The sequence below is a fragment of the Adiantum capillus-veneris genome, chromosome 27 (genome assembly GCF_014529385.1).
Source record: "Adiantum capillus-veneris isolate H3 chromosome 27, ASM1452938v2, whole genome shotgun sequence".
In the NCBI taxonomy this organism is placed as follows: Eukaryota; Viridiplantae; Streptophyta; class Polypodiopsida; order Polypodiales; family Pteridaceae; genus Adiantum; species Adiantum capillus-veneris.
Window position 1 is genome coordinate 1,273,806 of NC_140957.1, and position 72,089 is coordinate 1,345,894.

Consider the following 72,089-nt stretch of genomic DNA (forward strand, 5'->3'; position numbering starts at 1 on the left):
TGTGTGTGCGATCGAGTGTGAGTGACAGTACGGAGGTGGGGAGGCGGTGGAGCAGTGAGACGAGGAGCTTCCCCTTCATTGTGGCATGAATTTCCTTCAGTTGAGCAGTGACGAGGAGCTTCCCCTTCATTGTGGCATGAATTTCCTTCAGTTGAGCAGTGACGAGGAGCTTCCCCTTCATTGTGGCATTAATTTCCTTCATCGACGGTTACACAGAGGTGAGTGACACATCATTTTCATTTGTTGAGCTTGCCTACATCCGGGTTGTGTGTTTGTAGCCCTAGTGGCTCACACACATCGCACAACAAGTCCCCTATGATCCAACAAGTCCTAACTTTTGAGACCAGATATGTAAATAGATATAAGGGACATCACCTCCATTATTGGATCCAAAAATTGGTGTATAGGTCCATTACATATTTATCCTTGCACATTTATGTGCCTTACCCATAAGAGTTCATTACTGTCCTTCATTTTGACATTAACAAGAAGATGTTTTTTGCACCTTTATGTGTCCTTTTTAGGTTGTGGAACTAACTTTTGATATTTCATAACTAACTTATGTGTGAAAAGTGTGTGTTTGTGTGTATAGATGACTACTAATCTTTCATGAGTTGTGGGCTAATATTCTCAGTTGACTACTACTTGGAGATCATATTTAGACTAGTATGGAGGTCTAGCATTTTGTTAGATTTGTGTGGAATAGGGTTGAGAAAGAATACTTACTGCCAGACAGTATAGTGGTATTTATGTGCCACAACTAACCTCGAGTTTGATAGAGATGATAGCCTTTCACTCAAGTGGGGACCATCGAACGGGTGAAAGCCAAGCTAGGAAGGGAGATACAAATTTCTAACACTGTGTACATGTGAATGCTTATGATCTTCTTTGAAGGCCAAGCCATGGGACTATGAAGGCAGAAACACTAATCCCTTTGGTGTTAGCATCAAGGTGTTTTGATATTATTATCTCTAATGTGTGGAATAATTGTTGTGCAAATGGGGAAGGGAAACTCACACTTCAAATGGTACGTGTGATTATTTTAGCATTACTTTATAGAATTTTGGCTTTAAACCCACAAAAGATCAAGATTTTGTACAACTGTTATAGGAAGCAACAACTTGTATAATAGACTATGGTCATATCTCATGAGTTGATGGTTGGGAAGGATAAAAGAAATTACCTGTCGAGTCACCTTTTTTGTGGATGCCTTGAATGAGAACAAATCCATGGTCCTCCATTATCATAAGATACTTCCAACTAATGATACCCTAACACATGAATGGCTAGATTTCATTGCCCCTATTTCAAATGTGAAGGTGATGGAGGTTTCCACCAAAGTTCACAACTATAAAACACTAAAAACCTAGAATAAGGATGTGAACCAAAAAGAGTCCATCGCTCTGCATTGAGACATCAAACAATGGCTGGTGAGAAAGAGGCACGCTCTATTCACGTGCCTAATGTGGTTGACATGCATTGCCTCTGCCAGGATATATCAACGTGGCTATAGCTTTGAGAGGGTAGGCACTCTATTTTCCTTTTGGACCATCCATTTTGTTAGACCTTTGTAGGGATCCAATGCAATCTTAAACGTTAGAACTTTCCTCCTATGTTGATTGGTTCTACCATATCAGCATAAAGACTTTCAAAATTTGTTGCCTGCATACATTGAAGGGTAAGAGTTGCTCAATGGAAACAATGCTTAGGATATGCATAGGATTGTATAAAGGTTCTCATTTAATGTGTGTATTTGTATTGATCACCTTGCATCAATGGAAACAATGTTCAGGGTATGCATATGATTGTAGAAAGGTTGTCATTTAATTTGTGTATTTGTACTGATGACCTTGCATCAGAGAATGATAGTTGTTTCTTTAAAGCACAAATGCTACTACCTTGCCAATACTCCACAAGGATTCCACAAAAGCATAAAAGGTTAATGAGACACCTATGTCAGCATCGGCTCCTTGAAGGCACCATTTGCAACAACCTCCCCTGATGATATCCACCCCAAAGGACCCTCTCCTCCCACCTTCTCAGCTAATCTCCTACCCTCCCCCCCTACCCCTTCAAGGCACCCTCTGCTCTCACCTCCCTTCTTGATGCCCCATCAAGGCACACTCTGCTCCCACCTCCCTATTGATGTCCACGCCAATGCATCCTTTTGTTTTTTCACTTGTTGCATAATCCCATACATCATCTTCTTGAGGTATGTATCTTGGTTTCCGGGTTACTATTGGGGATACCAATTGAGTATGATATGGGGAAGATTCTCCTTGTTCATTTGAATTTCTCCACTTGTTGTGTTTCTTTGGTGTTAGTGGTCTCCTTGTCTTTGTGGTGAAAGAGGTGATGGAGATAGATGATTAGGGTGTGTGGCATCTTCTTGTCTCTCCTCTGTCCTGTCAATTTGTTGCTCTTCTCCTGGGGTTGAGTTTGTGGATGAGGAGGCAAAGGTGCTATGCCTATCTCATGCTCTTCACCAGTCCTCCTTTGGACTTCTTTGCATTCTTGCCTATCATCTCCATCTCTCTCTACTCTTCCCTTTCTTTTTAAGGTTGCACTAGTAGTTGTGCCTCTTGCCTGTATTCTTCTAATTTTTGCTACATGTCTTCCTCCATTTTTATGGTTTTGTCATTAGCTCTTATGTGTGCATCTTTAGTTTTTTCTTTAATAAGATTTTCTTTTTCTAGCGTTGTTAATTATTTCTTCTTCACTTCTCCTAGTAGCTTGAGCTATAGCTCTAGTCTTGTTTTTTTTCCCTCCTAGATACCCTCTTTCTTTCTTTTGCCAGACTCTTTCTTTGGTCGTGATGTTTACACTCCCACTCTTGTCTCGACTTCTTTTGTTTTTTAGATTCTTTGGCTTTGGGCTTTTGTTTCTTTTTTATGTTGTAGTTTGAGCTTTACCCATTCTTTTCTTGGTTCTCCTCTCTAAATGGCTTTGCTCTTCCATTTCACCTCCACCTTGGTGTTCATCATCATCTTCGGGCCAAGACTCCTCTCGAAATGGTGTGGTTTCTTTTCTTTGGGCTTTTGTTTCTTTTTTATGGTGTGGTTTGAGATTTACCCATCCTTTTCTTGGTTATCCTCTCTAAATGTCTTTGTTCTTCCATTTCACCTCCACCTTGGTGTTCATCATCATCTTCACGCCAAGACTCCCCCGTTCTCAAAGTTTCTACCCTAGGTATAAGGAATCTGTTGTTGATAGGGATCTTGTTCAAAGTCGTATAGTCAATACACATACAAAAACTTATATTCTTCTTCTTCTTGAAAAGAAATACCAGAGCCCCATATGGTCCCTGCCAAGTACTTAGATAATCTTTGGGTTGGTTAGGAAGGAATTTCTTCATGATAGCAATTTAACACTTCTTCCATGCTCATGCTTCCCCTTGTGCTTTCACACTAGGATTGTGCATACACAAGAGACTTTTATGGCTATACGCAAGTTTTTTTGTAAAAACTCTCTCGATCCAAGGATTTGTCCCTAAGACACAAAAGTAATGTTGGAAAATGTCCGTTTTCAAAGGTCATCAATTAGGTGACTCACGCCAATCTCTATAAGAACCTTGCCAATCATGTCCTTTCAAATGGTGTTTTCAAAGCTACATACTTTTTTTTTTGGAGGGGTGTAACAAATGATTAGAAGTTTGGAGGGATCCCAAGATCTGAAGTATTGTCTTATCGAATTTTTTTTAATATTCTGACTTATAAAAAGTCATTTCATTATATTCTATGCTTATTAGGCCTACTTGTTTTTATGGGAGCATTTTTATTTAATTTTGTTTTAGAATGTCAATGTGAATATTTTCATTTGTTGTTTAAGTGAGGTCCTTTGTAACATATAAGGTATTTGCGATTATGTGTCTAATAGTCCTCACCTTGTTTTTTGGAGCCATTAGGAATATCTTACATTAATATCTTAAGAGTATCATTTTTGGCTTTCTAAAAGAAACCGTTAGTGTTGTGTTGGATTAGGGAGACTTTCATTGTTTTCAGTGCACGATGGAGACTTACCTTTCATTTCACATCCTAACATGTCTTTACTTCTCTTGCATTCTATTGCTTTAGAATGCAAAAGTGAAGCTTCACCTTGCATAAGTTTATGCCACCTGTCAACAGCGTTATCTAAGAGGTGCAGATTTGATCTTGACTTTAATATAGCATCAAGAGGAGGTATTACCTCAAACCCTCTTGAGCTGTGGGTCCACTACTGCAACAAGCCATATTGCATGTGGAGTTCACCTCAAGGAGTACCCTACATCCTGCAAACTTTTCCAGAGACTGGAGAGTATGCTATAACTAACTCTCATGGAGGCGTCTCTTCAACCCTTAGATTCCCAAGCAATGAAGATTTTCAAGTTAAAGGAGTCCTGAAGAAGCTGCAAGCTACCGCAAAACAGTCGATTCCATTGGCAGTTTTAGATATAGTGACCTCATTTCGTCTCCATTTGGTGTTCAAGCATCCTTTTAGATTTTCAACTAAGAACATTTTGTTCTTATGCTTTACCATTGAGCTCAACCTAAACTCCCCTCATCTATTCATTTCAGTCGGTATTCAAGTTTTGCCCACTAATGCAACGTATGCCTTGATTCCTATCCATCTAGATGACATTTTTTCCTAGTGTTGAAAAGGTATTGGTAAGACGTTATCAAGGAACACCAACACAAAGCAAGTCGACAAAGATATGTACTAAACTCAAAGACCCAAGACAAAGTCGTTACTATTGTTCCAAGAACATACAGCTAAGCACGCATCAAATAACCACATTTTCAGCCTTCCTAGAATGTTGATGCTCTTTTTAGCCATTGTTGATGGATAGAGGAGAATCCAGAAGACACATCTTCATCAGCTTTCGCAACGTACAGCAAGAATTTACTCTCAAGACTCAGCTGTGCTGATTGTGATACCTACTCAACTCCAGAAATGATTACAAAATCCCTAATGGTATACATAGCTGGCTCCCTTCATATGCAAGTTCAATGTTCTTGACTAGCTTTACACAAATCCAAGAGTTACAGTTCCAAACACAACTGATGGGCAGGTTGTAAAGTGTGCTCAGTTCTAGTGTTCAATGCAGATGTATGGCACAGATAATAGCTGACTCAAGATGAATCATTATCAAAATCGTCCTTTATCCCAACTCCTCGCCAGAGCAATAACAAGCACTACCCCAATTCTCTTCCCATTCCTCTGCAGTATCGCAGCCATATTCGTCTGATGCATTCGACACCACATCCTGCTTCCCTTCAGCTACGTCAGACTGTGACAAGGTGCTGTCTGTCTCCTCTTCTGAATCATCTTCTTCCTCCGGATAATCATTCAGTGGATTATTTTCATCTGGATTCAAGTATGGAGCACAATGACATCCAGATTGAGATTTGTAGGGCAGGGACATGCGTGTAAAGCCTTACCGTTCGAGTCCTCACTGTCATATTGTGACTCAGGGGAAACACCCCACATAAAATCATCATCATCTATCACCTGGATCCTGCATCCATATCCCATCTTTCAGCAGGCCTAAACACAATACATGATTGAGGAAATGGAGCCCTGATTAATGATCAGCATACATTGGATAGTCTGATGTGTCCATATCACCTCCATTTGATTTGTCTCCGAGTGCATAAACATCATAGACATATTCATCTGCACACACCGCAAAATGTCAGTAGCAAAGCAAAAGAATCAGAGCAGCTCAGTACACAAAAATTGAGAAATTAAACATCCACAATGCTCCACCTTCCAATTCATTCATACAAGAAGCAGTAGAGGATTCTACTTCCGCAGCAACAGAGGGAAGATACTCCTTGAACAACGGAAGGAAATCCTGCAGCAGCCTGTTCTCTGCTTCTCTGCAGAGACCCCATAAATCCACGTGAAGAATGTTGGTGATGACTTAAACTGAAACTGTCACAAATTATGCATGTGTGCATACCTCTCTTGTTTGTCCAGAATGTCTGCTTCCAAATCTACGCGTACAATGTCATAAAGATGAAATAACTCCGACAAGTTGTCTTGCTTAGTGACTCTCTTGCGGCTTCTCCAAACTTGCTCAAAGCGAGCTTTCCTTGCTATTTCCTAGAAAGCCAACGTAAAACATTATCAGATTAAACGCCCATGCATGCATCAAATTGAGTGTTTGGCAGAATCTAGCCTAACATATATAAAAAGGAAACATTTCCAAGAATCAAACCCAAAATTCTTCACAAAAAATCACAATTTTATCTCACCTTTTGCTATTTCCTAGAAAACCAACCGTAAAACATTATCAGATTGAATGTCCATGCATGCATCAGATAGAGTGTTTGGCAGAATCTAGCCTAACATATATAAAAAGGAAACATTTCCAAGAATCAACCCCAAAATTCTTCACCAAAAACCACAATTTTTTCTCACCTGATGCTTTTCTCTGGATTTTGATGTTGATAGCTTGCCATGCTGCATCATCATCCAAGAGATAATATTAGGCCTGACTTCAAACTTAAAGACATATGCACGAGAATTCTACGAGCTTCATTATCCTTAAACAGTGAAACTACATGGGCAAAGTGTTTTGAAATAAGCATGAAAGCAGTAACGACCTTACTTTTGGGCCAGATTCGATGCTTTCCCTTTATTGGCTCATCATGAAACTCCCTCTGCTTTCCATTCTTAAAATTAATCAAAATCAAAACCCCAAAGAATGTTGAACTAAGTCCATGCTCAGGAAGGTGATAAATCTTACAAGTAGGGCATTCACTCTTTTTGTCTCCTCCCTTCCGAAAGAAGTAACAGTGTCCACATGATGAAAGAGTAGCCTGCTAGACTTACATTCAGCTGCTTCATCTGAACAAGAATACATATAGGTTTCACGAGCATCAAGAGCTGGGTAGAACAAATCAGTGATGGAGGTAAGCTGTAAGACGGATCATTACTGAATCTCAGCATAACCACTGTTTACTAAGAAGGCCATAATCAGCAGAGATGATTGTGAATGACAAACATTGCAGTTGATACAGGAAAATGAAGAATATGTTTTGAAGCCCCATAGTCTCAACTCTGAGCATTCACTTCCTGTAGCTGAACTCAACAACATATCTAGTGTTAAAGCATCCATACCCCCTTAATCCCCCCCCCCCCCCCCCCCCCCCCCCCGTGGAACACCCCCCCAGAAAAGTAAGGGCCACAAACCAAGTCCTCTCCTCACCTTGCCGCTTTTTGACCTCCCCACCCTCTCATCACTTCCCAACATCTCCATCCTATGGTTCCACTTTGGAATGAGACATTGCAGTCCCTCTAAAACTTCCCTGTAATTGTGAAGGCTTTTACTGGGGAGAGGCTACTTTGTCTCCCTCAGACACCTGAGACCAGTCTGTGTAGGCAGGTTGCAATCATACGCCAAGCATGGAGGAACACAACAGAATTTTGAAGAATGGAGGAGCCATGATCAGATTCAACAGCTTAAGACATCAAATGATCCTTGGACAGACCCCTTCTGTTCTATGGACTTCTTTGTCAAAAGGACATCGAACACAGAATTCAAAGATGAGCTCACACAACCATGAGATTGGTAAAGAGTACAGGTTAAATAACATCATCATCGCGAAGACCACAATACACTGGCTATTAGCTTGAGATCAGACATAATGTGATTGCACAAGTTAGACTTTCATCACACTTCCTAAAGCTCTTTGAGGGCCACGTAATCCAAATTTATGTCCATCCTGTAGGATAGAAACCTAGTCTAGGGACACGGCTGGTCTAGGGACACAGCTGGGATGGGCATTCAGTATCCAAGCAGACATTAGAGGGGGCCCTATCATTTGCAAATATACTGCCACTAGGCAAAGAGCTAGTGGAGACCTTGCAGTTTTCAAAGCCTAGGATAACACATGGTCACCCTGAGGGGATGAGGCGAGATGGAGTAAGGACACTATAACGTGTGCTAGCCTACGTCCTTAGACAGTAGCTTCAGTTAGGGAGAGTCACCCAACGGTGGCTTTGGTCAGGCCCCTTTGTTTCCTGGTATCACTTGTAGGACCCTATGTATGGCTAGAGCGTTTGTCATTTGAATCAGAACTGATTTCAAAGTTACAAGCCAGAACCTAGAGATAGAAATGTTCAGAAAAAATGGACATGCAATGACTAAGGGGCTAATGTGTGTGCATATACAAAAACTACAACCAAGACAGACATGGCTAGTTAAACAGACATGTTTAGAATTGGTAGCATACCAGGGCCTTGGATGTCAGAGTTATTGAGAGAAAAGGAACGGAGTTCTGCCTCAAGGCGCTTGGTGGGTCTGTCAGAAACTTCTAACCCTGCATTTCGAAAATTCATGCAAAGAGCCTCAATCTGGGCACAGAAAAGAAAGGGCGGGGGTGGGGCAGGGGGGTGTGGAGAGAGAGAGAGAGAGAGAGAGAGAGAGAGAGAGAGATGCACACAAAGAGATTCAATGGGGAGCTGCAGACGCTTTCGCTTGATGCGAACGATCAGAGGCTTCGACGTATCCCCTTCACTATCGAGGACTGTTGCAAGCATGTGTGATGATGAACGGCTTGGCACAGTTTCCACCATAGTCAAAGTCTGAAACAATCAACCAAAGGTTCAGCAAGAATACTAGCACAGGGAAGGTTTTGAAACATGTCCGACAGGCAGCAGGTTCAGGACAGCAATACCTTAATGATACAAATACCTTCATGGCATCAGTATAATATCATGATCATTAGAAACATTTACACACACATGCACGAACATAGACAGTGGTAGAACTACAAATACACAGGTTCAGGAGAGCAATACCTTAATGATACAAATACCTTCACGGCATCAGTATAATATCATGATCATTAGAAACATTTACACACATGCATGAGCATAGACAGTAATAGAACTACAAATACACACTAGCAATGAATGTAAAGTAACTACACGTCCTAACCAGTAGATACAAACACAGGTATCCACTTACTAACCAGCTCAATTTAGGAAAACTTCATCCCTAAATCTTGAGCTAACAACCACACAGGCTTAACCCTTCATATTCTCCTCATAAGACTTCGCACTCAACCTGTGGTGCTTGCAGTCACCACCTCATATGATCCATGGCCACTTCATGTGGTCCATAATGAACCATCCATAGCAATTTATTTTATAACACCATTGACTCACCGCCTCATACACATAAACAAGCTCCAAAGACATTCTCACAAGCTAGATATGATAGCTTGATTGCAAAAGCTACCTTTTAGCATAGTCTTTTCTATATGCGTACGGTATATTTGCATATCAATGGGAAAAACCAAAAACTAAAGCACAAAAGAAAGTGCAAAAAGAACATGCTTACCTAGAAAATGCAAAAAGAAAATGGTTTTTAGGGAGCAGTTGCGCGCGCGCGCGAGAGAGAGAGAGAGAGTAGCAGGGCTACAGTGTCTTTGGCACAGGATAGGCAGTTAGTTACGGTTAGTCTGGAGTTCACACTCGACGGACTCTCACCTGGGCAATGACACGTGGCAATGATCTAGTGGACACCATGGCCAGATCACCACCACCACAATTTGGGGATAGACTTAGCTGGACTGGGATATTTTGCTAGCCGTTGGTGGCTCTTTATGATTGTATATAATTGTAGTTGCTTCTAGTCGTCGACATCATCATCCACTTTCTATGGTCTAACGTTTGGAGTCTTGAGTCTTGAGTCTTGAGTCTTGAGTCCAGCACCGCACATTGCCACCCTCCCTACACATTGGAGCCTCGACACCCACATTGTACCTGTGAATCCTGGGCTTGGAGCTAAGTGTGCTGCCAGCCAGAGTCTACATGGTTCCATGAGTTTGTCGAGTTCCATTTCTTTCTGTTGAAGTGAGGTGTCACGCACACTACACTAAGGAGCACCCACTATAGAGAGGTGTTTGTCGAGTTCCATTGAGTTCTAAGTCTATTGTTGTGCTTTGAGTTGTTATTCTATTGTTGTGTGATGTTTTCTTTTTGTTGAAGTGAGGTGCCACGCACACTACACTGAGAAGCACCCATTGTAGAGAGCACGACACACTTTCCCTACTACAGGTGCTCTCATTTTTGGCACGCCCCGTGGGACCTCAATTGAAGTCTCACTCCACTCCACTGAGCCTACATGTTGAGGAGCCTAGCTGGTTCAGCAGCTCGCTTGGTCTAGTCTGCTTCTGTGACACCTTGGTTTAGTCTGCTCGTATAATCCAGCTTGGTCTAGACCAGCTTCTCCCTAGTCCAGCTTGGTCTAGTCATCTTGGCCTCCTCCAACTTGGTCTTGCTAGTCTAGTGTCACGAGGACGTGGCAACTGCTAACCTTAGTTGTTGGTTTCTTTTCGATGATTTTTATTTAATTTTTGGGACCCTCTTTTTGAAGTCACAAATGGCCGGACATTGCGTGGCCAGTGTGAAACGACAGCCGGCCGAGAGTTTCACCTGCAATTGGGAAGGGCACGTCGCCACGGATCGTCGGGCCAACAGTCGGTATTGGAATCCGAGCAGTAAAAGGGTGTCTAGGCTCAGTTCAAAGTCAATTAGGCCCCCTCGCTACACTTATAAGTCGGTGGACACATGGCGACTCCAGAGCGTTTTGCCAGAAGCATCAGTAAGAGGGGACACCCAAATTAAGAGAGGAGGATGATTTGCAACTCACTATGACTTACAGTGTGTGGGTGAGTAGTAGGTGCAGGTGATCGCAGCTTTAATGGAAAGCTTGCCTTCTCCCTTGTCTCATGCAACGCGATAACTTGGTCTCGCGTAACTCTCTCTCTAATTCCCCACTAGATGGGCTACTCAATTGACCATGTACAGTCCTGTGGGTTTATGTGCGTTTGCCAAGGCAAGAGCAGTCACGTAACACATCCAACCCTATGTGTCCGTGGACAAGCTACAGCATGACTAGGGTTCAGTCAGTCAAGTCAGTCTAGATTAGAAGTGATCTGGCACTTTTGTGAGTCTATTCGTAGACCGTGCATGCCCAGTCACTTAGTGTAGATGAATATCCTTTGGTTGCACACAGCATGATCATAAGCATTCCCATCAGAATCCATCAGAATCCTTCAGGGGAATTTTCCAGTGCATTTAGCCTATTTTACCTATTTTTTACTATTTTCACTTATTATTTTTAAGTGACTATTGTTGGAAAGTAGGTAGGGCAAATTGAGTAAGTTTGTATATAAGCAAACCTAGACTAGCACTAAATGGCAGAAGAGGCAACAGGAGCCAAGCTCAGCAGGCAACTTCTCAGCAAGACCAAGCCTTGGTGGATTTCCTCCAAGCAGCAGATTCCCCCTCATCCCAGCGTTTTTGGAAAGCAAGCCTCAACCTTGGCGTTTTTGCATTAGCAGTCATCGCCATGCCTCCCAATCACTAGCGCTTGCATCAGCATCATCATCCATCGCTGGAAAGCAGACAAGCTAGCGTTTTTGGTCCAACTTCAGCCTCTAGCGTTTTTGGTCCCAGATTCAGCCTTTGCAGATTCAGCAAGGCAGCGTTTTTCATCATCGAAGAGTAGCAGATTCAGCCCATAAGGAAGTAGCACATTCAGCCCGGTAAGAACCTCAGTTTTCAGCCTTGAAGAAACAGCCTAAGACCTGCAGATTTTCAGCGACAAAGATCATCAGAAAACAGCCCCAAAATCAGCGTTTTTGGACTTGCAGCAGATTTCAGCCTATAGCGTTTTTGGACAGCAGATAAAAGATTGCAGATTTCAGCCCTAGTGTCGGTGTCGTCATCCCCGACATAGCCTAGACTTGCATCAGTCACATGCATTCAGTTTGTACCAGTTTGTGCAATCATAAGTAGACCACTCTCGCCGACGAGAGTGGGGCCTTCGGAGGAGGGTTTTACGTCTCTGGTGTCGTATCTCTCTTCTCTCTCTATCTCTCAGTTTCATACACTTGCACGCACAGTGTCCATTCACTTTGTTTGTGATCATAGCACTCTCTCATTAAGAACGGAAGGCTCTACCTTCCATAAGAACAAAAAGGAACCTTGAGCACAGTTCGGAGCACTCATCTTGAGCAAAGCGCAAACAATCATTCCGCTGCGCCTAACAAGAGCCTTCTGAACAGGTAACGCATTATTATGCCCCACTGGATGGGCTACTCAGTTGACCATGTATAGTTTATGCGTGTTTGCCAAGGCAAGAGCCTTCTGAACAGAAACCGGATTAGCTAATTGCTAATCCCCCATAGGTATGCACAGTTCCATCGCAAAGGATTGCGAAAACGGAGAGTTTTCTTGCGTGAAAACTCCTCCGTTTCAAAGGGGAACTGTTCCATTGTGTGCAGGAGCACCTAAAACACGCGTAGGCGTGCTCGCTCCGCTTGAAACGGTCCAAAACAGAGAATTACAGCCTGCTGCGTTTCTCTGCAGGTTTAGGGTTTCGCACCTAAACTGCAAGGAATCGCCAGGGGAGCCTCGGAAAGGCCTTGGGATGCATGTACAGGGCTGTAGGCACTTAACAATGGCTAAACAAAAATTTACAGCACACTAAAATTGACCTGCAGCTCACCGTAAAGCTTCCAAAATGCGGGGAAAAGCGTCCTGGGCATGTACTTTTGACCTACAGGGATTTTGCACCATTATGCTGGCAAAATTTGGTCAAAAACCTACGACCGATTACAGCCATGGGCAGGTCCAGACAGCTTGATGGGTGTCACAAACTAGGTGACGTGGCATGGTGGGCATGTGGTGACAGACCCGGCACACACACACACAAATGCGTGGCAGTGACATGCAAGGCTTCTGGATTTTACGCTGAATGCTGACGTGGCACTGCCGTACCAACCCCCGCGATTTACGGCGCAAAAAGCGGAACCTGATGACGTGGTTGGCTATACGGAAATTGGCTACGCTGATTTTTGGCAGCTTTTGGCTACGTAAAGCATGAGAGAGAGAGAGAGAGAGAGAGAGAGAGAGAGAGAGAGAGAGAGAGAGAGCTCTTTTGATAAAAGTTGCTTTATTTGTGAATGCTTTTAATGGGCAGCTTTTGGGGCTCTGCTTTTAGCATCCCTTGTAAACCTTTATAAGTGTGGCTTGGGCTCCCACTCTGTAGAGCATCTGGACGTAGAGTCTGAGAGTGAGACCCACCCACTCCCTTGTACTTTGTGCAACAGATTTAATATAAAAAGAAATACCGAAAGGGGCACCAGTCTTTGGAGCCAATACCTCTTGGCACGGAACTCCGCCGGGCGGGTGTCAAATCAGATTGTGAACTGATTTGAAGTGAATTCCTGTCGTGTCGCGGTAGATTCTTGACTTGGAGTGTCCAAGTCTGTTACAGTGGTATCCGAGCGCAGCCAATTTCTCTTCTACCGGGAAATCCGATCCTTTTTACGCGGCACTTATGGATTCAAGCAAAGGACAATCGACTTCCTCTGCATCCGGAGATGTGGGAAGAGATCACGAAGAAGATTCACACGAGGAGTACGGCCCGCCTCGGCCTACTCAAGCGGAACTTGAAGAGATGGAACATCCGAGATTGGTCGATGATGCGACAAAGTTAATGATAAATTTTGCGAAAGACCCTAAACTTGCAAAATTTTTGACCCAGACCGTCTTTGACGAGGTGCACTCACAGTGGCGGCAAACCACGGAGCCACCCCTCAAACCGACGCTCAAACAACCTCCTACGTCGAGGATGTTTACAGAAAAATAATTGGAAGAGGTGGTTGATGCACGGATTAGCCAGCTTTTTGACACGCAAAACAAAGCCAAAAAGCACGACAAAAAGCAGAAGAAAGGAATTGACTTCCCAGGTTTTTTGGGTCGTCAATCTACATTTGCATTGGCAAGAAAGCAAAAGAAGCATGTGCGATTTGAAGGAGTACCCAGTTCTTCTTCTTCTTCTTCTTCTGACAGTTCTTCTAGCTCCTCTGACTCGAGCGAAGAAGACAGAAAAGGGAAAAAGCGAAGCAAAAAGCAACGCTTCGGAAAGGGCAAGAAAAAGACAAAGAAGTCTAAATCTCGCCCAGTTGTTGACAGTTCTTCAAAGGACTCGTCTTCGGATAGTTCAGACTCCGATGACAACAAATTTTATGCAAGGAAGAAGAATTTTTATAAAGCCAACCAGTATGACTTTCTGGAAGATAAAAGCAAGAAAGTCCGAGAGTTTAAAGAAGGTGGACAGTCAATTACATTTGACACGTTTTCTGGATTTCGAGATGCTTCGAAGGCTTTGGCCTTCATACAACAGTTTGACATAGCCTTCTCTGGAGGACATTACTCAGAGCACTCCAAGATTCGGAGGGCTACCCTCTTACTTCAAGGGAAATGCTCGAACTTGTTAGTCCACTCTTCTATTGAACAAGAAAGCGCCAGTTAAATGGTTGAAATTTAAGAGATTTCTTCTTGGTTGACTTGGGAGTACGAACGCGACATACGAACTGCTTGTAACCATCTTCAGAATGACCAAGAAAGATACATTGGACGCATATTGCGAGAGATTCTGAAGCTCTTTTCTACCGGTTTACCTTTGGGCTTCCTACAGAGATCTGAGATCACTGCTTCGAGCAAAAGTCAGATTTCATTCAGGAATTGATGAGTCATGCCAAAAGGGGTTTTGCCATTCATTCAAGCAGTTTGACCTACCCCACATATGAAATCATGACGCAAAGAACTGAACAGACTTCGAACAATGAAAGTAGAAAGAAGAAGAGCAACCCAGAAAAGAAAGAAAAGACCACCCAAGACCACTATTCGAGAGAGGGCTAACTACATCAAAGAGGGAAAGTGCTTTGGATGCGAGGAAACTGGGCACATCTCCGTGAAGTGCCCTAAAAAACCGAAAGAACAAAACCACAAAGATGAAGAAAGGCCTGAGAGTTCAAAAGCAACTGAGGAACGTGGACGAAAAGGCAAGATGAAAGCAGTACTGGTGCCAGATTGCATGGGTATTGACCCAAGCACGATTGCCGAGAGTACAGAACTTTGCCGAGCTTGGGGCAAAGTGAAAGACCAAGAAGCCCTGATTTTCTTTGATGGAGGAGCCAAGGCCAACTTCATTTCACCTGAATTGGCGGCGCGGCTCGAGATCACACCCCGATCGGATGGGACTACTAGCAGAGGCAGTTCTAGCGGCACCCGGCAGGGATGTAGCCATTACACCTGTCATTGGCAAACTTCGATTGCATTGTCAGGGGTATTTGGGGCACGAGCACTTGTACATAATGCCCTTGGAAGGTTGTGATGTCCTCTTGGGAATTCCCTAGTATCATAAGAACAACGCCATGGTCGACTATCGGGCGAGAAAAGCGACTTTGACTATAGAGAAGGGCCGAACCATTGTACTTGATGTGAAACTTAAGGGCGACTATGTCCCTATTGTATCAGCTTCGGTTGTTTCAAAATTAATAAAATCCAGTCTGTTTGTTTACTCGATCTTTTTGAAAGAGTTGAATGATGAGAATAGGACAAATATGATATGTCTGAACTTGATAAAGAACGCCAAGGTTTTCTCCACACTCATCCCGATTGCTTTTCAGAGGGCCTGCCAAGCGAGTTACCACCGTCTCGTCCTGAGGATCATACCATTGATCTAATACCTAGAAGCACACCACCAAACTGGCCACCTTACCATGTAAGCGAGCCCAGAATGAAGAAATTATGAACCAAGTGAAAGACCTCTTGGAAAAGGGTCTTGTCCAGCCTAGTACTTCATTGTATTGCTCTCCAGTGTTGTTGGTTTTGAAGAAAGATGGATCTTGGAGAATGTGCATCGATTATAGAGCTCTCAACAAAATCACCATCAAGAACAGATTTCCGATTCCTAGGATCGATGATATTCTTGACCGACTACACGGATCCTCGTGTTTTAGCAAGATCGACTTGAGGAGCGGATATCATCAAATTCGAATCGCATCGGGAGATGTCTACAAGACAGCTTTTCGGACGACTTTTGGGTTATTTGAGTTTTTGGTGATGCCTTTTGGCCTAACCAATGCTCCAACAACATTTAATCGGATGATGGACAGGATTTTTCGAGAGTACAGACTATTTGTTGGCACTTTCTTTGACAACATCATTGTTTTCTCCAAGGATGAGGCAGAACATAGAGAACATCTACTACAGGTCTTTCAAGCATTATGAGATCACAAGTTGGTGATTAATGCCAAGAAAAGTGAATTTTTCCTACCCCAGATACACTTTTTGGGACACATTGTCTCAGCAGCAGGAGTGCAGATGGACCCAGCCAAGATAGAGACTATCCATGATTGGCCCGATTTGAAGATTGTCCATGATGTTAGAAGCTTCTTGGGCTTGTGTTCGTACTACAGGCGGTTCATTAGAAAGTTTGCAGAGGTTGCTTCCCCTTTGCATATGTTGACACAAAAAGGAGTCCCTTTCTCGTTGGGATCCACAGAGGTGACTGTCTTTCAGACACTGAAAGAGAAATTGACTACAGAACCAGTTTTGATGTCGCCGGATTTCAGAAGTCATTTGAAGTATATTGTGATGCTTGTGGTCATAGTCTGGGTGCGGTCTTAATGCAAGAAGGCCATGTCATTGCCTATGAGAGCCGATTGTTTTCAAGGCCGGAATTGATAGCACAGATATATGAGAAAGAGCTTTTGGCGATTATCCATGCTCTTACTCAGTGGCGACATTACCTACTCGAAGCCGACTTTACGATCTTTACAGATCACCAGAGTTTACACTACTTCTTGTCACAGAAGTAGCTATCGGAAAAGCAGATGCGGTGGGCGAACATCTTCTCACAATTTCACTTCCAGATTGTCCATGTGCAAGGAAAGAAGAACTTGGTGCCGGATGCTTTGTCTCGGAAGCCATTGGTTCTGGCTATTTCCACGCTTCATCATAGGAGCTTCGAGGATGTGGTCGATTTTTATGCCACAGATACAGATTTTGCAGATATTTTCACTCGGATACGAAATGGGAAGATAGTAGACGGATATTCCATTCGGGATGGCTACTTGATGAGGAAAACGATATTGTGCGTTACACAGCTGTTGAGAAAAAAGGTTTTAACCAAATGCCATTGTCCACCTTTTACGGGTCACCGCGGCATAGCTACCACCTTGAAAGGTGTAGAGAGATACTTCTTTTGGCCGAGACTCAAGAAGGACGTGGACGATTTTGTACGTAGTTGCTTGGTATGCCAGAAGGTCGAATTTTACAGGCATAAAGCACAGGGATTGTTACAGCCTTTACCCATACCCACCCGATCGTGGGAAAGTATTGCAATGGATTTCATTTTTGATCTCCCAAGAACACAGAGTAGGCACAATGGTATCTGGACTGTTATTGATAGATTTAGCAAGCAAGCTCATTTCATTCCAGTGAAGAAGACAGTCAAGCCAGATCCAGAAATGCCACATGGCAGCAGTACGGCTTTGCCACAAATTGCGGCGGGAATTGCGGAGCTGAAAATCAGCTTTTGGGCGACGCAATCTGAGAAAGATAGAGAGAGAGAGAGAGTCCATTGCTTTATTTTTTTACTCTCTGAGAAAGAGAGAGAGAGAGAGAGAGAGAGAGAGAGAGAGAGAGAGAGAGAGAGAGAGAGAGAGAGAATTTTTGCTTTTATTTTTGAAACCTTTTGGGGCTCTACTTTTAGGCATCCCTTGTAATCTTTGAATTGGCGGTTTAGGGCTCACTCTGCAGAGCATCTGGACGCAGAGTCTGAGAGTGAAACCCTAACCGCTCTCTTGTACTTTTACATTGATTTAATACATAAAGAAATACCGAAAGGGGCGCCAGTCTTTGGGGCCAATATCTCTAGGCACGGAACTCCGTCGGGCCAGTGCAAATCTATCGTGATCTGTGAATTGTTTTGAAGTGGTTATTTGGTGCTGTCGTGATTGATTCTTAACTTGGAGTGTCCAAGTTTGTTACAGTGGTATCAGAGCACCGCCGATTTCTCTTCTACGGGAAATTCGATCCCCAATTTTTTTTCCGCGGCACCTATGGCTTCACGCAAGGATCAATCAACTTCCTCTGCATATGGAGATGCGGGCAGGGATCACAACGAAGATTCTGACAGAGTATGGCCCTCCTTGGCCTACTCAGGCGGAGCGACGAGAGATGAAGCGTCGTCAATTGATCGGCCACGCAACAAAGATGATGCTCAATTTTGCGAAGGACCCAAAATTTGCAAAATAGATGAGCGAGACTTCTTTTCAAGAAGTGCATGAGCAGTGGCAGAAAACCACAACACCACCTCCGAAATCCGCTCTCAAGAAACCTTCTGCTCACAAGAAATATTCAGAGAAGGAATTGGAAGAGGTGGTTGATGCACGGATTGCTCAGCTTTTTGACACGCAAAAGAAAGCCAAAAAGCACGGCAAAAAGCAGAAGAAAGGCAATGACTTCCCGGGTTATTTGGGTCGTCAGTTGACATTTGACAAAGCAAAGAAACAGAAGAAGCGAGTTCACTTTGAAGGAGTACCCAGTTCTTCTTCTTCTTCTTCTTCTTCTTCTTCTTCTTCTTCTGACAGTTCTTCTAGCTCTTCAGATTCGAGCAAAAAAGACAGAAAAGGCAAAAAGCGAAGCAAGAAACAACGCTTCGAAAAGGGCAAGAAAAAGGCAAAGAAGTCTAAATCTCGCCGAGTGACTGGCAATTCTATTGAGGACTCATCTACAAACAGTTCAAACTCCGATGACGGAAACTTCTATGCGAACAAGAAAATTTTTTATAAAGCCAACCAGTATGACTTTCTGGAAGATAAAAGCAAGAAAGTCCGAGAATTTAAGGAAGGTGGACACTCGATCAAATTTGATACTTTTTCAGGATACTGAAACTGGCCTGTTCAATCCAAAAAGGGCGGTAGACTCTAGACTTAAACCTTATTTGCTTTCACCCATTTAATTTGTCGCCCACTTTACTTGTACTTTCAAGACACAACAAAGGGGAGAGGGATACAGGCTGCTAGATTGCACCTGTATGAGTAGACCGACACCAGATTGGCCCCTAACTTAGGCGCCCCTTTCGGTATTTCTTTATTGTTTAATAGAGGGAATAAACACTGTGGTTCCCTACAAGCTGCCCCGCACAAACTTGGCTGAATTTCAATTGTTCTGGCCCAATTTCGCAACATAACTGTACTAGGACCCTTCACAGTCAGTATTCCCACGCATTGAATGACTTTCCCGACGCATACGGGCACTTTGCAAAACCTGGCGAGAATCTGCAGCATGCTGAATTCTCTGTTTTCAGCCCCGAAAATGCGCCAGATCACCTGGACAACGGTCCCCTTGCGTCCCCAAACCTCCTGGGGGTATTAGGGACCGTTTAGGGCCAAAACCCTAAACCTGCAAAAATACACAGCAGGCTGTAATTTACTGTTTCGGGCTCCGTTTCGCATGCCGGTCGCATCCGTAGCAAGTCCTCGAGCTCCCGCACCTGTAGGGCTACTTGCCTTTTGAATCGGACGAGATTTCTGGCGTGAAACCTCTCCGAATTCACCTGTACCTGCAGGGGATTAGCCGCTAGCTAATCCAGTACCTGTGCAAGAGGCTCTTGCCTCGGCAATCGCGCATGAACCCACACAACTGTACATTGGTCAATTGAAAAGCCCACTAGAGGGGCATAACATACTGCCATAGGGGAGAGAGAGGGCAGTGCGTAGCATGCAGGGCATCACTCCTGGCACCGCACTGTACATAGGAGGGAAAGGAAGCACTCCAAAGCTCTTAACCTGTGACAAAATCTGCAAATGAGCCCTTTTCCTCTCTAAAATCAGTGCCACTTCTTGTTGCATGAGGAAAGTGCACCACAAGGTGCCACTTGGCACATTTACAAGCATTTTCCTATTTCGGGGTTGCCGCCTAAAAATCTCCCAACCGGTTCCCCAGTTGACTTCACGGCAGAGTAAGAAAATGTTCCCCTTGTCATTCCGAGGTAATGACGCAAACACATTTTCAGGTCCCAAAATAGCAGTTCCCTAAATTTTAGGAGATGTTGCCATTGTATCTTTCTAGGTCATCTGACCCCCTTTGTACACTGCAGCCACACCCAAAACTGAAATGTAGCCTCTGTAGCAAAGGATTCCACTTTGGCTAGTCAATGACCCCACTTTGGCTAACTATAGTCCTTGTCCAACCTTAGTGCTCTCTTGCCCTCAGGCCTGGACTCCCTCTAGACAGTTCCACACTAGCTATGCAATGCAGGGCAGTTAGATTTCCCAAGGGGTGTTTCCAAAAAGTAAAAGTAAATAGATAATAAGAAAGAAATCAACAAAAAGGATAGATAGTAGTCACACGCTGGTGACAGATACTCAGATGCTTCGAAGGCTTTGTCTTTTATACAGCAATTTGACATCGCTTTCGTGGGAGAACGCTACTCAAAGCACTCCAAGATTCGAAGAGCTGCCTCTTACTTTAAGGGGAATGCTCACACTTGGTGGTCCACGCTTCTTTTAAACAAGACTGCGCCAATTAAATGGCTGAAATTTAAGAAGCTTTTTATTTCTTCTTGGTTGACGCAAGAGTATGAACGGGATATACGAGCTGCTTGGAACCATCTTCGGATGACCAAGAAAGATACAATAAATGCTTACTGTGAGAGATTCTGGAGCTCTTTTCTACCCGCCTCTTCATTCAAGCTTCTATTCAGGAATTGATGAGTTATGCGAAGCAGGGCTTTGCCATTCACTCTGGCAGTCTAACCTACCACAGATGAGGCCATGACATAACGAGGCGAACAGACTTCTGGAAATGAAAGTAGAAAGAAAAAGAGCAACCCACAAAAAAAGGATGCACGACCCAAGCTTACTCCTCAGGAGCGAGCTCGCTTCATCAAGGAGGAGAAGTGCTTTGGATGCGGGGAACATGGACATATCTTAGCGAAGTGCCCTAAAAAGGCACAGAAAGAACAGAATGATAAGGACGATGACAGGCCTGAGAGTTCGATAGCAACTGAGGAACGTGGACGAAAAGGCAAGATGAAAACAGGACTGGTTCCAGATTGTGTGGGTACCGATCCCAACACCATGGACGAGAGTACAAAACTTTGCCGAGCTTGGGGCAAAGTGAAAGATCAAGAGGCCCTGATCTTCTTTGATGGAGGAGCCAAGGCCAACTTCATTTCACCGGATTTGGCGGCGCGGCTCGAGATCACTCCCGATCGGATGGGACCACTTGCGGAGGCAGTTCTAGCGGCACCCGACAGGGATGTAGCCATTACACCTGTCATTGGCAAACTTCGGTTGCATTGTCAGGGGTATTTGGGGCATGAGGACTTCTTCATAATGCCTTTAGAGGGTTGTGATGTTCTCTTAGGGATTCCCTGGTACCACAAGAACAATGCCGTGGTCGATTATCGGGTGAGGAAAGCGACTTTGACTACAGAGAAGGGCAGAACCATTGTACTTAATATTAAACTGAAGGGCGAGTCTGTCCCTATTGTATCGACTTCGGCCATTTCAAAATCAATGAAATCCAGTCTGTTTGTTTACTCAATCTTTATGAAAGAATTGAGCGATAAGGATAGGACAAATATGTCTAAACTTGATAAAGAACGCCAAGATTTTCTCCACTCTCACGCCGATTGCTTCTCAGAAGGCCTACCAGGCGAGTTACCACCTGCTCGTCCTAAAGATCATACCATTGATCTGATACCTGGAAACACACCACCGAACTGGCCACCTTACCGTGCGAGCCGAGCACAGAATGAAGAGATTATGAACCAAGTGAAAGACCTCTTGGAAAAGGGTCTTGTCCAGCCTAGTACTTCACCGTATTACTCTCCAGTGTTGTTGGTTTTGAAGAAAGATGGATCTTGGAGAATGTGCATCGATTATACACCTCTCAACAAAATCACCATCAAGAACAGATTTCCGATTCCTAGGATCGATGATATTCTTGACCGACTACACGGATCCTCGTGTTTTAGCAAGATCGACTTGAGGAGCGGATATCATCAAATTCGAATCGCATCGGGAGATGTCTACAAGACAGCTTTTCGGACGACTTTTGGGTTATTTGAGTTTTTGGTGATGCCTTTTGGCCTAACCAATGCTCCAACAACATTTAATCGGATGATGGACAGGATTTTTCGAGAGTACAGACTATTTGTTGGCACTTTCTTTGACAACATCATTGTTTTCTCCAAAGATGAGGCAGAACATAGAGAACATCTACTACAGGTCTTTCAAGCATTATGAGATCACAAGTTGGTGATTAATGCCAAGAAAAGTGAATTTTTCCTACCCCAGATACACTTTTTGGGACACATTGTCTCAGCAGCAGGAGTGCAAATGGATCCAGCCAAGATAGAGACTATACGTGATTGGCCCGATTTGAAGAATGTCCAGGAAGTTAGAAGCTTCTTGGGACTGTGTTCATACTACAGGCGGTTCATACAAAAGTTTGCAGAGGTTGCTTCCCCTTTGCATACCTTGCCACAGAAAGGAGTCCCTTTCTCGTGGGGATCCACAGAGGTGACTGCCTTTCAAACATTAAAAGAGAAATTGACTACGGGAACAATTTTGACTTTGCCGGATTTGCAGAAGTCATTTGAAGTATATTGTGATGCTTGTGGTTGTAGTCTGGGTGCGGTCTTGATGCAAGAAGGCCATGTCATTGCTTACGATAGCCAATTGTTCTCTAGTCATTTGAAGTATATTGTGATGCTTGTGGTCGTAGTCTGGGTGCGGTCTTGATGCAAGAAGGCCATGTCATTGCTTACGAGAGCCACTTGTTCTCTAGGCTGGAGATGACAGCACACATATATGAGAAAGAGCTTCTCGCGGTTATCCATGCTCTTACTCAGTGGCGGCATTACCTACTCGGAGCGGATTTTACTGGCTTTACAGACCATCAGAGTTTGTGCTACTTGTTGAAGGTGCTGCAAAGGTTCCACCCTTCCTAAGCACAAAAGATAAGATTTTTGAAGCGGATAAATATATGCGAGATTTGGATACGGCTTTTGCCAAGGTTCGCAAGACTTTGCAGAAGTCTCAAGAACGACAGGAAAAGGTAGCGGATCGCCATCATCGCGACTTGAAATTGAAGGAGGATGATTGAGTGCTCTTACATTTTGAGAAGGCACACCTAAGAAAGAAAAAGAGAAGGGAGAGGCTTTTTCCAAAGCTTAGTATGCGATACTACGGATGTTAGGTGCAGCGGAATGAATGTTTGCGCTTTGCTCAAGATAAGTGCTCCGAACTGTGCTCAAGGTTCCTTTTGTTCTTATGGAAGGTAGAGCCTTCCGTGCTTAATGAGAGAATCATATGATCACAAACAAAGTGAATGGACTGAGAGATAGAGAGAGAAGAGAGATACGACACCAGAGACGACGTAAAACCCTCCTCTGAAGGCCCCACTCTCGTCGGCGAGAGTGGTCTACTTATGATTGCACAAACTGGTACAAACGGTATGCATGAGACTGATGCAAATCTAGGCTATGTTGACGACTACGACAGGGATGACGAGGCCGACACTAGGGCTGAAATCTGCAATCTTTCTACTTCTGTCCAAAAACGCTATGCATTGAAATCTGTGGCTAGTCCAAAAACGTTGATTCGGCGACTGTATCTGTGGGTCTTCGACGCTGAAAATCTGCAGGTTTAGGGCTGAAAACTGAGGTTTCTTTAGGCTGAAAACTGACGGTCTTTCCGGGCTGAATCTACTACTCTTTTAGGGGCTGAACTTGCAGGTACTTTATGGCTGAAAAATGTTGTAGGCTGAGGTCATAAAGACTGAAAACGCTAGGCCAAAACTGATGTCGATGAAGGCCTTTACTAACGCTAGGGCTGAAATATTCCGGCGGTGAAGGTCTGATGCAAAAACGCCAGGCTGGGACTTGCTTGGCGATGGTTGCTGATGCAAACGCTAGGGCAAGGTTCTGATGAAGAAAACGCTAGCATGGGGAAGGTTCTTCTTGCTTGGAGGGAGAAACCGCCAAGGGGTCTTGTTGAGAAGTTGCCTGCTGAGCTTGGCTCCTGTTGCCTCTTCTGCCATTTAGTGCTAGTTTAGGTTTGCTTATATACAAACTTACTCAATTTGCCCTACCTGCTTTCCAACAAAAGTCACTTAAAAATAATCAGTGAAAAATGTCAAAAAGAGGTAAAATAGGCTAAATGCACTGGAAAATTCCCTTGAAGGATTCTGATGGATTCTGATGGGAATGCTTATGATCATTCTATGTGCAACCAGAGGATATGCATCTACACTAAGTGATTGGGCATGCACGGTCTACGAATAGACTCACAAAAGTGCCAGATCACTTCTAATCTAGACTGACTGGACTGACTGAACCCTTGTCGTGCTGTAGCTTGTCCACGGACACATAGGGTTGGTTATGTCATGTGACATCCCCTCCTTTTCAAAGTGAGGTACTGGTACCGAACTGTATGGCGTCGAGGGAGATCACCAATAGCATCCGGAACTCTAGAAGGGACTCTTCATCGGCCCACTTTGATGTGTGGGTCGTGCGGTACTTGAACTTCATAAAGGTCTGCAACGCTTGCTTCTTTGGGCCACGCCGAGCGCGACACAAAGTCTTCTGTGGCTCCTTCAATGCTTCAACTTCGTTGAGAGTCATGCTTCTTTCTTCTTCAAGAATCTCCATGGCTGAAAATTCGTGAAACCATTTCCAACACAAAACCATGAACATACCTATTCCATGTAAAGTGACTGGAAAAAATCTCGTATTTCTAAAGACTGTGCATGCAATGTAGATGAACAAAGAGACGGAGTGCCAAACCATTCACCACACACACGCAAACAATGAGATCGAATCTTTTGCTTTTCATCTAAAGCAATCAATTGTGGCAATTCACAACAGAAATGCCCATGCTTGGTGCTTATCCTTTCATGTGCTCTTTCTACAACTGTGTCATGCCAAGAAAGACATGGAATGTGACTTCCTTGAATGCATACTTTTCACCTTTTCATGAAAAATCCGCATACATTCGTGCTCATTCATGAGTGAAACGTGCTCAACGTACAATACGTCATGCCTAGAAAAAGGGATCACGTAAAGACGCTAACTAAAATACAGGAAACGATCACGAATAAAACACTCGATCAATGCGTGCTACTAATCATGCGAACACATAACACTTCGTGTGAGGGTTCGTTGGACCTAGTGTCACGTGAGACATCCAACCCTATGTGTCCGTGGACAAGCTACAGCATGATCAGGGTTCAGTCAATCCAATCAAGTCTAGATTAGAAGTGATCTCGCACTTTTGTGAGTCTACTCGTAGACCGTGCATGCCCAGTCGCTTAGTGTAGATGCATATCCTTTGGTTGCACACAGCATGATCATCAGTATTCCCTTTAGAATCCATCAAATTCAATCAAGGGAATTTTCCAGTGCATTTAGCCTATTTTCCCTATTTTTGATATTTTTCACTTATTATTTTTAAGTGACTTTCCAACAAAAGTAAGTAGGGCAATTTTGCTAAGTTAATATATAAGCAAACCCAAGTTAGCACTTTCTGGCAGAAGAGGCAGCAGGAGCACATGCTCAACAGGCACCTTCTCAGCAGAACCCCCAACAGTAACCCCTTGGCGTTTTGGTTCCTCCATCCTCGCCATAAACACATCACCCCCAGCGTTTCTTAGTTGCATCATCGCCATCATCACCAGCTTGTGTAGCGTTTTTGCATATCATCGTCAGCACCAGATCCCTGGCGTTTTCAGCCTCCCCGTCTTCACCAGCACATTAGAACTGCATAGCGTTTTCACTAACGCTACGAAGTCAAATCAGCATTTTTGGTTTTCAGCCCATTCCGCATCAGAACAGCAGCGTTTTCAGCCTTCTTGGACAGCAGGCAATTCAGCCCTAGTTGGTTGCAGAATACCCCCATTTTCAGCCCATAAAAACACAGCCAAGACAGTCATTTTCAGCCACCCAAAACAGCCCAAGGATTTGCAGATTTTCAGCTGATAGAAGACCACAGATTTCAGCCCTAAAGTCGTCGTCGTTACCACCGTCGTCGTCATCGGCATAGTCCCAGATTGCATCAGTCCATTGCATCGTCATTGTACCACTTTGTGCAATCAATAGTAGACCACTCTCACCAACGAGGGTGGGGCCTTCGGAGGAGGGTTTTACAACAGTTTCTGGTGTCGTATCTCTCTTCTCTCTCTATCTCTCAGTCTCATACACTTGCACGCACATTGTCCATTCACTTTGTTCGTGATCACAGCACTTTCCACTAAGAACGGAAGGCTCTCCCTTCCATAAGAACTAAAACGAACCTTGAGCACAGTTCGTAGCACTCATCTTGAGCAAAGCACAAACATTCATTCCGCTGCACCTAACATTGGTATCAGAGCTTTGGCAGTGTTCTGTATCACTCAAGGAAAGAACCACAGGAACCACAAAATTTTTTTGCTTGTTGAGGTCGCACGAACCCAAGTTCGCTTGGGCGTGTCGATTCCTAATCGTGTTTTGTTGAAGAGTGACAGGAATCCCAAGAAAGAAGGGTTTGTCCAGCCTCCCCTTGTGTCTCTTTTCACTCATTGAGAGCGGACCGTGCACTTAGCGGCTGGCCAATCGACGTGAAATGGGAAAAAGCAACCTTGGTGTGAGCGCAAGGCCGCCAAGGGATGCGCCCGCAGAAAAGAGTAGAACTTGGGTGAAGAGAAGATCCTTCTCAAACGCAATTTGCAAGCAAAAGAAAACCTCAAGATACCCAAGAACCCAAGACCCCCAAGAACCCAAGTTCCTCGTGAACTTAAGAACTCAAGACCCGCAAGAACCCAAGTTCCTCGTGAACTTAAGAGCCCACAAGAACCCACGATTGCAGAATGGTCATCACTCGAAGCGGAATGGATACTTCGCTTGGAGGTGGTGAGCATGAGAGAGGCGAAGAAGAATTTTCCCCACCACGAGGTTTTTCCGACCCTCCCCCTTTCCCATCTACGACAAGGATTGCACTAACTCCTATGGAGGCTTTCGACAAGAGGATGATGGATAGGAAGTTAGAAAGCGAAGAAAGAATCGTAGCCATCGAGCGTAAGTACCAAGAAAGAATGGCAGCCATAGCGCGTGAAAGTGAGCAAGCACGCTTGGAAGCCAAAGCAAGAGAAGCAGAATTTGATCGAGAGAACAAAGCAAGAGAAGCAAAATTTGATCGCGAGGCCAAAGAAAGAGAAGCAAGATTTTATCGCGAGAGCAAAGCAAGCATGCAAGAGTTCTTGCGACTCTTTTCTCAAGCTCAGGCACAGATTCAAGAGATTCGGGAAAAGGAGACTCTCTCAGTCTCTTCTTCTCCAAAGCATGATACACAGGATTTGCATGATTGTGTGAAGCATGATGATGTTTTGATTGACAATGATAAGCACAATGACAAGCATGATAAATTGCATGATCAAGATGTGATTTCTCACAAGTATATGATGATTTGCATGATCAAGATGTGATTTCTCACAAGCATGATGAGTTGCATGAAGATTATGTGATTGTTCACAAGGATGATGTGTTAGTGGATGCTTTTTCTAGCAAAGCTAGCCTCGTTGTAGATTTGATCAATCACGAAGAACCGATCTTGGCTTTCGAGTCGAGGTCCAAAGAATCCCCACAGGATGATTCGATCCCTCACGAAGAACCGATCTTGGCTCTCAAGCCTAGGTCCAAAGAACCCTCACAGGAAGTATTATGTGTTCGCATGATTCATACGCACGCATTGTTCGAGTGGTTCATTCGTGATCGTTTCCTGTATTTTAGTCAACATCGTTATGTGATCCCTTTTCCTAGGCATGACATATTGTATGTTGAGCACGTTTCTCTCATAGATGAGCACGAATGTATGCGGATTTTTCATGAAAAGCTGAAAAGTATGTATGTAAGGAAGTCACATTCCATGTCTCTTCCTTGGCATGACACATTCGTAGAACAAGCAAATGCAAGTATGAGCACCAAGCATGCGCATTTCCGTTGTGAATTGCCACAGTTGATTGCTCTAGATCAAAAGAGAAATATTCGATCTCATTGTTTGCATGTGTTTGATGAACGGGTTGTCTCTCCGTCTCTATGTTCATCTACATTGCATACACAGTCTTTAGCAAAGACAAGACTTTTTCCATTTACTTTACATGGAATAGGTATGTTCATGTTTTTGTGTTGGAAGTGGTTTCAGGAATTTTCAGCCATGGAGATTCTTGAAGAAGAAAGAAGCATGACTCTCCACGAAGTTGAAGCATCGAAGAAGCCACAAAAGACTTTGTGTCGCTTTCAGCGCGGCCCAAAGAAGCAAGCGTTGCAGACCTTTATGAAGTTCAAGTACCGCACGACCCACACATCAAAGTGGGCCGGCAAAGAGTCCCTTCCAGGATTCTGAATGCTGTTCGCAATCTCCCTCGACGCCATACAGTTCGGTACCAGTACCTCACTTTGAAAAGGAGGGGATGTCACGTGACACATCCAACCCTATGTGTCCGTGGACAAGCTACAGCATGATCAGGGTTCAATCAGTCCAATCAAGTCTAGATTAGAAGTGATCTCGCACTTTTGTGAGTCTATTCGTAGACCGTGCATGCCCAGTCACTTAGTGTAGATGCATATCCTCTGGTTGCACACAGCATGATCATCAGTATTCCCTTCAGAATCCATCAGATTTAGTCACGAGAATTTTCCAGTGCATTTAGCCTATTTTCCCTATTTTTGATATTTTTCACTTATTATTTTTAAGTGACTTTCTAACAAAAGTAGGTAGGGCAATTTTGCTAGGTTAATATATGAGCAAACCCAAGTTAGCACTTTCTGGCAGAAGAGGAGCAGGAGCACATGCTCAACAGGCACCTTCTCAGCAGAACCCCCAACAGTAACCCCTTGGCGTTTTGGTTCCTCCATCCTCACCATAAACACATAAGCCCCAGCGTTTCTCAGTTGCATCATCACCATCATCTATCATCGTCAGCACCAGATCCCTACCGTTTTCAGCCTCCCCGTCTTCGCCAGCACATCAGAACTGCATAGCGTTTTCACTAACGCTAGGAAGTCAAATCAGCGTTTTTGGTTTTCAGCCCATTCCACATCAGAACAGCAGCGTTTTCAGCCTTCTTGGACAGCAGGCAATTCAGCCCTAGTTGGTTGCAGAATACCCCCATTTTCAGCCCATAAAAACACAGCCAAAACAGTCATTTTCAGCCACCCAAAACAGCCCAAGGATTTGCAGATTTTCAGCAGATAGAGGACCACAGATTTCAGCCCTAAAGTCGTCGTCGTCACCACCGTCTTCGTCACCGGCATAGTCCCAGATTGCATCAGTCCATTGCATCGTCATTGTACCACTTTGTGCAATCAATAGTAGACCACTCTCGCCGACAAGAGTGGGGCCTTCGGAGGAGGGTTTTACAACAATTTCTGGTGTCGTATCTCTCTTCTCTCTCTATCTCTCAGTCTCGTACACTTGCACGCACATTGTCCATTCACTTTGTTCGTGATCACAGCACTTTCCACTAAGAACGGAAGGCTCTCCCTTCCATAAGAACTAAAAGGAACCTTGAGCACAGTTCAGAGCACTCATCTTGAGCAAAGCGCAAACATTCATTCCGCTGCACCTTAAACCTAGGCTCGAGAGCCAAGATCGGTTCTTCCTGAAGGGGTTCTTTGGACCTAGGCTCGAGAGCCAAGATCGATCCTTCGTGATTGATCGAATCTGCAACGAGGTTAGCTTTGCTAGAAAAAGCATCAACTAACTCATCATCCTTGTGAACAATCACGCCATCTTCATGCAAATCATCATGCTTGTGAGAAATCACATCTTGATCATGCAAATCATCATGCTTGTGCGAAATCACATCTTGATCATGCGAATCATCATGCTTGTCATTGTCATCCAAATCATCATGCAAATCATTGGCATCCAAATCATCATGCTTATCATTATCCTTCAAATCATCATGCAAATCATTACCATTTAATTCATCATGCTTCTTATAATCATGCAAATCCTGTGTGTCATGCTTTGGAGAAGAAGAGACGGAGAGAGTCTCCTTTTCTCGAATCTCTTGCATTTGTGCCTCAACATGAGAAAAGAGTCGCAAGAACTCTTTCATGTGTTGGTCGCTCTTTTCTTTGATTGCTTTGTTCGCGCGATCAAATTCTGCTTGTCTTGCTTTGTTCTCGCGATCAAATTTGGCTTGACTTTCTTTTCCTTCCAAGTCGTACTGACGGTCTATGGCTTCCATTCTTGCATCGTATTCACGATCTATGGCTGCCCATCTTTCTTTGTAGTCACGATCTATGGCTGCCCTTCTTTCTTCATAGGCCTTTCTTTCTACTTCTCTTTCTTGGTCCAACTCCTCCATAGGAGTTAGCACAATCCTTGACGTAGATGGGGAAGGGGGAAGGTCGGAATAACCTCCTGGTGGGAAAAATTCTTCTTCGCCTCTCTCGTGCTCATCACCTCCAAGCGAAGTATCCATTCCGCTTCGAGTGATGACCATTCTGAAGTCGTGGGTTCTTGTGGTCTTGGGTTCTTAAGTTCACGAGGAACTTGGGTTCTTGCGGGTCTTGAGGTTCTTGGGTTCTTGAGGGTTTTCTTTCGCTTGCAATCTGTATTAGAGAAGGATCTTCTCTTCACCCGAGTTCTGCTCTTTTCCGCGGGCGCACCCCTTGGCGGCCTTGCGCTCACACCAAGGTTGCTTTTTCCCACCTCACGTCAATTGGCCGGCCGCTAAGTGCACGGTCCGCTCTCAATAAGTGAAAAGATGCACAAGGGAAGGCAGGACAAGCCCTTCTTTCTTGGGATTCTTGTCACTCTTCAAAAACACGATTAGGAATCGACACGCCTAAGCGAACTTGGGTTTGTGCGACTGCAACAAGCAAATAAAAATTCTTGTGATTCTTTCCTTGAGTGATACAGAACACTGCCAAAGCTCTGATACCAATGTTAGGTGCAACGGAATGAATGTTTGCGCTTTGCTCAAGATGAGTGCTCCGAACTGTGCTCAAGGTTCCTTTTGTTCTTATGGAAGGTAGAGCCTTCCCTTCTTAATGAGAGAATGCTATGATCACAACCAAAGTGAATGGACACTGTGCGTGCATATGTATGAGACTGAGAGATAGAGAGAGAAGAGAGGTACGACACCAGAGACATTGTAAAACCCTCCTCCGAAGGCCCCACTCTCGTCGGCGAGAGTGGTCTACTTATGATTGCACAAACTGGTACAAACGGTATGCATGAGACTGATGCAAGTCTAGGCTATGTTGACGACTACGACAGGGATGACGAGGCCGACACTAGGGTTGAAATCTGCAATCTTTCTACTGCTGTCCAAAAACGCTATGGGTTGAAATCTGTGACTAGTCCAAAAACGCTGATTCAAGGACTGTTTCTGTGGGTCTTTGACGCTGAAAATCTGCACGTTTAGGGCTGAAAACTGATGGTCTTTCCGGGCTGAATCTACTACTCTTTTAGGGGCTGAACTTGCAGGTACTTCATGGCTGAAAAACGTTGCAGGCTGAGGTCATAAAGACTGAAAATGCTAGGCCAAAACTGATGTCGATGATGGCTTTTACTAATGCTAGGGCTGAGATATTCCAGCGGTGAAGATCTGATGCAAAAACGCCAGGCTGGGACTTGCTTGGCGATGGTTGCTTATGCAAACGCTAGGGCAAGGTTCTGATGAAGAAAACGCTAGCATGGGGGAAGGTTCTTCTTGCTTGGAGGGAGAAACCGCCAAGGGGTCTTGTTGAGAAGTTGCCTGCTGAGCTTGGCTCCTATTGCCTCTTCTGCCATTTAGTGTTAGTTTAGGTTTGCTTATATACAAACTTACTCAATTTGCCCTACCTACTTTCCAACAAAAGTCACTGAATTTTAATAAGTGAAAAATGTCAAAAAGAGGTAAAATAGGCTAAATGCATTGGAAAATTCCCCTGAAGGATTCTAATGGATTCTGATGGGAATGCTTATGATCATTCTATGTGCAACCAGAGGATATGCATCTACACTAAGTGATTGGGCATGCACGGTCTACGAATAGACTCACAAAAGTGCCATATCACTTCTAATCTAGAGTGATTGGACTGACTGAACCCTTGTCGTGTTGTAGCTTGTCCAGGGACACACAGGGTTGGTTGTGTCATGTGACAACGGACCTTTCCAAATCACTGAAAAGATAAATAATGTCTCCTTCTGATTGAAACTGCCAGATACTTGGAGGATTCACAATGCATTTCATGTGAGTCTCTTGAAACCTTTTAAAGGTGATGTGCCTGATGATGGGGAGCCTGATGAGCAACCCGAAGTGGAAGAAAACGAGGAGATCCTTGTTCCTGAACAGATTTTGGCACATAAGGATACAAAGAATAAAGGTAAAGTCCGAAGGCAATTCTTGGTTAAGTTCAAGAACTATCCTGCATTGGATGCGAAGTGGATGGAGGAGGAGGACCTAGTAGATACTCCTCAGATTGTGAAACTTTACCTCGATGCTTTTGGTTTAGCATAGTCTACTCCAAATGGAACCCAGAATTCAGCTTGGCCGGAGATCTGGTGCAGTGGGATGCACAAGAGGGGAGTCGATCTGCTCCTTTGTCAATAGATGCCTTGATTTAGATACTAGAGTCACTGATGTCTCTTTAAGCTTCAGGGATACTGAAAGCTGACAGTATTCTGCTGTATGACTTTATGAAATGGAATTCCTGATTATGATACTGATTTGTTCTTGACTTCTTTTAAGTGCAGGAACTGATAGACAAAATGACTGCAGCATTTTGGTCTGATTGATCTCGAATAGACATGGTTGCAATAGGGGTTAGTCAATCGGACATCAATGAGGTCCCGATTGGACCTAGATGCGATTGCTACCTACATTGCCGATAAATCATGGTCTAAGATCCGAATGAATGTTGAATGTCATGTGATGTCCTGTGATGTCTAGTGATGTCCTGTGATGTCGTGTGATGTGACTGTCGATTGGTACATGTGCTAGATGTGTGTTCCTAGTACTTAGGTACTAACAGTCAGTGTCTGCTAAGACAATTTATGGCTTCTGTCGATTTTGCACGCGTAATCGCGGGCAATTACGATGCTTTCAAGAGGGGGGTATGTCACAAAGTGCTGACATGGCTACTGAGATCAGAAACCCTAATTTTTGGAAACCCTAACCCTAACTGCTGGCTAAAACCCTAATGTGGCTGAAAACCCTAAAGCAGGCGACCGAAATGCCACGTGGCAGCAGTACGGCTTTTCCGGAAAAGCAACGGGAATTGCGGAGCTGAAAATCAGCTTTTGGGCGATGCAATCTGAGAAAGATAGAGAGAGAGAGTCCATTGCTTTATTTTTTTACTCTGAGAGAGAGAGAGAGAGAGAGAGAGAGAGAGAGAGAGAGAGAGTTTTTTCTTTTATTTTTGAAAGCTTTTGGGGCTCTACTTTTGGGCATCCCTTGTAATCTTTAAATTGGCGGTTTAGGGCTCACTCTGCAGAGCATCTGGACGCAGAGTTTGAGAGTGAAACCCTAACCGCTCTCTTGTACTTTGACATTGATTTAATACATAAAGAAATATCGAAAGGGGCGCTGGTCTTTGAGGCCAATATCTCTAGGCATGGAACTCCGCCGGGCCAGTGCAAATCTATTGTGATCTGTGAATTGTTTTGAAGTGGTTATTTGGTGCTGTCGTGATTGATTCTTGACTTGGAGTGTCCAAGTTTGTTACAAAATGGAACCCCGAACTCAGCCCTGGCAGAATCTGGTGCAGCGGGTATGCACGAGAGGGGAGTCACTCCGCTCCTTTGTCAACAGATTGCCCCGATTTTTGATACTAAAGTCATTGATGTCTCTTTTTGAGTTTCAAGGATACTATGAGCTGACAGTATTCTGATGTATGACTTTATGAACTAGAATTCCCGATAATATGATATTGATTTGTTCTTGACTTGTTTCAGTGCAGGAACTGATAGACGAAATGACTGCAGCATTTTGGAATAACGATCTCGATAGACATGGTTGCAATAAGGATTAGTTAATCGGGCATCTATGAGGTCCCGAGTGGAGGAAGGGTAAGGAGAGGCTTTGCTCAAAGCTAAGTATGTGATATTATGGGCCCTTCCATGTTTCCAAAAAGAGCAAGAGCTTGGCACCTTTGTGAGCCTCTAATAGGACGTGCATGTCCAGGGTGGTCATAGTTGCATACCCTCTTTTGCACAGGACAACATTTCAGCATAAGCATTTTTTTACCATATGAACCGCCTCTTATTTGACTTCATTTATTAGGTGATTTTCAGCATTGTTTTCAGCTTGGTCGTGGGGTTTTCTTTATGCTTGCTCGACCCAGCCTCAGGCATCTATAAAGGCAACCCTTGGGCGCTACAAGACAGCAGATGAATGCAGGGGCACAAGGCGGCAGGCACCCGATCGGCAACACCTCAGGTTCCCAACGTTTTCTCCAGGACCAGCTTGGCGCTTTCGCATCATGAAGACCTGCGTTTTCAGCCCATAAGACCAGCGTTTTCAGATCAGCCCTAAACCTCGCCGGACCGCACCCTTCCCGATCGCAGATTCTCGCCGCATCGACCATCAGCACCCAAATCAGCCTAGCGTTTTTGGTTTCAGCCAGATCAGCGAGCACTTTGCAAATTCAGCCCAGATCAGCTAGCGTTTTTGCATTGCACCTCCGCATGCATTGGCAATTGTAGATCCTCGCCACAGATTGCATATCTCTAGCAGAAGTACCTAACGTTTTCAAATTTCAGCCTTGACATCGTCGTCGTCGTCGTCGACATCGTCATCATCATCGTCAAGTACCACAGCATCAGTACCCATTAGCATTAGCATCTCAACATCCAGTCATTGTATGAACATTTGTGCAAGAATAAAGAAAGTACTTGCTTTGGCAACAGAGCAAGGGGGCCCTTGAGGGTTGGGACCCGACATCCTTGTGTCATCTCTTTTCTCTCTCTTGTGTCTCTCTTTTTTTCAGTTCAATTCAATTCTTTCAAGTGAAGTAAAGTTTTTTTTTTCTTGAAAGAATCTTCGAGTCCCGATCATGGACTTATTAGCTCCCATCTTCATTGCCATGTCTTTGAGGGAAGATAGACATCGGATACACGAGAACCCAGATCTTGAGTACCAGGATCTACTAGCCTCTTATGCGGATATGGAAGGAGTTGGAGGCAGGATCCCTAAACCTCTCCTGCATTCGCATTCGCATTCGCATGTAGCATGCATCCACTTCCGTTGACAACAAACCCTTGGAACTACCTTTGAGCACCCCTACCTTTCAGCTTCACCCGCAATGTTTTCACAACAGGACTATTCGAGTGGTCGTACTTGCTCGCAAGGCAGAGTCAGCACGAAGGCTGGTATTCTGCGACATTACCTGGTAACTTGTATGGTAGGTGTTTACATTGCACCACATCTACATCCGCAGTATCCACCCGATGGGAGGAGTTTTCATTGGTGATGCATCCACAAGCATCAGAAGCAGTCAACATCATAAGAACAAAAAAGTATCCCAAGATAGAAGTTCGGTTGTTGTACCTCACCTTCAATAGGGGGGGATCTCACGTGCGCACTTCACTTGCGCGCTTTGGACATGTTCTGCCATAGTCTAGCATGAGTCTAGCTTAGGATTGAGCCTAGCACCTTTGTTAGCCTCTAATAGGACGTGCATGTCCACGCCAATCATAGTTGCATACCCTCTCTTGCTCAGGACAACATTTAAGCATGAGCATTTTTTTACCATATGAACCACCTCTTATTTGACTTGATTTATTAGGTGATTTTCAGCATTATTTTCGGCTTGGTCATGGGGTTTCCTTTATGCTAGCTCGACCCAACCTCAGGCGTCTACAAAGGCAACCCTTGGACGCTACAAAACAGTAGATGAATTCAGGGACACAAGGAGGCAGGCACTCGATCCGCAGCATCTCAGGTTCCCAGCGTTTTCTCCAGGACCAGCTTGGCGTTTTGGCATCATGAAGAACTGCGTTTTCAGCCCATAAGACCAGCATTTTCAGATCAGCCCTGAACCTCGCCGGACCGCACCCTTCCTGGTCGCAGATTCTCGCCGCATCGACCATCAGCACCCAGATCAGCCTAGCGTTTTTTGTTTCAGTCAGATCAGCGAAGAGCACTTTGCAGATTCAGCCAATATCAGCTAGCGTTTTTGCATTGCACCTCTGCATGCATTGACAGTTGCAGATCCTCGCCGCAGATTGCAGATCTCTAGCAGAAGTACCTAACGTTTTCAAATTTCAGCCTTGACATCGTCGTCGTCGACATCGTCGTCGTCGACATCGTCGTCGTCGACATCGTCATCGTCATCGTCATCGTCATTGTCGTCGTTGTCAAGTACCACAGCATCAATATCCATTAGCATCAGCATCTCAACATCCAACCATTGTAAGAGCATTTATGCAAGAATAAAGAAAGTACTTGCTTTGGCAACAAAGCAAGGGGGCCCTTGAGGGTTGGGACCCGACATCCCTATGTCGTCTCTTTTCTCTCTCTTGTCTCTCTCTTTCTTTCAGTTCAGTTCAGTTCTTTCAAGTGAAGTAAAGTGTCCCTTGTGTTTGTGCGGAGTACTAGATCCGAGCACCTGAATTGATCGGGCGGATACTTCTCAGAGAGATCTTTACCTTGAGGCTTTTGGTTTAGTTATGCCTATTCCAAAAGTGCACGTCGAATCAATCTAGTGTGGTGCGTGTTGCACAAGGGGGGAGCCACTCCCTTCCTTCGCAAACTGCCAGAAGAGAATAGAGTCGGCCAATTTTCTCTGCGAGAATTTGAGGGTGCTAATTAACAGGCTGATAATACTCTATAAGCGACTCTATGATATATACATAAAATTGCCTAAGTTTAGGGCTTGTGGTTGGGAATTCCTTAAGAACTGATTGTTTGAAGTACTCTTGCAGATGTGTGTGTGTGTGTTTGTGAGTACGAGGTGAAATGTCTGCAGCGTTTTGTGTCTCTACTCTCCGGCAGGGGTGATACGCATGATTGATATGATGAATTTAGTGCATCTAGACATTTGCTAGAGATCGGCGAGATCTGGATGTGATGTTTAAATGATCCATTGAATTCATAGTTCATGTATGAGGTCTTGTTGCAGACAAAGATGTAGTCTCAACGCATCAAGATTCAAAAGTTCTGAAAGGATGAGATGGCTCGATAGTGATCTTCGTGCATCAATAGTTTTTGCCTAGATTGATTGTTTGCATCTGGGCATTCAATGTGCACTACGTGAATGTAGATCCAAAATCCAGTGTGGACTAGGATTTGTGCGGATGCATGCTTTGTGAATCTATCGTCTTGTGGGGGATGGTCATCGGCATGCTTGCATAGAATTTGAGGAGTGATGTGAATTTGGAGTGATTAGATTTAGTGCATAAAGACATTCATGAGAGATCAATGCGGTCTGGATATGATGGCTAAATAAGTCATAATGATCACGGTTCCTCTCGACCGTTATAGGGATGTGAACGTGACTATGATTGTTCAGTAACTTGTGTCTGTTTGCCAATGCATGGTTTGAAGCGGTCAAATACATGTAAGTATAGCGTCAGTGTCGATTGAGCTATTTTCTGTCCATTGTCTGTTTTGCAAGGGGAATTGCGATTACTCTTCTTTTAAGGGGCATATGCCACAAAGTGATTCCTTAAAAGGTGCCATGCCATCATCTCTCTCTCTCTCTCTCTCTCTCTCTCTCTCTCTCTCTCTCTCTCTCTCTCTCTCTCTCTCTCTCAGCATGAATTATGGGACTTGCTAACGTGGCAGCCAAACAAGTTGTCCTAAATATAAAAAAAAGTCCCAAAAGGAGTACCAGAATTTAAGCCGACTACATCTAGAAGTGGAACTCCACCACTTCGTGTCTCGACTACAAGTATAATGTTCTCTTTTTCAAGTTCAAGTCTTTGATGTTTCTGTTCAGTTCCATTATTGTTGCAATTAGTGGCTTGCCAGTACATGTACCACCTTTCATTATTCCATGCTCCCATACCAACTAGAAGTAAATTGGTTGGGTGAAAAAAATAGACTAAGACACTATGACGAAACTACTCCAAATCAACCCGTATAGCTCCAAATCAAATATATGAATGAGCACTGAGACAACAACCTCAGCACTTGCGCGCCTAATATCGCTCCAATTCTAGACACCCACTCAAAATAATCTCTCAAATCGAAGGAAACAAAATACATCTCCCCTCCAGGTATGTATCCTCTCCAACCTTGCTACAGCCTCTCTAGATCCTCAAGAACTCGCGTTCTAAGCGACCCGATCAGATCTAATGCAAAATTAGCAATGTATCTCCTCTCCCTAAAGACGTCCCTAAGAAAGAGCAATGCATCTTGGCATATATATCCATGAGAGTTTAATTGTGTAATGTCTCTGATCCCAGCACATGTAGTCAAATAGGTCACTACATCTAAAAGCATATTCCCATGCTGAATTGTTTAAAACTCGGTTTCCTTGCCAATTCTAAGCACATAGGTGATCAAATCATTCAAGGATTTGACCTTGCCAAAGTGTATTCTCGAGGACAATGTGGACAAAGAACATGAGCATTACCCAGAGCACAATGATACACCAACCTCGTCGTAAATTTTCTGTCCGATGACAATGGTTCTAATCACAGCATTGGCCTTCAGCATACGGGCGTACGTCGTTAACTCCTCCCTCACGTTACGTTCATTCAACATATTCTAGGTCCTGTTGACCTTGTTCCTTTAGAGCATAGCCACTAGTTACTCTTCTGTCAGGTGGGTTTAATTTCCATTGTATATGGCTCCAATCTACATGCTTTCAAAAAGGTCGATCAAGTCACTGCAGCTATAATTACGGACACGCTGGTTTCCTTATTCCTTTCGACATATACTCAAGCTTACATCATTGCAAATTTTCTCTCACATTGTCACTGACCCCAAATGGAGCACATGCATTCACAACATACACCACACGGACACCATCCAGCTCTCCAGAGTCCCCTGCTTCATTTGCTTTCCTTGCTTGTCTATCGACTCTATCACAAGAGACGGAAATGCCCTCACGCTGCGTTTGTTAAATTAACACATTCCAAATGAGTGCTAGGCTCGGACTGTGTGTGTGTGTGTGTGTGTGTGTGTGTGTGTGTGAGAGAGAGAGAGAGAGAGAGAGAGAGAGAGAGAGAGAGTGCACCGTCCCCTTCCGTGCTCCTCTAGCTCGCGTTTAAGTCTGCTGCCACTCGTCGAGACTCACTAGAAATCACAAGCCCTGCCAGTGTTACTTAAATGATGGAATGAACCCGACTAAAAAGAATTGTGGGTGAATTATAGGATGTTCAGGCCCCAAATGTGATCAAAGAGTAGTAAATAGTTGTTTTTTGTGCTATCTGTTGTTTCAACTTGTAAGATGAGAGTTTAATATAGTTTAACTCTATGGAAGTAGCATCACCTAGAAGGACGATTGGATGGTGACTTATCGTTGATCGAGCTTACGGTAACAATAACAATGGTGTGAAAGATTTGCGATACTAGTAATTATAGTTGGAGAATTTGATGTTTTGGTTATGAACGTTACCATTACTATTTATCAATGGCAGAAATAATCTTAAAAAAGGAGACTTCAAAGAGGTGAAATGATGATATGTGTTTGTAATTAGGTAAGTAGACATTGTTGTGTGTGTGATTTTTTTATTCTTGAAAGCATAGTATATGTGAATCCATCAAACTAGTATTACCCACCAAATTATTGCAGTGTTTTTTGAACAATACAATTTCAAATATTGTATTATCAAGTGAATTACACATAGGGACTGAAAGTTTCATGTACAAGAATCCATTTTGCTTTTGCGGCTAAACACGAAATCTCTTCTAAGACACTAGGCTTTGATTTAATATGATCGTGAGTAAGGTCCCGAATATGGGTAGTGTATACTAGTCGGTGTGTATATTTTACATGAGTTAAAATACAAGGTAATTTTTTTGAACTAGTGCTACAATGTAAAGTTTTTGAATTTCACAACGAGTTTGTTCGCCTACTTTTAATTCCTTCTGTGTGCAAGCTTTTAGTGTGTTCATGCCACATCCATCGGAAACAGCGTAGAACTTCCTTGCCACAGCCATGTTGGGCATATTGTTAGGACAAGGGTCCTGTACCCTAGGAACTAGGATAGTCATGGACTACGGCCAAGGTTCAGGCTAGGCAGTGTGGACAAGGGATCCGTCTAAGGCAAGGGGCTAGGAGCCCGCCTATATAAAGGGAGGTTGGGAGGAGGATCTCAGGTCTAGTTTCCCTAGTTCTTACACTGGTATCATAGCTTAGGAGGATCTCAGGTCTAGTTTCCCTAGTTCTTACACTGGTATCATAGCTTAGGGTCAGGCTAGGCAGTGTGGACAAGGGATCCGTCTAAGGCAAGGGGCTAGGAGCCCGCCTATATAAAGGGAGGTTGGGAGGAGGATCTCAGGTCTAGTTTCCCTAGTTCTTACACTGGTATCATAGCTTAGGAGGATCTCAGGTCTAGTTTCCCTAGTTCTTACACTGGTATCATAGCTTAGGAGTCTCTCTTCCTCTCTCTCTCTCTCTAGGCGTGGTCACTTTTAGCTCCTAAAAATAGGGTCTTTAGGTGAGAACCGTGGCTTTAGTAGGGGTTTTTTCCATTTTTAGCAAAGAACTGCCTAAATCGGGCAGTCTTGCCCGTTTTGGAAACCACTGTGTGGTGCACGGAATCGCGAGGGCTTGGGCTTGAAGGGAGCGCCCTGTGGAGGAGGGGGAGGATACAGGACCTCGCGGCCGCTACCGGCTTGGGCAAGCACACACACACCATCTTCTTCTTCACGCTCCTCATGGCACGCTATCTGTGTGTTTTTTCGTCAAAAAAATCCGCCAAGTTCATATTGCTAGGCCTTTTGGCCATTGGTTTTGAGCCTTGGCCATTCTAGGTGGCCCTTCCCACAGGCAAGGCAGCACAAGGACGAGCCTTTGTGTGCAGGCAAGCCTCCCCTCAATTCTCGTGATCTGGTGGAAGGCAAACGACCACAAATTTTTGTTGAGCATGAATAACTAAGTATTCCGAACCGGCTGCAAACCAGATTTTGCAGTTTCGCACACCACAAATTCCAACCGATTTGTGTTTGCATAAGATGCAAATCCAGTTATCGGCCACTACGAATTGATCGGTGCTTACAAGTGCATCCTCGGCTACAAGTCAATTGCTGATTTCGCGGTTGCTTGGGATTTAAAATCCGACTTCGAATTCAGCGTTCGGTTCATCAAGTCTACATTAAACGACTTGCAACTTGCTGGACTGCACACGATGCGAACAAGTTTATTGGGAAGCTTGACTTTCTCAATACCCTCAATGTCATCGACAATTTGAATTTCCTCGGTGATTTCACCTCTTCGCCAATTCTACCATGGCTTGAAATTCACCTTCTTTACGATCGCCGACGAAGTTAGCACGGCTCACTACCGACCTCTGTGATCGATACGGCTACGAGCTTTTTTGCACTCCAAGGTACTGTTTTCTCTTTTGTTCGCACAACACAGATTCGCCATGAGTGCGGAAATTGATGATCGACACATGTTTGACTTTGAATACCTGGAATTGGCTCCACCTGTGGATGTCATGGGGCCGGATACTCTCACGGAGGGTACCATCGTGGCAACAGGGATGGCTGGTGCAAACCTAGGGGATCTATCTCGGTCTCCTCATTTATCAACCCCTCCTCCTCAGAGCGTGTTGGATATTCTAGAGGATGACAGTCAATTGCCGGATGCCAGGGAGTTTGTTACTCGACAGGACTGGCAAACTTTTGATGCCCGATTTCGCAAGCTAGTTGTAAGGGTCCAAATATTGGTGACGCAAGTAGAAAATCTCACACAACTAATTTACAGAATGCTACCAGAATCAGCTCCCCACTTGGTAGCAACCCAAGGGGTTGTCAATCTACCAGTTATGACCAAAGAGGTCCAACATGTCCAAAATAATTCAGTTGTCGGAACAAATCGGGGCATGACCAACGTGGTCAGGAAGCGACTATTACCATCCAACTTTCAACGTACAAAAAGTCAAAAATTGTGCTTTATTTGCTTAGGAAGGCATCAAAAAAAGCAGTGTCCACATGTTCGACAAACGTAAACATGATGCATTAATTTTGGTGCAAGGCACAATAGTTATATGTCCTTATACGTGCATGTGACCTTTCCCGAGTATTGCCCATTTTTTTCCAACTAGGTAGGATTATGCCCTAATTTCTTTTCTGAGATAATCATCCTTTTTGGTACAACCAATTTCACTTGCAACACGGTTTCTAAATTGTGTTACCATTAACTTGGGGCCAAGAGCACTGCCAATCAAGTTTAGGGCATCTACATTAATCAGGACCACATTTCACCGACTCACTACCAGTCCCGTCGGTACAAGAAAATTATTTTCATCGAATCACTACCACTCCCATCGATGCAAGGCATTTTCGGTAGTAACTTTTACGGTAGCCACGGGCTTCCACTTTTATATGCAAGGCATGCTAGAAAGGAGGAATGACCTCCACCACTTCATGGATTACGCTACCACAGTCACAAATTTGTCAAGGACAGAATCAGTGGGACTGTTTAAAATGATTATCGGTTGTTATTAACACACAACCACACTAAAAGGAAACCTAAATCTAGGACTTATTTCAGGGGCAAACTGCCAATGCTAAGTCGTCCTCATACAATCACAACCCTTGCAATCTAAGTGGATTGGAATAAGTTTTTTGTTATCTCTCTCATCGAGAGAGTCATACCGGAAAACTGAGGAATGCTTATACGATAAGCTGCAAGTCAGGCATACGATGCGTAAGAGCACATAGCTTAGGCACACACTCTACAATCTTAAGGAATGTTCCTCAGCCCAGCATGCTCTTCTTTTCGTTCTTCCTCTCTTTCTCTAAGGAACAACATGAAAATTTTCTACGAAGTATTTGTTACATGTTTCACTAGTGAGTTCTCCTGAGCCAAGATGCTCTAAAAACTCTCAGCTAGAAATTGGGCAAGGTGCCATCCATTTAGTCTTCATCGGTTCGACGATTGAACACTAATTGCCATGATGGCTATGAACCACGCACGCTGGCTAAGAGCCATTGCTAAACCTAGGATAAGATCCACTTGTTGGTATTCCTTGGACGATTGTTCTCAAGATCGAACAGCTCTACCCAGTGGAATACACATTGACGTTAACTGACAAGCAAGCGTCTTGCCATTACGGATGTCATTATGGGTGTTTAGGGTATCATTTTTGCACTAGATGTTTTTAGTGCAACGCTCAAGTGAGTTGTTGATAATCTTAAACTCACACCGGCTGATCTCTACCACGAAGTATAGACGCATCAATCAGTTGTGATAGCATGGTTGTCAAAGATTGGTAGTTTGCTTGTGTGGGTCTCCTGCTCTCTCTCTCTATAGCATTATGGAGTGTCTATGGACATACTGTTTTGGGAGACCCGGCGGGTGATTGTTACATCACCCCATAGGCATTAAGGATCACAATTTGATCTGCATTGAGGATCACAGTTGATCTCTCCCAGTTCTACTTTCAAGGAAAGAATTCCGCAATCTACCACGCGGTAGCAGACGAACACACTTTTCAAGTTGATTCCACTCAATCTGTACACGGTTAACTATGTTGGTTATCGTTATCTCCTAGTTGAGCAGTTTCTACAAAGAAGTCTTATCAAGGGGTTTGACTACGTAGATTCTAATCCAAGGGCTTGGGTTGCAAAGGCGACACCCAGGGTTCCCAGTGCAATGCTGTTTGTTTCTTAGGTAGGGGATGTGTTCCTCTCCATTAGCATACAAGTAAGTGTACATTATGTTATTCCATTAGCATACAGGTAAATGTACATTATGTTATTCCATTAGCATACAGGTAAGTGTACATTATGTTATTCCATTTGCATACAGGTAAGTGTACATTATGTTATTCCATTTGCGTACATGTAAGTGTACTGAATTGGTGTCATTCCATGTTTAGTATGCTTTGCTTGGTTTTTCAAGACGTCTAAGTACGCTTGAATGTTACAGAGTCATGCCAAGGGCATGTTGGCACAAAGTATTTTGGGCCAAGAGTCCAATCTATCTTTCTGTCCTATGCTGTTACGAACCTAATTTTAGGGTTCAATTTGGCACATGTTGTCACATAGGATACAACATGATCTAGGAACTCAAGGAGTTCATTTAGGCAGTGTGGAGCAAGATAACAAGGGTCCCTCTCACTCTTGTCGCAAAGTGTTTGCAGTTCCTCCACACACAAGTACATCTTGTACTTGTTGGATGTCGCTTTTTCGGCTATCCTTATTTGAGACATATTCCACATGTGGTGAATATGAGTCTCTGGGACTGACACTGGCGCCTAATTCTTAATGATGTGTCGTGACGAAGTCCCTACGTGCTGGTCGCATCCATTTATTAGACCATTGGGAGCACACCGTATCAGGAACAATTTCAGTGGGGCCAGAAATTGTCGGGTACTCAGTACAGATTTGTTGCAATGACAAGTGTTGTGAAACCACCTTAATGGAGGGTCGTTTCTACATATAACCAAGTATGCTAAGTTACTGAGAATGTCTCAGGGTTGATACCTAGGTGTGACTGATCTTTCACATTCTGTTATGGTCCAACTCTTATTGAAAGGCTTTCACTTACATACCGTTGAAAGTCTCATCATGGAATTGTGGTTTGGATAAATTTGTGTTAAATGCATGCACACTAGGTGTTATGGGCCCTAGTGTTTAACACTGATTTATTTGAAGCGGCATGCCAATTCATGGACTTTATTCTCTCTGCACCTTCTTGCACTGCGTGTGCAATCTCTCCTGTAGATTTATTAGGAGTTTACACCCTGCCATACAAGGCACTGGCTCAGGATGGGTGTCTATGGTTGGATGGTCTAAACTCTAGGAGCTTACTCCAGTCCACCCACTTTCAACCTAGTTGGTTGTCTTCACTCCATATAACATATATGGCTGGTTACCTCACTCTTACTGCTGCTATTCATCTCGTGTTGGATGGGCAACTTACAAATATTTCTTTTGCTAAAGGATCTGCTAAGAGAATACGTTAGCACAACGCATTTCTGAATAGATGATTTTCTCCCTATTCCAGAATTTGCGTAAGTATGGTTTTCAACTTTGAACACCTGTTGTGGTGGGGTTAGAGATTTTTTCAATAGTTTCATCCGTCAAGGACTTACCAGGTGTGCTGACAAAGTATGTTGGCAAGTAACCTTCATTAGGGATGAACATGTAGTTCTATGTGTTCCAATATGTTCAAAAGTCTGACATAAGGCCACACCCTACTCTACTTCTTCGTAGCTATGAATCTTTTTAAGTTACTCACGCGAGTTGGAAATCTGGCTCTCAACTTCGCGGATAGTTGCGCCAATGTTTTCTTGCATTATTCCAGTACCTTCAGAAGATCTGAACACTGGTTATGCCTTTGGACAACTCTTAGTTATGGTTCCTCCTTTATAGTACTCAAGTGAGTTATAAATGCAGTTACCATTTAGACCCAAGTGCTTGCAAACGGACAACAATGTTGAAAATTCAGATGTTGCTCTTGGTTTCATTGAACCTCCTCACTGCATCACGTTTGGGATACCAACACAGAAAACATCAGTCTTCTTATGAAGATATCACCACTTTTGTTTTCAAGGACGAAAACTCTTCATTATGGGGGGAGTAATGTCAGGACAAGGGTCCTGTACCCTAAAAACTAGGATAGTCATGGACTACGGCCAAGGGTCAGGCTAGGTAGTGTGGACAAGGGATCCGTCTAGGGCAAGGGGCTAGGAGCCCGCCTATATAAAGGGAGGTTGGGAGGAGGATCTCAGGTCTAGTTTCCCTAGTTCTTACACATATCCTGCAATTCATGTCCTCTAGGAGACAACATATGGACAAGAATCTCATCGACGCCTTCCAATGCTTTCTTGAGAATGTCGTATTTCAAATACATGACAATCAAAGCACAGTCAAGCACATGTGACTACAACAACCCCTTACTAGAAATCTCATCATGGGTTCTCTTATGTCCTATGTGTCTATAGACATACATACTTCTACCTCTAGGGCAGGCTTAGTGTCAGTCAAGCCTAGGGAACATAGTATGGCACCTTTGTGAGCCTGTTCACAAGACCTACATGTCCAGACAAGTTCATCAATTAGGTTGCATACCCTCTTATTGTACAAGGCAAAACTGGGTGCTATTTACATTGTGAGTGGGCATCCACAAGTCTCACCATGTAGAGCATTGAGAGGCCAAATGGTGGACCAGTTTTGAGGTCGATCAAATTAGGCATCAGGTTGTTGGGCATATCTTGTACTCCAAGCATTATTCTCGAAAGAAAGATCAAGGTATAAACTTACATGGAATGCCCCAAAAGCATCTTCAATTCTAAAAGCATATGCACCCAAAAACTCCTGCTTTTCAAAAGCTCGTACAAAATCTCCAAAATCAACCATTGCTTTTTGCAAAAACCGGTACTGCAGTGCCTCGGCCAGTGCTCATAAGTTCTTTAAGTTGGTAGGGGTTAGGATTTTTAATCCTTAACCGCCTTAGGGGCAACCCATCTTCTGGGTTCAATTCCTCTTGTCCACTCGACCGGTTCTTTCCAATTGGGCCACATCATCACTTTATGACACATGTAGAACTTTTTTGTGGGCATCACATCGGGCTTACTCCAAAGTGGCCCACTATAAACAAATATCTACGTGTATCCTACTAATTTGGTACAAATCCTTGTTTTGTACACAAGCTTTTGTTGTGTTCATGAAAGAAACAGTTGTTGTTTTCAATCTCTTATCATGCTCTTCCTGTTCATACCTAAATTTGTCAATTGAATTGCAGGTACTATGTGGACAAAAAAATCAAAGTCTAATTTCAAATTTTCCTAGTTTATATATACCTAGTGACACATGCACATATAGCCATGTGTGTCTTTGGACATGCGATATCTACTTCCAGGGTCTAGGTAGTAAGTAAAGCCTAGAAAATTAGTTTGGCAATTTTGTGATCCTTTTCACAGGACCAGCGCGTAACCCTTTGATTATACAAAGGTGGAATTAGATGTTGCTACATATTTTGTGGGCATCTAAGACTGTTAGCATGTAATTATTCAAAATACTTGTGATGGTGAAGTGTAGCGAAAAATTTCACACCAGCATGTCGAGACAATTCATTGGTTAAGTGCATAACCCTTTGATTATACAAAGGTGGAATTAGATGTTGCTACATATTTTGTGGGCATCTAAGACTGTTAGCATGTAATTATTCAAAATACTTGTGCTTGTGATGTGTGGCAAAAAATTTCACAAGGGCTATCTATAGAGATCCCTAAGATCATTTCCTCCTTCCATTCATTGAGAATAGGACTTTTCGAGTGGCAATACCAAATGCAGTGAGGTGGGGGAAAGCGCAAGGCCGCTAAGGGTGCACGCACACAAGGGTAGACAAGAACCCACCCGGGGTTTAGATTTTTATCTCCTTCTAAGTGCAATGAAAGCAGTGTATGGTTGTCACCCGGAGCGGCATGGATATGTCCCAACAAGGAAATGACAACATTGAAGATTGGACATATTGGTGTTGCCATGGATCCTCCACTCCCACCACCTCGAGGAATAAGAACGGATCCACCATCATCACCATCGACACCTCCTCCTAAACCTAACCCTATGGAAGTGATGATCTAGAAGATGCAAATGCAAATGCAAAAGGAAATGAGGCCTTGGGAGTGGTAGGTTCCCACTTAAACCGAGCCTAGGGAAAGGTTTTAACACGAAACAAAGGTTAATTAAGGCCTTCACAGAGCCTTCATTAACATATACTTCAAATATACAAAAATAAAAAGTAGCCAAATTCATAGGGGGTGACATTGCAGCAGGATGCTCAGCGGCTAGTTGCGGAGACCAAACGCGAGGAAAGGCATTTGGCTCTTGAGGTTGAGTGACTTGCTATGGACCGCAAACATAAATACGTCAACTTGTGGTAGAACGGGAACGTGAGGACTGTCATTTGGTGGCCAAGCGTGAAAGCGGTACGGCTAGGGACAAAAACATATGTACTGGAAATGGCCTATGAACTTTGAGAATAGCGGAATTAAGAGAATTAGATTGAGCATATTTGTGAGACTACTTTGAGAACATAGAGGGTGAATATAATTATTGGTAGCAACATAGCCATAGTACTTAATTAACTTGGCATGAACAATACTTTTGCAAGAGAGAGAATCACAGAACACGAGAACAATTGAGGATCGGATTTATGTGGAGCCGGTACCCCCTTTGATAGGCTCTTGTATTATACATTCTCCCATAAAGAGAGACTTGGTACAATACAATCTTTGTGTTCCTTGTGACGTAGGTGATGCAAGATGGAAAGCTTCATGCATCACGAGCATAACATAATCTTTGTAAAAGCATTAACCATTCCCGGCCTCAGTCCCAAGGCCTCAAACACCTTCAAAGGTGGAGAGAGCTAGCGGGAAATGAGGGTAGGGAAGAGGAATAAGAAGCATTCATAGGAGAAATAAACAGCTCCTCACTTATCATCACTCTTCTTGCTTAGCATACATAATAGCATAGTAAAATGAAGATGGAGAAGATGGAAAGCTTAAGCATTGCAGCATGGCTCTTGGTTGGATTTGCATTCCATAGCCAAGAGTGTTGGTGTAGGCTCTCAACTTCTCAACAAGCTTGGAGAAGGAGATGGAGCTCTTGCACTTTGCACCTCACACAATGAGTGTGTGTGTGTGTGTGTGTGTGGGGGGGGGGGGGGGGGGGGGGGGGGGGGGGGGGGAGAGTATACCCCCCAAGCTAGTCCCCCTCCTTGCTTTGGTCGACCCCCTCTTCTAGCTCAAGATGGAAGCTCATTGAACCCCTGCAAACCTGGCCAATCACTTGCAGAGTGCATATCAAGCAAGCATGCTAGCCTTGGGACAAGTGTCCCCCTTTCCCCTTTAAGAGAGAGGACTTGATAAATGCATAATCAATTAATTTGATTTACTCAATTATCATTGGACCCCTTGAGAGGCTAACCAATAGGCTTTAGGCACATCATGAGGGCAACATCAAGAGGAACTTGACAAGTGTCGTAGTTGCTTCATTAGGCAAGGCTTGACTTGTGTGAGGGTGTGTGTGTTCTCTCTCTAGCTCCTACAATGAGGGCTCTCCCCCTTGTGTAGGGATGTGCTTTGACTTTTTGAAAAACCTTAACCCCTCAAGCACCTTAGTCATGGAGCACCTTAGCACCTTAGTCATTAAGCACCTCAAGCACCTTAGTCAACAAGCACAACAAGCACCTCAAGCATCTTAGTCAGCAAGCATAACGAGCAACTCAAGCTTGGGCCATGTTCCCACCTCAAGCACATCCCTAGCTTGCCTAAGGTCAAAGGACTTTTTAACACTAACCTTTGGAGGTCTTTAATGAACCTAACCCTAAGGTCTTTACACTCCATTAGGTAGCATTGCTCTTTGACATACCATCTCTCCTTTGGACTCTTTTACCTTGGCCCTGTATTGAGATAGATCCATAAGCACATGTCTATATCCTAACCCTTGATCCCATTTATTCTCCCACATTGAATCGTCAGTTTAATATGAGAAAATCATTTGGGTTGGTTAGATATTAGATTTTATGACATTACCTCTCTCTTGAAATCATAGTTGTCCTCGACTATGAGGTAGAAGAGATAAATTCTTAGTCATTAGTCTATGTTTCTTAGCTGGTAGAGGATCCCTTTTTACCCTACAACATCATTACAAGATGGATGACTAATCCATTTGGTGCTTGGGATACGTAGCTGCCGCAAGCATGTTTGCTCTTTAGTCCATTTCATTCTCCCAAGTAGAGTGACAAATTCTACTTGGTGTTTGAGAGACGTTGTCATCACAAACATGATTCTAAGCATGCATACTATTTAAATTTGTGCACAATAAAAAGAGAATTAGTGCTATAAGACAAAAACATTGATCGTTTAGAAGAAACTTGTACACTTGCTAACTCTAATGTAGCATTGTAAGCATTGACAAGGTTCATACTATCCTTAAGTTGTATTCCTTGCATCCATCTAACATCTTCAAAAGGATAAGTTTTAAACTTAATAAGATACCGTCAGATAATCTTACCATGTCGTAGTACCTCCTCTTCATGCTGAAGGAAAGCTTCGGGTTGTAGCACCTCTTCTTGGTCTTTTATTTCTGGAGGGTCTTCAATAATTGGTTCACTTGGTGGCTCTCCTTTGTAGGGCTTAAATAGGCTCACATGAAAAAAATTATGTATGAGTCAATGGTTGGGCAGCTTGATTTGATAAGCCATCTCATTGATTAACTTCAAGATTTGAAAAGAACCATAGTATCTTTTTGCTAGTTTAGCATAATACTTTTGATGGCCCGTAGGATTTTTGCCCGTCGTTTGCCTCAATCGAGCCTTAGGAAACTTACGTAAGACCCAATCATTTTTTTTGAACGTTAAGGCCCTTCTGTGCTTGTCAGCAGTAGCTTTTTGCCTTTGTTGAGAGATGGATATAGCCTCCTTAATCTTTTGAAAAGATTCTTGTAGGTCATGGCTATACTCATCGACAACGAAGATCATCCCGTGTAAGTAGCAAGGGACTTTTAGGTCTTCCCTCTATGATTTTAAAAGTGCTTTTTCTGTAGAATTATGGACAGTATTATTATACGCATACTCTACAAGGGGTAGGTATTTTTCTCATTGTGAGCGTTGATCTACTTCGGTAACATAAGTCTTTAGTAGATCAAGAATTGTAAGATTGTCTATCTCACTTTGGCCATCCGTTTGTGGGTGATAGGCCGAAGAGAAATTCAATCTTGTACCTATATTTTCAAAGAGACCTTTCCAAAAATTACTAGTCATTCTACCTTAATAGTCTTTTTGACAGGAATAAAGTGTGCTTGCTTGCTAAACATGTCAACTATTGTCCATATTCACGTATTTCCATGGATAGACTTGGGTAATCCAAAGATAAAATCCATGGATATTCTCTGAGCTCTCCCATGGTAAATTAGAGATTGGCAATGGCTCGAGTAATCCAGGTTGCTTCCTTCTATGACACTTAGTCTTTTGGCATACCACACCTTTTGAAATATACTCTTGTATGTCCACTTTCATGGTAGGTCAATAGAAGTACATCTCTACTCCTCGAAGAGTAAGTTGAATGCCTCTATGCCTCGCATAGGGAGGAGCATAAGATTCATACATGTTTTTCTCACGAAGGGAGTGGGTAACACATAGCCTATTTCCATGGAGAAGATAACCATCCTGCAAGGTGAAAGGTTCTTCTTTCTTCCCCAATGCAAGGGCTGACAGTATATCTTTAAAGTCAGGGTCAATAGCATACTCATCTATCATAGAAGATAGATCATTGTCAGTTGCTATAGACACTGCATTAACTCTTGGTCGTCGTGAAAGTGCATCGGCCACTTGATTGTGCTTACCAGCAATGTGAGCAATATGAAAATAAAATTGCGAAAGAAAATTTGCCCACCTCATTTGTTTGTCAAAAAGCTTGGTCTGCATCATTGAGACTTTGGTGATCTGTTCGCAAAATAAATGGAGTCCCAATAGATAATGCTTCCATGTGTCTAGGACATGTGGAATAGCTAAAAGCTCTTTTTCGTATATGCCCAAGACTGGTTCGTCGGCATTGAGCCTTTGGCTCTCATATGCCATGACATGGCCTTCTTGAAGCAAAACTGCTCCAAGGCAATCACCACCACATTGGACCTCAAATGGCTTTGAGAGATCCGGAAACATCAGGACTGGTTGGGAGGTAAGCTTCTCTTTAAGCTTGTCAAAAGCATTTTTCTCTTTAGCAGTCCATGAGTAACTAACGTTCTTCTTTGTTAAGTCATGCAATGGTCCCACTAATTGAGAGAATTTGGCTATGAAGCGTCTATAGTATGCACACATACCAATAAAGCTTCTTAGCTCATGTAGATTCCTTGGATTAGGCCATGATTTTATTACCTCCAACTTTGATGGATCCATACAGTTACCATCTTGAGAGATAGTATGACCTAACTATTGAATCTCTTGAAGGAAAAATTCACTCTTCTTTTGATAAAAATCTTATTCTCCCTCAAAGCTTGAAAAATCACCTTGAGATGCTGCTTGTGTTCCTCCAAGGACTTGGAGTAGATGATGATATCATCAAAGAACACTCCAATGAATTTGCGGTAGGGTCTAAATATTTTCTCCATTAAACGATTGAACATGGCTGGTGCATTAGTCAAGCTAAAATACATGACTATATATTCATAAAGACCAAACGTTGTACGAAATGCGTTCTTTACGATATCTTCATTCACTATCCTTATTTGATGGTAGCCGCTTTTAAGGTCAATCCTACTAAAGTAGGTAGAGCTTTGTAGCTTATCAAATAGATCTTCTACCTACGGTACATAAAATTTGTTTTTGATAGTGATATGGTTTAGTGCTTGATAGTCCACACACATGCGGTATGTATCATCTTTCTTTTGCACTAAAAGGAATGGGGAACAAAAGGGAGAGGAGCTAGGACTCACCATCGCTTTGTCTACCAATTCTTTTACCTACCTCATGATCTCCTTTTGTTGAGCTTGGGAAACTCGATAAGGAGGCTTGTTAGGCGGTGAGCTTCCTGGTAGGAGCTCAATTCGATGGTCATCATCCCCTCATTTTGGAGTCCATAGGGATATCATCGATGAACACATCTTGGAATCCATTTAACAAACTAGACAAGTCTAACTCTTCTTAATTCCTACCATTTGCATTCACTCAAACATTAGGACCTTTTAGGGACTCTTTGACAAAAATAATGTACGCAGAAACTGAGCTTTTCATTGATTTTCCAAGAGTAGGAGAATTTACAAGTGGTATAGTACAATTGGACTCACTAGCATCTATATACATGCTCTTTTCCTTGTAGGTGAAGTAGATTCTCCTTTCAGGGAACTTCATGTTGGCAACCATGCCGTTGAACCATGGTGCCCCTAGGATAATATCCTCATGTTGGAGAGGAGAGATGAAAAAGTCTTCTTTGTGGACATAGCTTTGGAAGTGAAGCCTCAACTTCCCAATCAAGGGAGTAACGGAGGCTTGTTGTCCCTTGAAAGCTGCATTGACAATTACAATATCTCCCATCTTGAAAGCTTGAATGCCCAACTTAGTGGCCAACTCCGTTGATATGAAGTTGTAAGTAGAGCCAGGGTCAAACAAGATGAAGGCATCATACTCCCTTACTTTTCCCCAAGCATAAGAGAGAGGTGATCCTTTGCAATGAGCATCCTCTTTTGGAGCTTCGATCATGGAAGCTCTAGGAGTCTCATTGCGGGCATTTTCTTGGGGCAAGAAAGATAGCCATGTCCTTGCTCCTCACACTTAAAACATTTGTGGTCCTTAACAAAAGCTTCAAAATCTTTAGGAAAGAGTTTATTTTTACCTTTGTAAACTCCCTTCTCCTTGGACCGATTGTTGTTGTTGTTGTTGTTGTTGTTGGAATTGCCTTGGGAAGAATTCTAGGCATTGGTTTTCCCCTTTCATCACGTTTGTCTTTTCTTTCCATGGGCTTGACATTCCTTCTAGCCCCTTGTTGGAAATTGATGTTCGAAGCAACCATAGTGTGGTGGATTACTTTGGTGATACAACTAGGCCGTTGGGAGTTGACGCACTCAACCATGTCTTCAAGCAATTCAGCCAAAGGCAAGCCCCGAGAGGCTAAGACTATAGTTCCCAACGGTGTACCTCGAACTAAGTCCTTCTCAACCAAGATAATAGATCCCTGTCCCACTTACCCTATTACAATGAACAGACCCAACCTTTCATGGACAACTTAAGGACCTCTCTTCTTAAGCAAGAAAGAGAACCAATAGCTCCGATACCAACGTTTTGGAAATGGCCTATGAACTTTGCGAATAGCGGAATTAAGAGAATTAGAGTGAGAATTTTTGTGAGACTACGTTAGAACATAGAGGGTGAACTTAATTATTGGTAGCAACATAACTATAATACTTAATTAACTTGGCATGAACAATACTTTTCTAAGAGAGAGAATCGGAGAACATGACAACAGTTGAGGATCGGATTTATGTGGAGCTGGTCCCCCCTCCAATAGGCTTTTTTATTATAAATTCTCCCATTAAGAGAGACTTGGTACAATAAAATCTTTGTGTTCCTTGTGACATAGGTGAATGCAATGAAGATGGAAAGCTTCATGTATCACGGGCATAACATAATCTTTGTAAAAGCATTAACCATCCTCGGCCTCAGTCCCAAGGCCTCAAACACCTTCAAAGGTGGAGAGAGCTAGCGGGGAATGAGGGTAGGGAAGAGGAAGAAGAAGCATTCATAGGAGAAATAAATAGTTCCTCACTTATCATCACTCTTCTTGCTTAGTATACATAATAGCAAAGTAAAACGAAGATGGAGAAGATGGCAAGCTTAAGCATTGGAGTATGGCTCTTGGTTGGATTTGCATTCCGTAGCCAAGAGTGTTGGTGTAGGCTCTCAACTTCTCAACAAGCTTGAAGAAGGAGATGGAGCTATTGCACTTTGCACCTCACACTGTGTGTGTGTGTGTGTGTGTGTGTGTGTGTGTGTGTGTTTGTGTGTGTGTGTGGGGGGGGGGGGTATACCCCCCAAGCTAGCCCCCTCCTTGCTTCGTTCGACCCCCTCTTCTAGCTCAAGATGGAAGCTCATTGAACCCTTACAAGCCTGGCCAATCACTTGCAGAGTGCATATCAAGAAAGCATGCTAGCCTTGGGACAAGTGTCCTCCTTTCCCCTTTAAGAGAGAGGACTTGATAAATGCATAATCAATTAATTTAATTAAATAAATTATCATTGGACCCCTTGAGAGGCCAACCAATAGGCTTTAGGCACATCATGAGGGCAACATGAAGAGGAACTTGAGAAGTGTCCTAGTTGCTTCATTAGGCAAGGCTTGACTTTTGTGAGGGTGTGTGTGTTCTCTCTCTAGCTCCTACAATGAGGGCTCGCCCCCCCTTGTGTAGAGATGTGCTTTTACTTTTTGAAACACCTTAACCCCTCAAGCACCTTAGTCATGGAGCACCTTATAACCTTAGTCATTAAGCACCTCAAGCACCTTAGTTAGCAAGCACCTCAAGCTTGGGCCATGTTCCCACCTCAAGCATAGCCCTAGCTTGCCTAAGTTCAATGCCTAAGTTCAAAGGACTTTTTAACACTAACGTTTGGAGGTCTTTAATGAAGCTAATCCTAAAGTCGTTAAGCTCCATTAGGTAGCATTGCTCTTCTATAGACCATCTCTCATTTGGACCCTTTTACCTTGGCCCCGTGTTGAGATAGATCCATAAGGACATGTCTATATCCTAACCCTTGTTCTCGTTTATTCTCCCACATTAAATGATCAATTTAGTATGAGAAAATCATTTGGGTTGGTTAGATATTAGATTTTATGACAATATGTATGACATAAACAATCCATCATTGCGGCTAAAGCAGATACCGCCAAGGACACCATCGAGTCATCAAGTAAGGCAAGAAAATATTCTCTTTCTTTGGTAACCAAATAGCTCATGTTTAGTAAGTATGACGATAAAATGGCTACAGCCACCAGTTACTTATGGTTAATTTTTGTTTTGACAATACTAAGAAGTCTTTCAACAATATGGTAGCAATGTATTTGTCTAGCGAGGCCATTGATTGGTATCATGCATGGCAAGAGGACTTAGGAGCAAGCACTCAAACTTTTTGTCTTACAGATGGGACAAGATTCAGAAACATCTTAAAGGCCACTTTATGCCACCTAGGTATTTACAAAGGTTGAAGGATTACTAGCGTGCCTTTCTACACAGTTAGGTTCTTTCTTTGAGCATATTTTGTAGTTAGGCGTTCACCTTCGCAAGTGAAATGACAATCGTTGTGAGACTTTCTTCTATGGCATCGAGTTTTCTCACCCGAAGGACTTGAATGAACCCGTTTAAGTCAAAATTGGAGCATAAAATAAATCACGACGAGGGTAAGCCAAAGGTTGAAGTCGAGGAAGAAGCAAGCCCTACAACAAGTACCAATCAACAGAATGGTAAGAACAATGGTAAGTCACATGAATCAATCACTAGCACATCTAAGAGCGTTCATGAGGATAAAGCCAAAGACAAGGCCTCATCTTCCGATTCAATTGCTCGTTGTTTCAATTGTTGTGTTCATGGGCATATGAAATGTGAGCATCCTAAGTTAAGCACTAGTTTCACTAGCACCCCAAAAGAATTGAGCACCTCCACAGTCAAGCTAGTACAAACAATACCGCAACCGGTCAATGTCGATCTCGATGATGCCCCTTTGTTGACAGCTAGTCTCACTATTAATGGTGTGCCTACTTAGATATGTTTGATACTAGTAGTCATCACGACTTGATTGATGCATGTCTAGTTCGGAAAGTGAACTTGGAAGTGAAACCCACTTCTGAGATATCGTTGGCCGGATTTTCTCAAGGGATGTGAATTAACCTATATAAACAATGTCCACTTGTGGGACTAGATTTTAGATATGTTAATTCATCCATCTCTAGTGTTCATAGTCTCTTGGTGTCTAGAGTATTCAAGATATGACAATTGAAATGCCTAAGGGACCAATGACTTTTCATGCTGTAACAAAGCCGGAAAAGACTATTATCAAACATTGGTTTCCATAAAAAGTCTTTATGCAAGCAGTTAGAGCGAGATGTCAAAGTGGCATCCATGAATGTTTTGGCATTAAGCCTTGATTCAAAACCCCAAGCACCCATGGGAACAATTCAAGAGACGGTTGAGATCCGTGTTCCAAAGGGGATTTGCAGGTGTCGTGCGTCGAAGCAGGCAGAGGGCAAGAGAGCATGAGTGCCGGAGGCGACGAATTGGAAACGACTTTTTGGAGAGGAATCTACGAAACCTTTTGGAACGAAAGGAGGTGCAAAAAGAAAAAGGGGGGGGGGGGGGGGGGGGGGGGGGGGAGGCACAATCCAAGCGGCAAGTGCGACAGGTGACGACGGGAGTTGGACGCGGAAGAGTTGAAGGGGAGGAGCAGGGCAGGCGACGCAGAGGGGGGTTGTTGCAGTTCTTTTTTTTAGCTGTGTATGCAACGAAGTTACAACACCAAGGACAATCTCATGGATTGACTAGCTCTCCTAGTTAGGAGTCGTTGTCCTTAGTCTGCATGGGTTCGATACCTCCAAGGCAATGTTGCCTCTATTTTGCGAGAGAATTTGACCGATCTGAAAACAAGATCTTCAAAGATTCTATCTCATAAAATTACGAATCTGATGGTAGGGTAGGGAACCCTTGAGAGAGAGAGAGAGAGAGAGAGAGAGAGAGAGAGAGAGAGTAGTATATGATGAGGATTCCTTGGACCTTGAATGCTTAGCCTTTATGAGAGAGAATATATAGAGGTGTGAGAGAAGGTGAATGCAAGAGAGAGAGATAGATAGATAGTTCTATTATCGTCCTGGGAGGTCAAATATGACCTATGGGACCAAATGAACATGTCACGTGGTGTGAGTGGAGTTCATAAGTGACTCTCGATGCTCAAAAATGGCTGAAATGAGCGTCGCAATAGAGAGTCCACATCGTGGTTGGGAGAGGAAGGTATGTAGGGAGAGATCATGGCTGAATATATGGGGAGAAGAGGACCTAATGTGGTCAAAAGCTGAGCACTCAAGTAGTGTGTGGTACTCACTCTCTCGCACTTGATGAGGGCATAAGGTGCAAAGTCGATGACACTCCTCGCCAGTGCCCCAACGTCCTGTCTCGCAGCATAGAGAATGGGAGCTAAGACGAATGGAGGCAATGGTGCGGATCGCACTCAACGGGATGGGCTCAAGGATGTAGGAATGGGTTCGGTTACCTCGTTCCGAGAAGAAGAGAGATTTGTAGTTTGGGGCAATGTGTGTGGTGTAATGGCTGAAGCGAGAACCTCCGGATTTCTCCCCAAGACGTGATACATTGGCGTTGTAAGAAGGCCTCATTAACTTGGGAGTCGATCGACGCATCCTTGACCAAGTGACATGCATCCTATCTTCCAAACCATTTCTTGATATCAAGCATCCACCCCGAACTTAGTATTTTGCTCTTGCATGTCTTTTGAACCATTTGACTTGCTTCATATGCGATTCTAGGAAGTCGATGCAAAGGGCTACGTTGTGTCTTACGCATGTACTCCACAACCCTTTGCATGCCCAAGACCTCAATGGGAAGCAATCCGGACTCAAGAAGTAAGAGCATGTAGGGTGTTTGTGTCTTGACTTGGAGAAAGTTGGTGAGAAAACGCTTTTGGACATTCTCAAACTCTTTCCAAGTAGACTTCCCGATGCTTCCACCCCACACCTCCACTCCATAAAGAAGCACCGGTGTCACCAATGTGTCAAAGAGGTACTTTTTGAGAGCTCAACACTTGATCTCTCCTGCATTGCACATGTTCTCAAATGCATAATAGGCCCTCTTTCCGGCTTCCAAGCGACGCATTGCACAATCCTTCCATTTATGATTGGATGGAACCTCAAGGCCAAGGTACTTGAAGTGATCTACCACTTCAAGTTTCTCATTGTTATATACAATGCATGGATTTTCATCATTGAGGGTCTTTACAAGCATAACCTTGGTTTTGGATCCATTCACGATCAGCCCGCTATGTAGGCAAAAGCGTTCCAAGACACTCATAAGCTTTTGTGCATCTTCTAAGGTATGTGCCAAGAGCACTACATCATCGGCATAAAGCAAAAGCATGATCACCGCATTTCCAATCTTAACCTCTTCTATGCCTTCTTGCTGCATAAAGTCAAGAACCATGCATTCCAATTCATCAATGAGTAGCCCAAAGAGGGTTGGGGAAAGTGGGCATCCTTGTTTGACACCAATAGTGCTTGCAAAAAATTCTGAAATTCCATCTCCCATACGTAATCGACATATCACTTTTTGGTAGATGCGAAAGACTGCATGCATAAATTCTCTCGGCACTTGAAGGCTTTGCATACGTCTCCAAAGATTTCCTCGCGGTACCATGTCAAAAGCTTTCTTGAAATCCACAAAGCAACAATATAACTTTTTTCCTTTCAATCGAGACGCTTCCATAAGAACTCGAAGAGTGACAAGGTGATCAATAGTGCTATGATGCTTTCGAAAACCTGCTTGGCCAAGTGCACGTGTGCCATTCTTTTCAGCCCATTCACTTATCTTCATCTCCATGATACATCCAAATAACTTTGCCATTAAAGAACCAACCATTATAGTGCGATAGTTGTTCACATTGTTTACATCTCCTCCTTTGTGCAAAGGTTTGATCCAATTTGCACTCCAATCATGAGGCATGCCATACTGAAGTGCAAGGTTAAACATATCGCATATCCAATATCGTGTTTTCTTGCTTGTCCATTTAATCATTTCAGCCTTGACACCTTGAAGGTCACCTGCCTTGCGAGTAGCAAGTTTCTCAAGCGCGCGGCATACATCTTCAATGGTAAAGAAGGGAGACATAAACGGAAGGGAGCTACAACACTCCATCTTATCAACATTGCGTTGCTCATAGAGGTTCTTACAATGCATATACATATCCTCAAGAGTCAAGTCACCAAAGCTCTCAACGCGCTTGCCTTTTAGATTTTGCCAAAACTTGTCACATGCATGTGCTTTCTCTTGTGCTAAAAGAAGTTGTTTTTCGACTTCCCACCTTCTCCTCTTCGTTTGAACAAGTGCTTTGTATGTGTGTGAACATTCCAAGTAAACTTCCTTGTCTTTGATTGCATCCAATCTTAGCAAGTGTTTTCGGGCTTGACTACATTCCATGTCAAACCATTTCTTCTTGGTGCTACCCTTCTTAGACCTTTTGCAAAACATGTGTTTCACCGAAAAGCATTCCTTCGCACAAGAGAAAATTACTTCTTTGAAAACTTTCCACTTGCATTCTAATGTTGGGCTCTCTTGATTCTCTATCATGCTTAACATTTGGTCCACCATATCAGCATATATAAGTGCTCGTTTGAATTCTAGACGTAGGTACAAATGATTCACATCATGATTGGAGGCTACATGCTCGGGCCGTTTACCACACTTGAGGTCAATACATAACATCCTATGATCCGATTCCGGATTCCATTCACCAAGTGTAAAGCTTTGTATGCATTCTAGAGTGGCTTCTGAGAACAACATATAGTCAATCACGCTAGCACCGTTGTGCTTTCTACATGTAAAGTCATTGGTGCCTTGCCATAGAGATACACCATTTGCAATGAGCATTCCGGTACTATTGCACATATGTAGAAGTGACTTTCCATAGTGATCCACTTCTTTTGCATCATTAGAACTTCGATTATACATGTATGAGTCATCCATTCTTCTTGAGACATGCGGCATGTCTACTTGTTGTGTGTCGTGTTGTAACATATTTGTGCGAGCATTCATGTCTCCAAAAACAATGACTTCACCTTGATCCTTGTAATGAGCAATGTCTTCCTCTAGTTCAACAAAGGGCTGATCTCTATCCATATTCAAGCAAGCATAAAAGTTGGAGTCATAGTGAGGAATGTAGCAACCGGCCACAAACATGACTTGACCATTTGGTGGGCCGATTTTCAGCCATAAGTAGCGTTTATACTTATCTTCTTTGACACTGGAAACATCTTTCAAACCCTTTTGGGTCATACATGCTACGCCTCCTTGGCCTCTTCGTTGCTTTGCATTTTTGGCCCACATCAAAGAATGCACATCGTATTTGTCAAATCCAAGAATTCGTTGCGCATCATGCTCCCATGTTTCGACAAGAAGTATCACATCGGAGTCATTGGTAAGCTCATCAATGCCAATTCCCGCATTCCATGGATACCCGTTACAATTCCAAAAGCTTATTCGCAAGCGTGAGCTGGTCTCATAGATCATGTGTCCCTATTTTTTGGGTGGACTTGCATCCTCCTTAAGTGGCTTTTCTTCTTGAGGTGATACCTTAACCTTCTTGCTTCTTTCCTCATATGCTTTGTGACGTACATTTTGTTGCATAAGAGTGCGATCCTCATATACATTACAACATGTTCCTTTGAGGTATATCCAACCATTGTCAAGGATGATCTTTCTCTTTACCTCATCAGCCATGGTACATACAATAGGTCTTTCTCTCGAGCGAGGGACTCCTTGTTTTCCAACTCGATGTGCACCATAAGCCATGATTCCTGACATGCCAAAGTGTGTAGCAAAAAACTCTTCAATAGCAACTGCAAGAGATTGGGGTGTTTCCATGCTTTCCTCCTTGATTCCACGAATGACGATGTTCTTTGAGCGTTTTTGTCGTTCGTGCAATTCTTGAGTGTCCACATTCTCTACATTCTTTGCTTGGACAACGGCTTGCGTGATAGGAGATGTAGAAACCACATTATCCTTACATATATCAGCCCATGATTTGGATGCATTTCTCATCTCACATACATCATGTCGTATTGTATCTATTGTTTCCTCTTTCAATACATGATCACTCTCAACTTTGCTCAAGCGCTCTTTCAATACATTCATGTCAACAAGAGAGCGTTTACATTCTTGAACTTCATTCTCAAGATGCATCAAGCGTGTTGTTTGCATTTCAAGAACCTTCTTGAGGTGCTCATTCTCCACAACGAGAACTCTTAAAGTACCATTCTCCATTGCAAGTGCGCGCAACTCTTCACCTTGTTTGTTGACGGTTTCTTGTAACGAGATCAAGTAAGCCATGATCATTGCTTCCGTTGTTGTAGATGATGTGGTTGGATTAGCATCCAAATTCCTTGGAGATTTTGCATCATTCTCCATGGCGAGTGTGGCTTTTCCACCCTTGCGAGTTTTGTCTAACATTGCCTTGAGAGAGAGAGCTTTTGATTGCACAATGACACGATACAAAAAGTACATGACACTTGCATGCAATGAAGAACTGATGAATCGTGTACTTTCTAAGAGATTCTGCACTCACGATGAAATGGTGAAACCGCTTGGTTGTCGGTTTTGGGTGCTGCCTGTAAGTGATGCCCAAGTCCAAGGCTGCTGCTGATGGTAGTGGACTGTTGTGGGTGCTAACAATGAGAAAATGCAACTAGGCATACAAATAGGAACAAGACACACCAAGGAGGACTGCACGTACTGAGGTGTTGCCGGGAATGCTAGGACTCAGGATAGAAAGTGTTGTTTATCGCGCCAAACATAGCCTCAGCTCCAAAAACGCAGCCCCTTCTAGAGAATGCAAGGCCCTTGCTGCTGCTGTTGCTGCTGCTGCTGCGAGAGAGAGAGAGAGAGAGAGAGAGAGTTCTTGGTCTGTTATGACTTGTTCTCCATGTTATGACTTGTTCTCCAGATTTCCACGATTCCATTTTTAGAGATAAACAAGTGAAAGGGTCACGAAGGCTTTCAAAAACAATAAGAAAGTGATAAAATTGTTAGGTTGAATTAAACTAGTATGAGTGTTTGGGAAAGGATTACCTCAGCTTAGTTTTGAGCCGATTGAAAATCGAGACTAGCTAGCTACAGACCATGGTAAACGGAAGAAAAACCGATGAAATATGTGAGAAAGTCGTCCAAAATTTTTGCAAAATCTCAAAATTTCTGCTAGTGTTTCCGGTTTTTTCTTTGTGAAGAGGAAACTCGACAGCAGCCGCTTAGTAAAAGAGACTTTCTCGAACGTTAACACTCACTGGAATCAATCTATAGAATGCAAGAAATGTAAAGCCACGTGACATTGTGAAATAAAAAGAACTAATTAATATATGTATGTGTGTATATAGAATTTATTAGAATTATGCAAGGTGAAGCTTCACTTTAGCATTGTAAAACAATAGAATGCAAAAAAAACATATATGTGTGTGTGTGTAAAATTTACTAAAATTATGCAAGGTCAAGCTTCACTTTAGCATTCTAAAACAATAGAATGCAAGAAAAGTAAAGACATGTCACGATGTGAAATGAAAGGTAAGTTTTCATCATGCACGGAAAACAATGAAAGTCTCCCTAACCCAACACAACACTAAGGGTTTTTTCTAGAAAGCCAAAAATAATCAAAGTGACCTTAGTGCACATGGCACAATTTTTGCACTTCCAACGCCTCCAACTACCAAATGCCTCAGGATGTGGAGGTCCTTTATTTGGTATAACTTATGGACTTATAACAACACCCAACTTTGCCTTGTACGGGAGGAGGAGGTGGGTAATGAAGGAGGTCTGAGCTCCATATGGGTTTGTCTCCCAGGACATGCAAAATCTCCCATCAAATTCGCTTTCCCCTCACCTCCTCACAAGCTCTACATTCGCACCCTTATGTTGATTGCTCCCACCGCCCTTCCCAATGGGGGGAGGGTAACTCCATGGCACTTCACAACGTGCTAGTAAATGGCTTTACCAGAGGAGACGGTTCTCCTAACCCGATGAATGTCCTTCTCACATCTACAACAACACCAAAATCTGGTCTTCTGGTCCCTTCCTAGCTGTAGGCGTCGGGTAAGTTGTCCCCTAATCATTGAGCAAGAGTACAAGGGCATATGTCGTATGCTCACGTTGTTCAACCGCGTTCCAATTTTAACCCAATGTCCTTCAAGCAACAACATAGACAGCAAGAAGGTATCCCTTCTATCCCGACCTTGGGGTTACTGCAAGCTCAAAATAAAGTTACTCCTCCCTCCCACCTCCTTAAACCCTTTTAGGTAAGTCCTAATCCCTTGCCTCTGAATGGTCACTTTCCCTCATTTCAAATGTCTAGAAAAATGTGGATGAATACCCACCCCCTTTGGTAGAGAATCCTATTAATCCTAATCTCCCTAACAATGTCAATGCTCAAGAAATTGCTCTTGACACAAAACTAGAGAATAACAGTAAAGAAGGCATCAATATAGATAATGAGGACCCTAACACTTCTATACAAGATGCTACAGTCGGAAACGAAGAAGGCACTACAAAATAGCAAAAATAATATACTGCAAGCCATAAACCAAACAAATCCACATACCTTGTGAATCCCATAAGCGCGTGATTGAGCTATACTCGAACAGAGAGAGATAGAGAGTGAGATAGAGCGAAGGAGCACGTGTAAGTGCACCTCCCTACACCAGCACAGCGAGAGAGGAGAGGAGAGGAGAGAAGAATTACACAGGCACTGGGTGCAATCTCTCCCCGTGCAAGAGTGAGAATTTTCCTCTTGCATGTATTTATTTATAGATTTCTTGAATGCTCAAAATGAATACATACTGGCTGGCCGAACATAAATGGCCATAGCTCATAAATAGTACTTGAATAATAAAATATACATAAATGTGATGTCCTTTTGCATTGCTCATATCTCGATCATGCTTTTTTCACATGTCAGCTGTAGTAAATAATAAAATATCAATTTCCATTACATACCTCTTCGTGTTACAAAGCAACTATCCTCAGTTGCAAAGATAAGAATCTGCAAACCATACTTGTAAAAAACAATGGTTAGTATTTTGTGTTAGAAGTATCACATATTGAAAGAAAGAAAATCATAAAATTAAACAAATACATTTGCTTATGCATGTCGTCATCCACATACTGCATATTCTAGTGTCCCATACACTAGAATAAGTAGTATATGTCATACCTTGATGAATCTAGATATCATTGGTCACACTCATTGTCTCGTGAATCAATTGTCACAAATCTCAAAGTCCAATTCCATAAACATTATCGCGATAGAAAATCATCATATACCAAGTCCAAATCCAAAATATAAGTTCAAACCCAAATTACTTTCATTACATACTCGGGTAACAAAGTCATACTAAAGACAGTGGTGGCCAGCCATTGCAACATGATTTTGTGATCGATGTTGCCTCAACCGGCGAATTTACACCAATGAGACGTGCTGCCTAAATTGGCAAATATACACTCATGCTACCTAAACCGGCGAACCTACATTTAGTATTACTGAAAATAGCGAATCTGCAGTTTATTCGTGTGCTATCTAAATCGGCTAATCTGCACTCATGCTGCCTAAACCAATGGATTTGCACATACAATAGGTGTTGCCTAAATCAGTGAATCTACACGAGGATGAGTATTTATACACTGCCTAAATCGGCGAATCTATGTGCACATGACCAATGGACTAGACAAGGCATAAGAATTACAAAACATTAACCTCGTACCAAATTGGAGCAGGTTGGAATGCTAAAGCATGTACCAAATATTGACGATCGTCCCAAATCAACTGAACTCATGTTATAGCTTAATATCAAATCATGTCAATAAAAATTTCATTTAGTACAAGTTTAAGCTCAATGTGAGAGATGGTTGAAGGAGATAGTACATCTGAAAATCATGTTTCAGTGGGTGCGTGGAGAGAGATGCAAGTAGGAGAGGGCTTCCAGTACCAAAATTGTACTAAAGTATAGTTAGCAATTTCAAAATGTGTTAATTTTGTAATGATAATTGACCATGAAATAAAATGAGGTCCCATCTTGTTTAAGGTAAATCAATACATGTCATTAAAAAAATGTAAAAAGAATAGTAGTACGACCTAACGTCTAGAAGTGTTTAGTGGCATTGTTGCTTGTTGCAAAGGTGCTGGGGTGTAGAGTTGTGAGAATATCTGCAGGGTCTCTAATGTGGTAGCATTGTAGTTACCCTTATCTGCAAAAGCTTAACTCAAAGACAAAGCACTAAAAGTAAAAATTTTTGGGTTAAATTCAACAACAATTTAAGCGCACACTAAATGTATTAATATTTAAATAGTTGTTAATGATAAAACAGATTGGGAGTTGGAGTTCAAAACATGCAAATTTGAGTACAACTAAGCAGACAATGAAAGTTTTATTTACATAATGGTTTACACAGATGGGATAATCAATGGATTTTTGTTCTATGCCAAAGCTAGACGAAGCTCTTTCAACAACTGCAAATGAAACATTAATCATAATATTTGTAGTTAGGAGTCATTGCACTTTTTACACTTACTAGGTCTCTAACTAAAATAAAAAGATACAATTCACAAATATCCATATCTCACCGAGAAACCCTAACCTTGTATGTGACCCTTGAAGTATACTTAGGATCTTAGAGTGCCTAAATTTGAAGTCATGGATTACTATGTATATACTTGAAGACCCCAGCAGAATGAGGTGAACAATTGATATTGCTATAGTGATCCCCTTAAGTGTACTTTTCACCTCATTAGTAGCAAGCTCTTTGAAGTTTTTCACCTACTAAAGATATAATATAAGAAATGCACCTACATCATTGGGTATTGTCAGTATAAAATGCTCATGTTTGCTAGATTGGAGTGTTGCATGCATGGAGCCAAATGGGAGGGCCCTTTGCCGCCATAATCTACTCAATGCTTTAAGCAAATGTGATATGAAGATCCCGGAAGAGGATGGAACCCGGCCAAAGTCTTTGAAGCCATGTCTAGCTAAGAATCATTATAATCACCTACATATGTTAAGTGTACAAAGTGAAGAAGGAATATTGGGACAATGTTTCATGGTCATGCTCGTAGAGAAGTCTAGTCATTCTTAATCATTTGAAACTAAATAGTGACCTACATTAGCCATTTCTAGCTATGGAGTTTAATATTGGCTATAGGGTTAATGACATATAGTGATTATGAGTCCATCACTTGAGAGAGAGAGAGAGAGAGAGAGAGAGAGAGAGAGAGAGAGAGAGAGAGAGAGAGAGAGAGAGAGAGAGAGAGAGAGAGAATCTTAAAGTAGTTAAACATCTTTAGGATACAAACCCCGGGATAAGGATAAAAGAATGGCTAATTACATTACAGGAAAACAAAATACCGTAGAGAGACTATTTCTTGGTTGATTATGTCTCTAAGATCTTCTCTGACCTACTTGGTACGATTATGAAAACTGCTTGTGTGTATTGTTCACTTCAAGCTTGCAATTCTGCCAAGTCCAAGCTTATGAATCACATCCTTCTGTATGAGATATTTTGCATGAAATAGAACCTCATTGAGGGTAGCTATTCCTTTGTCATGCTTGTGAAGATTCTTGTCAGGAAACACTTGTTGTATAAGATATTTTGCATGAAATAGAACCTCATTGAGGGTAGCTGTTCCTTCGTCATGCTTGTGAAGCTTCTTATAGGGAAACACCTTCAACAGGGAGCCCTTGGGAGCCAAACACCCCATTTGAGAGAGGTCAATTAGACTACTTACATCTTGGGTTGTCATGAATTTCACAAATGCCATTAACAACCTGCTAGCATTACACTTTGTGGGCCCACAACTGACATTGTGCAATAGCATCCCTCTTGAGTTTAGACTCTAAAATTTTGACTAGCTTATTCATTGAGTCGAGTGGGCGCAAATAATTGGGGGCGAATGAACCACGTAGACTTTTAAGGCAATGCTCGTGGAGGATTTGATAACCTCAAGCTATTCTTGAATTAGCTATTGTAAGAATATTTAAAACCCATGTTCAACGAGATCTAAGTTATCCATGCCCTACTTCTCATGTGTGTGTGTGTGTGTGTGTGTGTGTGTGTGTAGCCGCTGGTGTGGCCACCATAGAGAGAGAGAGAGAGAGAGAGAGAGAGAGAGAGAGAGAGAGAGAGAGAGAGAGAGAGAGAGAGAGAGAGAGAGAGAGAGAGAGAGAGAGAGAGAGAGAGAGAGAGAGAGAGAGAGTTAGCATGCATAGAGAAAGAGGGAGAGAGAGTTGACGGGCGATATTAGAGAGAGAAAGAGAGAAGTATTGATCGACTGAGATCAAAGAGAAAGGTGTGTGTGGGTTGGCCCAAGCACAATTGCTACAGCCGCAAGGGAGTGGAGAAAAAGAAGGGGAGAGATAGGAATTTACTATGGCTGCTTGAGAACGTTAGAGAGAGAAATAGGGAGAAAGAGATTCGGCCTGTTTCGTTCATGCAGCCGTTAAAATTTTAAGGTAGTGGTAGGGGAAAAGTCACTGGGAGATGAGTGGTTGAGGGAAAGTAGTCGTCATGGTCACAAGTCTTTTCTGCATGCTCAATACTACAATGTGTGAGCATGAGTTGGGGTTTAGTGCTAGCCTCACAAAGAGTAGTAGTTTGTCTCATGCAGCTTGGGTGACAGTGTTCGTGCACATGCAGCCATCGAACACACCCAAAGGCGAGTATGCATTAGTTAGCGGCAGTGGTGGTATAAGGCTCCAGATTAAGGTTTTGATCTTAACGGGCAAAGCCACTACACCACGTTTGGCTGCGCTTGACTTTGGTGCTTAGAACCATCAACTCACCATTAAAGTCAGCTCTGAAGAAACCTCTTGTTCCATGGATGTTCATCAAAGATGAACTCAATGACGTTGTCAAAAGACAAGTCAACCAGCTTATGGGGACCACAAAGCATTCAAGGAGACGCATCAAGGGAGCATACTACTCTAGCTACTTGGGTCGCCAATCTTATTTGCTAATGCACAAAAACAAAAGAAGCATGTACGCTTCGAGGGTGTGTCCAGTTTGTCCTCGTCTTCTTCTTATAATTTCGACAGCTCTTCCTCTTTTGATTCTAGTGATGACAGAAAGGGCAAGAAATGACGAAAGAACTAGTGACAAGGAAAGAACAAGAAGAAGGCCAAGAAGATAAGATCCCACCAAAGATCCTGACAATTTTTTGACAGCCTTGAGGAGGATTCATCCTCTTTTGAGAGTTCAGACTAACTCTGAGGACCATACGTTTTATTCAAAGAGGAATCATTTTTATAGAGCCAATCAATATCTTGAAGACAAGAACAAGAAGATCAAAGAATTCAAGGAGGGTGGACAAGCAGTAAAATTTGATACCTTTTTAGGGTTTAGAGATCCTCACAAAGCCCTTGCTTTTATCCACCAATTTTTATAGAGCCAATCGATGTTTTTTGGAAGACAAGAACAAGAAGACCAAAGAATTTAAAGAGGGTGGACAAGCAGTAAAATTTGATAACTTTTTAGGGGTTTAGAGATGCTCACAGAGCCCTTACTTTTATCCAGCAATTTGACATAGCTTTTTCTCGAGGGCGCTACTCAAAGTGCTCGAATATCAGGAGGGAAACATCTTATTTGAAAGGAAATGCATGGACATGGTGGTCCACTCTTCTCGTACAAAAAGAAGCACCAAAAAAGTGGCTAAAATTTAAGTGACTTTTTATCTCCTCTTGGCTCGCTAAGGAGTACGATTGTGATGTGATTACAACCCGGAATCATCTTCGGATGACCAAGGGAGATACTTTGGATATATACTGCAAGAGGTTTTGGGATGCCTTTCTACGTGCCTCTTCTTTCAAAAAGATCAATTTTAAGCAGCAAATTGAGCGATTTTGTTGAAGACTTCCCTAAGAAATTTGAGATTATTATTTACTACAGAAGTCCGAGTCCATCCAACATTTGATGAGACATGCTAAGCAAGGGTTTGCTATGCATATAACCTGACTTATCTAACAGGCCAACAATTGACACCAAGGACCTTACAAAATTCAACAAATAACAATTGAAGAAGAGGGAAGTTTTAGAAAAAGAAGGAGGCACGTCCCTGCTTGACAGAGGAAGAGAAATCCGAGTACCTCAAAGAAGGCAAGTGTTTTGACTGTGGAGAACAAGGGCATATCTCTGCAGGGTGCCCCAAAAAGGCACACAGAGGACAATCAAAAGATAGGCTAGAGAGTTCTAGAGCAGCTAAAGAACGTGGAAGAAAAGGAAAGATGAAAGCAGGATTGGTACCAGGTTGTGTGGGAACCAACCTAGATCAGTTAAATGAAAGCACAAAACTTTGTCACGCATCGGGCAAAGTGCGAGATCAAGAAGTCCTCATCTTCTTTGACGGAGGAGCCAAGGACAACTTCATTTCACCTAAATTGGCGGCTCGACTTGGAGTTATGCCCGATAGGATGTGGCCACAAGCGAAGGCTATTCTTGCGGCACACAAACGGGATGCTGCCATTACACCTATCATTGGCAAACTTCCTTTGCATTGTCAGGAGTATTTAGGGCACGAGGAATTTTACATCATGCCTTTGGAAGGATGTGACATCCTCCTAGGAATCCCTTGGTTCCACAAGAACAGTGTTGTGGTTGATTATAGGGCCATGAAAGCGACTTTGAAGAATGAAAAGGGCAGAGAAATTGTACTTGATGTAAAACTGAAGGGCGAGGCCATCTGACTTGTACCGGCTTCGACCATTTCCAAATTAATGAAATCCAGTCTTTTCGTTTACTCAAGAAATTCACATCTCAACTCTGTGCTTACTTGTTCATTGTAAAGTTTAAGTTCTTTTAGTTTCAAATTCAATTTATGTGATGCTTTTGGTAGTTCACTTATTTTTTGAATTGTGAACCTATCAACTTGAGAAGTAATCAAGTCTTAGAAAATGGCATGCAAGAGTTGTATTACTTTACAAGTGTGCAAGTTTAGTTTTATATTTATTTGTTCAATTATTCTAAAAATCAGCTTTAAGTGCTTGAATGTTTCTTAAATAGTCTATTACAATGACTTTTGGTATATAAGTCATTTGTGAAGTTTTGAAGTTTATTTCTCCTTCTCACAAAACTTTAGCTCTCCTACTTTCTACAAAAGTTTCTTCCATCTACCTCCAGGCGACACCCTATGAGGCTCTCCTCACGTAGCTGACAAAGGTGGGCCTTACTGATCACATCGATGTACTAGTTCTCGTGTTTGAGGGCAAAATTGACATGGGGGCAACATCAACCATCCATGCAATCAACATCTGCCTCCATGGCGACACCCTATGAGACCCTCCTCATGTAGCTAGAAAAGGTCGGCCTTACTGATCACACTGATACACTAGCTCTTGTGTTTGAGGGCATAATTGACATGGGGTAAACATCAACCATCCATGCGATCAAGGAGTTTGTAGAGAACATGGAGGCATACATGTCCAAGTATGAAATTTTTTAAAGGGACTTACACCATGTGGTTGTTGATTGATTTTCAAAGGCATATGTACAAATATGATAAGAATTTTTGATATTGCCTATTGAAATTCATCAAAGGGGGACTACAAGGTAGAGGATAAGGATGAACTCATTGACTAGGGTATGGGGTGTATGGATACCCAATTCCTTGATTGGGACATGGTCCTAGCTTTTTTGGTGCTTGAGGACACGGAGAGGAGTAAGAACAAAGAAAATAGCAAGCAAGAAGCCCATGTAATCCTTGTTGATGGGATAAATGAGGAGGTTGAAGAGATAAGTGAGCATGAAGAGGCCTCAATGGCCCTTGTGCTCCTACAAGACTTTGGTCCCATCGATGACATAAATCAAGTACTAGGTGGAGATGAGGTGATAGAGGAAGTTCAAGACTTATATCTACTCACTTTGTATGTAATGGTGATAGAGGGTCACCAATTTCACTTTCTCAATGACATTTCAAAGAATGTGGGACTTTGAGAGGATAAAAAATTCTAAATCATTTCATGCTCCACCCTTGAGAATGGAGCTTTGGAAATTATGGACTCGCCCTCTTTTAATATTTTTGTATATCACACAAAGCCACTATGCTGGCTCTCCATTTCCTATTTTTCGTAGTCATTGGTTGTTGGGGAGGAGGTGGTTGCCATTTTTATGCAAGAACATTGTTCTTGTACTATTTTCTTCACTCTTTTAGGGAGAGGGTTTGGTCTTGCATGCCCTCTCTACAAGAAGTCTACTTATATGGGAAAATGGGTCAAATGAAAAAAAGATACTTTGCATTGGGGACTTGTTGTGTCCATCAAAGTATGGGGGGTGTTTTTGCATCATGATTAACCTGCATGCTACATTTTTGGGGACGTTAAGAGGAATTTTCCATGTGATGCCATGTTTTTGAAGCAAATTATGGCCAAATTGAATAGCATATGCACCAAAGAATCACGTTGGGGGATTTTTTGGGTCCTTGGGAGCCCAAAAGATGGTCTATGTGCCACAACATACACAAGTCTTGTCCCAGGCTCCCGAGGATCTGGAAACAATCCCCGACGTGATTTTTTGGTGTTGGTGCTATCCGGATTGGCCATAATTTTCCCCGAAAACATGGCCTCACATGGAAATATCCTTTTTATGGTCCCAAAAATACATCAAATAGACCAAACTTGTGCCATGGTGCACAAACTATACTTATCTTGCCATTGGCCATTGATCAAAGTCCATTGGCCACCGGCCATGTGTCTACGGATCATTTTTCAGCCAAGATATTTTGACGAAAAGAAATATTTTGACGATTGATTTTTCTCATGCACGATGGCTTCTCCTCTGACGAGGGCTTTAAAAATGTGCTATCATAGAATAAGAATTACAAGGGTAAATCGGGGTCCA

At 42.9% G+C, this 72,089-nt stretch overlaps 1 protein-coding gene across 4 annotated transcripts; it reads right to left on the minus strand.

Moving 5' to 3' along the window:
- Positions 1–4,781: 4,781 nt before the first annotated feature.
- On the minus strand, positions 4,782–39,167 carry LOC147421394 (RNA-directed DNA methylation 4-like). Of its 4 annotated transcripts, none has more exons than XM_086502566.1 (11): positions 39,029–39,167; positions 8,430–8,571; positions 8,220–8,306; positions 6,731–6,831; positions 6,588–6,644; positions 6,403–6,444; positions 5,942–6,084; positions 5,746–5,858; positions 5,577–5,652; positions 5,418–5,494; positions 4,782–5,343 (listed from the first exon to the last, which is right to left on the minus strand). In XM_086502566.1, exons 2-11 carry the CDS (start codon positions 8,560–8,562, stop codon positions 5,138–5,140), a joined length of 1,035 nt encoding a protein of 344 aa, XP_086358692.1. In that variant the 5' UTR covers positions 8,563–8,571; positions 39,029–39,167; the 3' UTR covers positions 4,782–5,137. The 4 variants fall into 4 exon arrangements, with proteins under 4 accessions (XP_086358692.1, XP_086358691.1, XP_086358690.1 ...); XM_086502565.1 differs by having other exon boundaries at positions 6,588–6,656; XM_086502564.1 differs by having other exon boundaries at positions 6,731–6,870.
- Between the last annotated feature and the right edge of the window lie 32,922 nt (positions 39,168–72,089).

What these genes read in the sequence shown, in the direction of transcription:
- LOC147421394 (XM_086502563.1), bottom strand. Translation starts at nt 8,562, where the DNA reads ATGGTGGAAACTGTGCCAAGCCGTTCATCATCACACATGCTTGCAACA. An exon ending in CTCTGACATCCAAGGCCCTG is followed by an intron (nt 6,871 to 8,219) that starts GTATGCTACCAA and finishes TGTTCTACCCAG; the next exon opens with CTCTTGATGCTCGTGAAACC. An exon ending in AAAGAGTGAATGCCCTACTT is followed by an intron (nt 6,657 to 6,730) that starts GTAAGATTTATC and finishes ATTAATTTTAAG; the next exon opens with AATGGAAAGCAGAGGGAGTT.